This window comes from Salvia splendens, chromosome 4, assembly GCF_004379255.2.
Source record: "Salvia splendens isolate huo1 chromosome 4, SspV2, whole genome shotgun sequence".
NCBI lineage: Eukaryota > Viridiplantae > Streptophyta > Magnoliopsida > Lamiales > Lamiaceae > Salvia > Salvia splendens.
This window is the reverse complement of record NC_056035.1, coordinates 7,585,589-7,657,677: the sequence shown is the minus strand read 5'-3', so window position 1 is coordinate 7,657,677 and position 72,089 is coordinate 7,585,589. Positions and strand designations below refer to the sequence as shown.

Genomic DNA, 72,089 nt, shown 5'->3' with positions numbered 1-72,089 from the left:
TGCTCATCCACCTCCTTCGTGCTCATCTTCCCACGGAACATGGCTGAAGCTGTCAAATAACGACCATGGCGAGGGTCAGCAGCACACATCATGTTCTTTGAATCCCACATCTGCTGGGTAAGTTCGGGAACAGTGAGGGCTCTGTACTGCTGTGACCCACGAGAAGTGAGTGGAGCAAATCCAACCATGAAAAAGTGCAGCCTGGGGAAAGGAATTAAGTTGACAGCAAGTTTCCGGAGATCTGAGTTGAGTTGACCAGGGAACCGCAGGCAGCAAGTCACACCACTCATGGTCGCAGAAATCAGATGGTTAAGATCTCCAACTGGTAAACAAGAATTTAATAAGATAGGTCATTATGCTGAAATAAAATTTCCACAAGCGCACATGAACTCAAGATGCAAAGAATCTGAATGCATGTGCCAACTTAGGAGACAGAATTAAGAATGTTATGCACCATAAAATCCTTGGCCAGCACATATAAGCTACTCTGAGACCATGTGATGGAATATGACAGTGAAGTTATATAAATTGTAGAGAATAAAAAAGGAGAGTCAAAGTTTAACATAAGTATATCTGTCTGTTGGATAACTAGCAACAATGCAAACTTTAGTTTCCTTAAAAATACACACAACTTGCCTAGCCAAAGATGCACAAAAAGTGAGATGGCATAATCATGCAGAAAACTATATTCCTGCATAACAAGATAGAAATCATCGAACCATTAAATAAGCGCAACTTACAGCTGGGAGTGGTAAGTTTGAGGGTTCTGAAGCAAATGTCATACAGAGCTTCATTGTCCAACACCATGCACTCATCAGCATTCTCGACAAGCTGGTGGACGGACAGAGTGGCATTATAAGGCTCAACAACGGTGTCTGACACCTTAGGTGATGGGAAGACAGAGAAGGTGAGCATCATGCGGTCTGGGTACTCTTCCCTGATTTTAGAAATGAGAAGAGTCCCCATTCCAGAACCTGTTCCACCTCCCAATGAATGACACACCTGAAATCCTGAGAAGATGACAAATAAAATGGTTTAGTCAAATGAAATTGTATAGAACTCACACATACTGCATTCTCTTCGTCAAAATTAAAAACAATTTGAAATTGCTTGACTTGTATTCAAGATGTTGCCAAACTGATGAGAATGCAGATCACTCCGTAGAAAATAACAATGAGATCTCAAAGCAAAAGGATATGCAAATGATAAGGTCTTTAGACCGGTCAAAATGGTATTGTCTACCATCCTAACATTTAAATGCATAGCTTATAGATTTAGTAGGACTCTTTCTTAGATGTACACCTAAACTACTAGAACAGTACAAGTAACAAAATAATTACAATCAATAGATTCAACTCATAAAGAAAAGAGCCAACACTTACTCTTAGAGGTTAGCTAAAACTCAATCAAAATCATTAAAGGACTGAAACGAACGGAGTAACTCAAGCTTCTCAGATAAGTTCATATCCGCATATTCACTTTATGACTTCACAATAAATCCGAACAGTACCACATAAAGAACGAAAAAAGGAATATCTTAACAAATCGAATTTAAATCCACAGATCTACCTAAAAAACCACATCAAACGAAAGCAGTTTCCATAAAAAGAGAGAGAAATGAAACAAAACTAAATCATAACTCACCCTGCAAGCAATCACAGTTCTCGGCTTCCTTCCGCACAACATCAAGCACGGAATCGATTAATTCCGCACCCTCCGTATAGTGACCCTTTGCCCAGTTATTTCCGGCGCCGGATTGGCCGAAAACAAAGTTATCAGGCCTGAAAATCTGCCCGTACGTACCAGATCTAACACTGTCCATAGTGCCGGGCTCCAAATCCATGAGCACGGCACGGGGAACAAACCTCCCGCAGCTGGCTTCATTGTAGTAGACATTCACGCGCTCCAATTGAAGATCGTTGTCGCCATTGTAGCGTCCGGTGGTGTCGATCCCGTGCTCAGCGCACACTACCTCCCAAAATTTGGCACCGATTTGGTTACCACACTGGCCACCCTGGATGTGCAAGATCTCACGCATTTTGCAGTTGCTTGTTTGCAGAGAGAGAGAGAGAGTTTCAGTGTGTACAGAGAGACAAAAGTAGGGTTGGTGACGAGGGAATGGGGTTCAAATAACTGGCAACTTTCAGTGGGAATTTGAATTTTGAATTTCTTTCCACAATCGAGATAAGATTGGGTATGCACGCGATGAAGCTAGAGTGGAATTTACGCGCTGGGTCACATGGTCAAATACTCAAATGTGTATTGGCCGTGAACTAGGCATGCACAAGGGTCGAAAACCGCCGGTTCAGGGTCATGAACCGGCGGTTCAAGGGTCGGGGAATGTATGAACCTGAACCGGCCCGCCTAGCTCCCGGCGGTTCCGGTTCCGGTTCAAAAAACCGGCGGGTTACGGGGCGGTTCAAAACTGCCGGTTTTCGGCTTAAACCGCCGGTTCCGGGCCGGTTCGACGAATTTTTTTTTTTTTTTTTTTGCATTTTTCAACTTTTCAATTTTAATCAACTTACATTACACTTTTCAAGTTTGTTTTTTTATGAAATGTGAGTAAATAAAATTGAAAAAATTACGGATAAAGTTGCAATTTTATTGAAATTGCATGTTTACAAATTACACGTTACAAGTTACAACAATTACAAATTGAAAACATATGGCGGTCTTGAAGTCTTAAACAAAATTTAAATACAAATGAGACTACTAGTGAAGAACTAATTACAAATGACAAGAAACGATGTTGAAGTTCTTAAACGTATAAGTGTATTATATATATACTCTTAACCGGCGAAGAAGATCTTTCTACATAACTAAATTAAGGACACCTTTAGCAATTCAACTTTAAATGTTGAGTTTCGTCTAACAATCAACAAATATAGTAGAATTGTCAAAAGTTTCTCTCATTTAGCCGTATAGAGAAATATACTTCATCGACTAGAGTATATACAAATACAATTATGTAATTGTTTTTGCATATACAAAAACATATGGCGGTTCAACCCTAAACCGACGGGTTGTCCACGGTTTCCGTCAGAAAACCGCCGGTTTCTGACCGAAAACCGGCGGTTTCTGACCGGTTTTGCAGGCCTACACACTGACCCTACGGCCTAGCCTCTGAAAAGTTGCCGGAACCGTCAGAAACCGGCTCCCGAACCGGCAGTTTACCCCGACAAACCGGCGGTTTACCCCTCAAACCGGCGGTTTACCCCGCGAACCGCCGGTTCCAACGGCTATACTAAACCCCTACGCGAACCCTACGAACCCCTAACCTACGAAACACTATTTAACCCTTTGAACCGGCGGTTCGAACCGCCGAACCGCCGGTTCAGGTTCAATATATTGCCGAACCTGAACCGGCCCTTCCGACCCTTCAACCCTTCTGCCGGTTCAACCCGCCGGTTCCGGGCCCGGTTCCGGTTCATGAACCGGCGGGCCCGAACCGGCGGTTAACCGGCGGGCCCGAACCGGCGGTTAACCGGCGGGCCGGGTCGGTTTGTGCATGCCTAGCCGTGAACTATCCGTCTGCCATATAGTACCACATACTATACCGACGGTGGTTGGCCGTGAACTCTAAGTTCGGTGCTCGCCCAGCACACAAGTCGTTGAACAATGGAGACTCGTTCAACACATTGAGGTCGTTGTTGGACCCCGCGACACCAAAGTAGGCATGCTAGATCCACAATCTCCAATCAGCAACGGCCTCCAACACAATCGTGGGATGTGTGCCCTTGTGCCCGCTAGTGTATTGTCCTCTCCAATCCGTTGGACAATTCTTCCACTGCCAGTGCATACAGTCGATGCTTCCAAGCATCCTCGGGAAGCCGTGGGCCCGCTCGTGCATGTCGACCAACTTCCTAACGTCGTCGGTCGTTGGCTTTCGCAAGTACGTATCCTTGAATGCTTCGACGACTGCCCGACAGAATCTAGCGAGGGACTCCCGGCCAGTAGGCTCGCTTACATGGAGATACTCATTGAACATATCTGATGTAGTTCCGTAAGCGAGTTAACGAATGGCAGACGTGCATTTCTGCAACGTCGATATACTTTCCCGGCCCACAGCATCGGTAGTTTGGCAGGAATACGGGTCACGAGCTACAACTGCGTTCACAATGCATAGGAACAACGGCCTCCGCATCCGGAACCGGCGACGGAACATCTGATCACTCCATCGCGGATCTCTAGAGAAATAATCCGTGAAAAGCCGCAAGACAACTTGTTCACGGTCTCGGTGAATATACATCCGGGTACGTGGTACCCGGGTTTGTTGTTTGTTCCAAGCTTGAATAACAACTTGGTAGCGTTCAACTTCGTTGTTGATTTCTTCTTGGATTGCCGGTAGCGCCTCTGCTAACGACCGGGACATTTGATCTTCGAAGATTCTTTGACGTGGAGGCATTTTTTCGAATTCTAGGAAGAGATTTGAAGTTGAATGTGTATGAAAATGGAGTAGTATTTATAGAAAAAAATTTTGAATTAAAAAAAAAACTGGTTGCGGCCCGGCCCGAGGAGCGTGTAACGCTGGGCCGAGACTCTACAGTTGCGGCACGTCACCGTGCAACGCCGTCCAAGGTCGGGACGCGGGACGCGCGACAGGCTGGGAACGCGGCCCCGGGACCGGCCTGGGCCGTGACTCTCCTCCGTGCAACGCTCGGGAGGGGCCGAGACTCGCGAGATGCGGCCCGGCCCCTTGCGTTACAGATGCTCTAAAGTGTACTACGGGGCATGTGAGATTATCTATTTTGAACTATAAAAATATTATGAGTTTATCTAGTTCATAGTACTTGAATTTTAAAAATATTACCCTACAATCCTGAATTAAGGGTTTATCTCAAAAATGGTCTTTTTGGCTTTTTTGAACCGAAAATGTCCGTTTGTGATGTTGGACAATTTAGTTTTTTTACACTTTTAATTTTTTAAATCTGATATTATTTCAGTGATGTACTAAATCTGATACTCCTATTATTTCAAAATTATCATTCTTCTTCCCTTTTTCCATCCTCCACTTTATTTCTTTATTTCAATATTAGATTTAATTTTATAAAATTAAATTTTAAATTTAGATTTTTAAATATCAATAATTTTTTGATAATTATTTAAAAATGACAAAAAAAACTACGTTTTTGGAATGAATGGAGTATAATAGAATAATAGTAGTCTCAAATTTTTAGTCAACTTCAGAATATTTAATCACAAGCAATTATAACAACCGAACGAAAGCTATATAGAACAGTTCTTATTTTTCTATCATGATTCATTATATTTTTTTTTACTTCTTCAATTCAGCTGAGTATTAAATAACAAAAATTAATAGTGTTAGGGTGTCAAAAAAAATTAATAGTGTTAATCAATATTTATAGTGTCCTTGAATTAATAGTTTTAATTAACAAATTTATTGATATTTAAAAATTTAAATTTAAAATTTAATTTTATAAATTAAATCTAATTCTCCCTCCGTCCCAAGTTACTTGAGTGGTATTCCATTTTGAATTGTCTCAAGATACTTATCTTTTTGGCAAAAAACAAAACATATAATCATATTTACTTTATTCTTTATTTTACTTTATCCTCTCTTATCTCTCTTACTTTAGTCTCTTTTCTACTTTATTTTATTTTATTTAACATGGGACGGAGGGAGTATTTAAATCTCGTACTGAAATGAAACGTATTAAGTAACATGGGACGGAGGGAGTATTTAAATTAAAAAACAAAGTGAAGGATGACAAAAAGGAAGGAGAATGATAATTTTAAAATAATATCAGATTTAGTACATCAATGAAATAATATCAGACTGAAAAAGTTAAAAGTGTAAAAAGACAAAATTGCCCAGCACCCCAAAAGGGCATTTTTCGATTCAAAAAAGTCAAAATGACCATTTTTTAGATAACTTAGAGCATCCACAACCGTGCTCTTGCCAGCGGCACGGTTGTTGGCCCGACCCCACTTTTTCTGCCTGCTCTCTGGCAAGAGCACAACACCCACAGCTGTGCTCTTCCGCAAGGACGAGCACAATTAATTTAAAATTCAATTACACAAAAACATTTCCATAATACTAAAATTCATTAAAAAAATCTCAATAAATATTACAAATTACAAATAAAATAAAAAAGACATAATTAAAATCCTAAAATTAAAAATTACATAATTAAAATCCTAAAAATTAAAAATTACATAATTAAACTCCTAAAAATAAAAAATTACATGATTATTGGCTAATATTACCCGAGGAAGACTACGCATCCGGCGGCACCAACCCCAATTGTTTTTTGAGACCCAATGTCATGTCCTCGTGCGTTTGAAGTTGTGTGGGGGTCATAGTTGACCTATCAGCCATATTGAGTTGGGCCAAAAGGGCCCACAACGAGTTGTTCGGGGGTGGAGGTGGAACATAGGGTGCGGGTTTGGGGGCGGGGGCCGATGGAGTCGCGGAGCGCCGGCGGTTGGCCGCCGCCTTCTTCCTTCCTTGCGGTCGGCGTTGGGAACCGCTTGGTCCGGCGTCGGGGCTACCCAAGTTAGCTCCGGCGAGTTGGCTAGCCACTTCTTCGGAGCCGGAGTCGGATAGGGATACCGACCTTGACCGTTTGGAGGAGCCGCTAGAGGAGGATGTTACGCCTCCCATATACCTCGGGTGGAACCGCGTTTCCTGCCAAACGTTGAGGTACTTGAACGACTTTCCGTTCAAGGATTGGTAGGTGCTCAGCGCGGCAGTGATGATGTCGACCTCGCTCCGACCGCTCCCGGCATTCCGCGACTCCTGGAGGAAATAGCCATTGAACTTGTCAATTTCTTCGTTGGCTCGACCGATGCAGTTGCGCACCATACTCTCGTTGCGCTCGATCGTTCCGGCGGCCGGTTTGCATTGTACCGGCGAGAGACGCGCCACCAAAAGTGATCGCCGGATTGGTTCGTGCCAACCGCCGCATCTTCGGAGATTTCGAAGTACGCCTTGAACAATTTATCCATCTCCGCCGGAGTGTACGGTGTGTGGACACCGGCGCGAGTAGGAGGAGTCGGAGTTTGGGAAGGGGGAACGGCCGAATCTTGGGTGAGAGGAGGGGCCGAATATTCTGTTTCCGGACTAGGAAACGGTTGTCCCCCGAACCATTGGGGGTTCCAACCGTGAGAGGGCGGGTTGTCATCGCCTTGGCCAGACATTGTTAGGGTATGAGATAATGAAGATGAAAATGGATATGGGAGAATGAAGATGAGAATGGATATTGGAGAATGAAGATGAGAATTGTGTAGTTTGATGTGAATTTTTGGGTGTGAAAGTGGGGGTATATATAGATGAAAGTGTGTATTTTTTGGGGGAAAAAAATAAATATAAATAAAAAAAGTGTAAAAAACGGTAATAAACGGTTATAATTTTTTTGGGAAGTGAATTTTTTTTTATTTTTTATCAGTTTTTTTAATTAAAAATCGATTTTAAATAAAAAAAATTTTTTTGAAGGCAACGGCTATGCCGTTGCCCAATCCCGTGCCGCCACATCAGCTGCTCGTTGGCGCAGCGCTGCTCGATGCATCGAGCAGTGCCGTGCCAGCGGCGCGAGCGCAGCGGCGGCGGTGCTTCGCCTTGCCAGCGGCGCGGACGGAGGTGGCGACTGTCGCCACCGTTGCGGATGCTCTTAGTCCAGGGATGTTTGGCGATATTTTTAAACTCCAGGGACTATGGACGAGATAAACTCATATTACATGAACCATTTATGTAGTTCACTCTTTTTTTAAAGAGTGAACTACATAAAAAGTCCCTGACGTTTCCAAAAGTTTCGCTCTAGACCCCTAACAAAAAAAAATATCCCCAGAAGTGCCTAACCTTCAACCTAATCACGAATGAGATATTTGTAGCCATTTTTCGGACCAAAAGGCCCTTTTGCCTTGAAGGGCATTTAAGACAATTCCATTCCCTGTCGCAGCAGTCTTGCTCTGCGTTGATAATTTACTTTTGCAGACAACAGTGGTCAACTCAATGTTGATGTGCACAGACTACCGTGTTCCTTTGTCTATAGTTAAGAGTGTAGTGTGAAATAATTTCTCATCTTTCTTCTCTCTGTTCACTTCCTTCTCGCAAAAAGGGTTCAACAAGGGATTCATTCGTCGTTTGAACTCTACCATATAACCATCAGTTGTAAGAGCCCAATTTATGTAATTTATTCTGCCGCACTGAAATTCCTTCGTGGGTTGGTGATTTTTATTGGGCTATTATTGCAACGGAATTTGGGTGTATTCAAATTAGGGTTTATGGTTGTTTGGTTGGGTGGAGGTTTGTTTTTGGGATTTTATTTGTCTGTGAGATGGCGATGTTTGTTGTAGTCCGATCAATTTTGGCTTATTTTGTTGCTGAATGTGGCTGGATTTCGTAGCTGACGCTGTGCGTTTTTAATTTAGGGGTTATGTGTGGGGTTATGTTTGGTCGGCTGGCTGTGGGGTCCATTTTTATTTGTGATATTACTTTCATAAATAATGACATATAAATTAACTTGAATATGTTTGGGTTTGAATTTCCAATTCTGGTCGCTCTTGCAATGTCTTCTTCAAGTACGGAATCGTTCGGTTCAAGTTTCAATTGGGATTGGCCTCGTCCACCGGTTGTTCTCTGTAGTCACGATGTCGCGGCCGAGCTGATGACGTCTAGGACGTCGGCTAATCCAGGTCGACGTTACTATCGGTGTCCATTCTGGAAGGAAGACGATTGCAGATTCTTCCGTTGGTTTGATGTTGGTCTATCGCCAAGCCAAGACACTTACTTTCAACGAATGAAGCTCGAACGAGACAGGTTTGAAGAACAACTCCGATTGAAGAGTATTGTGCATGGTGATCTTGAAGCCAAATTTCGCATCAAAAGTGATGAATGTGCAGATCTGAAGGCAAAATTGACCATGAAGACTGACGAGTGTGCAGGTCTTACTTCAGAAATTCTTAGAACCAAAAAAACATCCCGAATGCTGAAAATTGTAATCTTATTTTTGTGCTTTGTAATTTTTTTCTTAATTTAATGGTACCACTTTTTTTTCAAGCGATGAGGGGGAATTTTGGTAATAAGAATTTGAAGTTCCGCTGGCGAAATCTGATTCGAGAATATGGTTTTTGGAACACTGTCGTATGAACTAACACCTTGCAGTTTTTAGTTTATAATCACTTCCGAAGTACGCATCTTCTGTTGAAATAACACCCGACTTACAGAACTTTGTGTGATGTAGGTTATGGGCACTTGTGATACAGAATACACCAAAGTCATACCAAAAGTTTTCCAAAAAAACAGGCATTAAGTTTGACAAAAGCATAGTTAAAATACGCTATTGTTTACGACACACAAAATGCATAGTTAATACAAGTGTCTTCTAATGATGATCTCTACCGATCACCGAAGGTTATATCCGAATAATGTTTGACAAAAAGGGTTCGCATTCACCATTGTCTACGAGACACAAAAAATAAACCAACACAATTGCCTCCTGGCTGAGTCCCATACTACGCAAGCGCGGGTATTCAATCACGATCCCCTCGACGGCCACAACGTTGAGGATGCGTCCTGGTCCGACGAGTGCTAGTGCTTGGAGGAAGATTGTTATTGTCTTACAAATATCACAAAAAATTGTGATTGTTAACTGGATTTTATAGAAAGTAAAAGTGCAACAAGGGTGTTGAAAACTACCTGGCTCGACCGTGTAGACTGACGAGTGTTGGGACATGAATCAGTGGGATTAGTCTACAAACAACCCCGGTCAAATTGAGTTTCAATGTTTATCAAAACGATAGGTGATGGTGGTCATTACCTCCTGGCTTGACCGCGTAGCCCGACGAGTGTTGGGCCTTGGAACAGTGGGTGGCTCACTAGGATCACTGGGCTGTGAACTTGAACTCTGTCCAACTTCGGTCCGGGCATCTATACGAGGATCATTAGTGCATGTTCTTCTGTTATGCCCATCTTGTCCACACCGACGACACCTGAGTATAAAGGTTCGGCGTAAAGACTCAGAACCATTTGCATGCTGACGAACCTGTGGATCTTCACGCCTCAGTTTTTTTGGCCGTCCACGTTGCCGCTTTGTCCTAGGAGGTGCCAGTTCAAATCCAACTTCTGAGTTCTTCGGCCAATTATCCATCCCGTTGATTGGGTAGAGGACATTCTCGTACAATAGCGTCATGGTGGACCGCAAATCATAGCGGGAGACATAGTCAGATACATCCTTACCATTCTTGTTGATTGTAGCGATAGCGTGAGTGCATGGGATTCCATTCAGCTGCCAAAGTCTGCAAGAACAAGTAAATTCCCGCATGTTTACTACGTACTGACCTGACGGTCCAGAGACTTGGTAAGAATCTTGTCCGTTCCATGTGGGTCTCCATGAAGAAGCCCTCGCCAAATACTTATCAACAATCTCTTTGATAACAGACGGCAGGGCATGATCATACGTCTTGATCCACTGGCCCCTGATCTGTATCCTCTCCATTTGACTTGTCCTGATCTCCTCCAATATGGTGACAATGGCCAACTCACGAGCAATTGCTATCTTCGAATTAAAGGTCTCGCAGATATTATTGAGGATAACATCACAGCAAACATGCGGAGAGAAATAAGCCTTCACCCATTTTTCCTTGGGAGCTACGGCGAGTAGGTATTGATGTGCTTGTGGATATATAATCCGCAGTGCATTCATCCGCTCAACATATTCTTCCTGGGTTGTACTCGCCGCCAGCTCCCACAAAATCTCCTTAAAATTCTCTCCGATGAAACGCTTCTTAAAGTTGTTGTATATGTGCTGCACACAGAAGCGATGCTCGCTCTGTGGAAACTCCTCAAGGATTACCTTTGCAAGACCCTATTAAATTCACCACAAATTGCTACATGTACACAACCACTGACACAGAATACAATAATATTATAATCACACTCCGAATACAACAATATTTTAAAAATCGCAATTGAAGTATGTCAAAAGAAATCACAAACAACGTATACACCTTTTAATGAAATCACATTACACATACTTTTTGCTGGTCAGACATGAAGATAAATCTGGGGGTATTTTCATGTATGAGGAGGTCCTCTACCAGATAGCCTAAAAACCATTTCCACTGTTCGTAGCTTTCGGCCTCAGTCACCGCCCATGCAATAGGCCACCAACCATTATATGGATCAATTCCTATGGCCGTCATAAGTTGGCCTCTGTACATACCACGCAAGAAACATGAATCCAAGAAGATAATCGAATGACAAAAACGCATCCAACCCTTTTTCAACGGCCCGAGACAAGTATAAAACCTCAAGAATCGCGGGCCAACAACTTCAGGATCCCTGAAGTTCTCGTAGTGAATGTGCACACTAGAGTCAGCGTGTGTCCGTTCTAGTTCAGCTTTGTAATCGAAAAGTCTTCGATACTGGAGTCCCGCCTTGCCAAAAATACCTTCCAATGCACTGTCTCTTGCTCAGTACGCCTTCATCCTGCCAACTCGGAGTCCGAACTCCTCATCCACACACTGCCTTATGGCTGCCAATGGGATATGGGGATTCGCTTTTATCTTCTCCATTTATCGCTCAGCTAGCCATTTTGACGTCAGCCATCTCTGATCCAACACTTGAGAGCATGTGTGTGCATGGTCTCTCTGCATATTCAGTACAACAAAATCGGTATCGTTGTGGGCTTCGACCCGTCTTGCATATACATACCATTCACAAGACTTTTCTCTACAAATAGCACGAAGTCTTTTGCCATAATTTTGTTTCACATGTACCGGGCGTCTCGTCATTATTGCGTACTGTCGAATAACCTTGAAAAAAAATTCTCTATCCTTAAAAAAATCACCAGGCTTCCAATTTGGTAAATCATTTGTCAGCTTGAATGGGGTGTACTTGATACCCTTTCTACTTAAACCTTCCAAATCCTCTAGGTCCTCCAGATCTTGCAGCTCATCGACCGTCTCTTGCTTGAACAGAGGGTTTGAGTCTGCCGAGTTCCTTTTCTCAACAACAGGGGAGTACTTTCGCCTTTTCTTGGACCCGTCGCTGCCTTGGCCAGACCCTTCTGCTTCGCCTGATGGCTCCTCAATCCCGTCTTGTCCCGCCACCTCCTCCGGCTGTTGTTCCCGACGTAACGACTTGTAATACGAGGTAAACATTTGTTCATCACGACACATGTTGGCCAACGAGATAAAGTGGCCGACATCATTATCATCATCTTCGTCGTTACTGCCCTCGTTATGAAGATGACATCCGTCAGGAACATAATCGGCTGACGGACAAAAAACACTTTCATCAGCTTGTTGGGGTACATCTCTTACCACCGGTACGGGTTCTGCACACGCTGCTTCAGCTGGAGCTGGCTCTTGCACTTGGGTGTGAGCTTCGTGCATGAACAATTCATGAGTAATGTCCTCAATGATCGGAAAGAAATCATTGTCTACCCGTATGTCCGGCTGTGGCTGACTACCATCATCCAATACCGGTTGGTACACATCTTCTTGTACAAATGCTCCTGGCCCGACCGAAGATGGTTGGTGAACTACAGATTCAGACTCAGTCGCATGTTCAGCGACATCGACAATCGGATTGGAATGGTCAACAGATGAAGCTGTAGCTACATCCTGCAAAATGCAGTACCACAAATGCAAGACTAAATTACAAACAAGAACTAAATCACAAATTAGGTACTAAATCAATATGAAAACCACACCAATTCATTACCTCTGCTACTTGTGCATGGGAATCGACAATCGGATTGGAATGGTCAACAGATGAAGCTGTAGCTACATCCTACAAAATGTAGTACCACAAATGCAGGACTAAATTACAAACAAGAACTAAATCACAAATAATGTACTAAATCAATATGTAAATCACACAAGTCGTTACCTCTTGTACGTGTGCATGGGAGTCTCCACCTCCAGCTTCTGCTTCTCCAACATAGTCAACTACACATATTTTTTCTGCTACAAATTCCACGTCATGTATTGATACTTCTCCAAAGTCAGAGACCGGAGCTTCAGGTGACACGGCTTCAAATGCTTTCGCCAAATTTTGCCTGGCTACCTCCTCAGCCCTCTTCCTCTGAGCATGATCATCTTCTAAACTTTTCGTAAGATATTCCTCGAACTCAACATCCCTATCATACCAGCTAATCATTAAAGGCTCCTGCCTTTGCCCTTCAAACTGAGACCGTTGCTTCCTCTTCGGTTTAGGCTTTTGCCTTGGCACATTCGGTGTGGCTTCTTCAATCTTTTCAATAATGACTCCTGGGGGTTTAGACGCCTTGAAACTAAGAAGCTCTTGCACTTCTTCCTTCATTTTTTTCAGTATGGCTTGAGCCCGGGTTATCTCCACAACGTAGATGTGAACTAACTTTGTCGTTGTAGACGCTACTTTGAGGAAATCCTTCAGATGTGTATCCTCAACAATGGGCAACAACGGGCCTCTGATTAAAACCCCTGCGCAGTCATGACTGTACTTTGGATCACAGTAGTAGAACTCACATATCATCTTCCTATCATACTTCAACCTTAATATCATGCTCGATAGGTCTATAAGCTGGAATTTGTCTATGTTACAGAAATCGAAGTATGTCAAATGCCCACCAACATACTTTTTCGCATCATTCGTAGAGAAGAATGAACCTCCATGATGGAAAGCAACTGAAAACTTTTCAGGTGCATCCCCTAGGAAGGAAGACAATAAACGCACATTTAAAACTCAAACCAAACAGTAAAACAAAATTCACAACAAAATCAATTTATGGAGCCTCAATCACAAAATCAATATCCGGCTGATCAAATATATATTCACAAAAAATCAATTTCGTACACCCTAAATCACAAACCGAGGATTAAAGGTTAACTTACTATATTCATCATCTGGGACGAAAAAATCGAGCTCAGGATCTCGGATATCCCAGGTTTCTTCTTCCACATCAATGACCACAGGTGGATGTCTCGGTGGTGGTCGGTGTGGTGGGCGATCGCGGGGTATTGGTTCCCTTTTATACGGCGAGAGTTTCGTGATGTGGAAGCACCTGAGGACCCAACTCGCTTCCTCTTAGGAGCCATTCATTGCAATGGAGAGCAGGGAGAATGAAGAAATGAAAACAATGGTTTGCAGTTTTAAGGCGGTAAACTCCCCTTTTTGTTATAACTTTAGGCGGGAGTGAAAATAAGCCGGAAATAATGCTGATTAGAGCCGGAAACTGTATGCAATTTTTGAAACTTGTTTTGTTAAATCACGTAGGAAGTCTTCAACACGTGTTGCAATTGTATGGGTAGTCCACTGATCAGCCGCTGACGCCCCTGACGGCTGACGTGCGCCGTCACATCAAGCCATGTCGTCGCAGACATCATTGCAGAGCGGCCACTGCAGATTAATTGCGCTTTGACTGAAATGCCCTTTTAGGGCTGAAGGGTATTTTCGTCTGAAAAAACCCCATTCGTGATTAGGTTGAAGGTTAGACACTTCTGGGGATATTTTTTTTGTTAGGGGTTTCGAGCGAAACTTTTGGAAACGTCAGAGACTTTTTATGTAGTTCACTCTTTTTTAAATTAATTATTTTTTGTGGGAAAAAGAAACATCTCATATGTTATGATAGATTATGTACTCCAAAGTAGAATGAAACTTTAGTAGATAATAAAATCGCTTGTTGGAATCAATTTTTTAAACAATTATACATGGAATTAAGTACATATAATAGTAATAATTAAGCAACTTTATTGGAAGCAGGTGTTAAATCGCCATATTATTGCTTAAGACAAGAAATACACTATACTAACTGGATAAAATCTTGTCATTTAAGTTATGCTTTTGTTGTCATCTTGTAGAATACTAATTTGCTGTGTTCTGCTCTTGGAAGTATCACCTTATTCATTACTACTAGGCTTGCTTCTCACTCTTAAGTTATGCTTTTAGAAAAAGCAATGAAATTATGTCATCTACTCATGTGAGTAACACCAGATGCCCTCACCGTCATCATCATGATCATCACAACTTCTTCATAGTAAAGCAAGGAATATAGAAACACCAAAGCATTGAGTTTCCACAATCTTGAAATGATTTGTGAACTTGATTTGGAAGACAAAGACGTATTGTTCGGATTTCAGGCAAAAATATCGAAGTTCATGAACGACTACAAAATACTCTTACTCCGTAATACTTTATTGAATCATCAAATCTATTATTTGAGGCTTCTGAATTAGAAATAAAACAACTTAAAAGTCCCAAAATAATGAATCTATTAATTTTTATCCAAGCCTCAATTATAAGTTTGGCAATCATTATCCCGATTAGTCAATAAAATTATAAGGGTCACCCTATAACTTCTATACACTAGTTTCGTAATTTTTGGTTGCGATTCTTAAAAAAATAACTCCTCCTTAAGGGTATCCACAGTGGTGATAGCCCAGCAATAGCCCAGTCATAGCTCAGCCACAAACTCCTCCTGCCACATCATCAATATTAAAAATCCTCTTGCCACATCAGAAATAGCCCAGCCATAGCCTAGCCATATCATAAATAGCCCAGCCACATCAATAGCCACATCACTAATAACACAATATACGGAATTTAATTTACGAGACATATACGGGAAACATTAATAATACTATTTTAATTTTAAAAAAGTACAATAAATTTAAAAAGTACAATAAATTTAAAAAGGTACTAAAATTTTTAAAAAGTACATTAATAATAAAAAATTACATTAAAAAAACAGTACATTACTTAAAAAAAATCACTCGGTGGCTCCCTCGATTCCGTCGTCGCCGTCGCCGTCACCGCCGTCTCCGTCGTCCACCGGCCTCCGCCGTCTCCGTCGCCACCCGCCTCCGCCGCCTCCGTCGCCACTGTCAACGCACCAAGCCCCGCCGCCTCCGCTGCCACCGCCGCTGCCCGCCTCCACGCAGATCGTCATTCATGCTCTCGAGCAATGTAAGAGAAATCTCTTCTCCTGGGGGACCGTCGCCGCTCGCCATTCGGCTAACGTCTTCACCATCATCAGGCGCGTTTGTTGACGCGCGAAGTACTTGAGATCCTCTGTAGACTGGCGGTCAAAGGGGGATGCCGACTGGACCTCCTGGGAACCCACCCCCCTCGCCGCCCGTTGCGCCCGCTTTTGCCCAACGGGGCGAGGTCGGCGGCCGAACGAACGAGGGTTGGGGAGCACCTGGTCCGTCTCAGGGAGGTCGTGGGAACCACCGCTGCTGCCGCTGAAATCCCCGGTATAGTTCAATCGTTGCCGTTTCGGCCAGCCAGCATCGACACCTACTCGGAATTTCTCAGAGTCGTTCAGCACAAGATAGCAGTTCCAGTAGGTGAAGTCCTTATACAACCCGGGCTGGGGGAAGGCTTTCTCCGCTATCCTCCTGCAGTCGTCCTCCGTTTGGCCACTACTCTGCATGCGGAGGGCGTTGGCGTACAAACCTGAAAATCAGGAGACGGCAGCCCTGATTCGGTTCCACGCCTTCCGGCAATCCTCCCCGTTGTGTGGCCTCCCCTCCGGGCAAAATCGCTGGTAGGCTGCTGCTACCTTGCCCCACATGTTGACGATCATCTGGTTATTAGAAACAAGAGGATCGTCGCAAACACTCACCCACGCCCTTGACAGGGCAACGTTCTCCTCGTCCGTCCACCTTCTCCGTGCCGTGGGGTCATCCCCACCCGGCTGCGACGACTCCCCGACCTTCTTTCCCTTGCCCTTCTTCTTGGGGCGCCACTACCCTGCACTGCTCCCCCCGTTTGAACGGGAGTTTCCGGAACTCCGAGACTATCAAACCCCAAATCCGCCAACGAAAATTCATCAAAACCGCTCGGCGTGAACTGCGCATCCGTTGGAGTCGATGTGTGCGACGAAGCAGTGCTGAAATCAAAACTGGGGCGATAGACGTTCCCCCGCGTCACCTGCGTCGCCGGTACTCCCCCCGGCGTCCCCTGCGTCGCCGAACCTCCCCCGGGCATCATCTGCATATTGGGTGCCCACCCCGGCATCATCTGCATATTGGGTCCCCAACCCGGCATCGCCGGGAACCCCCCCGGCGGACTCCCTCCGGTCGGCATCCCGGGTAGCATCTGCTGCCACGGGTACATGTTGTAGTACCCGGGCATCTGATTCCATCCGCCTCCAACGGGGATTGGGGGAGTTTGAGAACCACTCGTCCCTGAACTAGGCTCGTTGTTTAGTTCCATTTCTCGGTGTTGATCTTGTATAGAAATTAAGATAGAGAGAGTACTCGTTAATACAAGTGGTGCGAATGAAAATGAAGTGCAAATCGCGTATATATAGTGTCTCGAAAATTTAAAAAAAAAACAAAAAAACCGCTGGGCGATGCGCTGGGCGATCCCGACGCTGCAATGGCGCCGAGCGGATCGCCCAGCGCCCGTCGACCGCCTAGCGCTAGGCGATTTTTAATTCCGAAAAACCGCTCGGCGGTTTTCGGAAGCTGCAATGGTTCGCCTAGCGACCGCCTAGCGCCGGCGCTCGGCTAGGCGGTGCGCTAGGCGCCATTGTGGATAGCTTAATAAAGATGTACTCGTAATATTTCTTTAAGAAGTAACCCACAAAATCCATAAGTGGGCCCAATATAAGAATTTACGTACATATCGTGAGGTATAACACTCAACATCAACATAATTACGTATTGCTACATAATAGGAGTAGTTATTAGTGATTCTAATAAATTTAGGGTTTTTTTCCCTATAAATATATCAACTTTCAACATTTTCTAATTTTTTCCTTATATTTTTATTTTTTAATGTCAATGCATGAATTTTGGATATTATTTATTTTTTTCATCCAGCAAAGAATTCCAATCAAATTAAAGTTGATATGGAGAAATGTATCAAATCAATACGACATATTATTAGCTTGCAAATATACGAACTTTTGACATTTTTTAATTTTTTCCCAGATCTTTACATCTTTCTAATTTAAATGCATAAACTATTAGATTTTTATTTTTTTTTAATAAACAATTTCAATCATAGTAAAATTATTTTGTGAATTTATCTGGTTTTATCCTTTTTCTTGTAATTTTTAGTTATTTTAGACGATAAATATTTTAAAATTAAATATGTCTAATATCTTGAAAAATAAACAAAATTAAAAGGTGTTGTGAATTGAGATATTCGTGATTTTTGTCTTTCAAATTGCATTTGGTTAGAATGGTGATTGTTTTCATTTTTATATATCAATGCTTTGTTTTTTGCGATTTAACATGACTATGTACAAATTCACATAAATTTTATTTTGATTATATAATTGTCTTTATTCAAATGATACATTTTTTTATAATTTTAATAAATTATTATTTAAAATTCACTCTTCATATGTTTTAATAAATAGTACTCGTATAAATTATTATTCATATCTAAACTACCATTTTAAGATAAATTACCATTTTTTATCCAAACGATGTCGTTTTAATACTCGTTGTTTTTTTGCCACGTTAGCACTTCCGGCAAACACGTTAGCTTCAATTTAAAGAATATTTAATTATGACGACAAATCAGAAAATTTGAAAATTCACGTATTCACATGCAAATAACCAATAAATTTTTAACTAACTTTCACAAATACAAATGAACGCTAAAAACTACTCCCTATAAAAGACATAATTAATTTCTCTAATTTTCAAATTTTATTTAAAAAATTTAACGACTAACAAACATAAAACATTGAGATCTTATATATTTTGACATCCTAAATTGGACAATCAGTAAATATTTAATTAATAAACTTAAGTCTTAAAGATACGAGGTACTCCTACATTACAACACATTTATACTCATATTTCGGTGCTGACAAACAGGGGCGGATCTAGGAATTCAACTTAGAAGGAGCAAATATATTTTTATAAAGAAATTTTAATAGTTTGAGGTGGAGCATTTATAAAGAAAATTGAAAAAATTAGAAAAATGAAAGAACAAAATGATATAAAAAAAATATATTCTCCCAAGTAGCTTCGCCCCTGCTGACAAAGATAGTGCTAAGAGAGACAAAATAAAACTAACAGCAATCAGAAATTTCCATAAGTCGGTCTGTTTCTGATAGATAAAAGGATCCACCAACATGCTAATCTAGTCATGGGGTAACTCCGATGGGTCTGGCATAGATCTTCAACCGGAGTCCACCTAAGGATCCTCCTCGGAACTGCTATATAGCTGTTGCTTGGCTCCCTCCCGGTACTACCTGGGGCATGGTCAAATCGCCTAGGTGGCATACCGGCCTCGTACGTCCTCGAAAGTCTGCGCTAGGCAGCTAGGCATAGAGGGTGTGACTAGCAGTGTCTCCACTCCAGATAAGAGGGAACGGGGTGGGGTGCCTCGAGATCTGGTAGCGGCTGCAGATGCGTGGCACCCGCCAAAGTAGCCTGTGGGATGGACTCCTCTACAGGCGGGCGAGATGGCACTGCCTCACACACATCCCCAGTCCGTCGTCCCAGAGTGACCCGCGATGGGGATGGTACCCTCTCTCGCGGGCGAGCGGGCTGGGCCACTAGTTCAAGCAAACCGAACCGGTCTAGATTGCCTGTTACTACACCCGGTCGTAGATCGCCTGGTCGCAAATACGGTCCCCGTGGAGCCTGACCGTGTAAGTTGTAGTAGTAGTGGATCTCTCCCAGAAATTGCGGCAAGTCACCCACCAATTCGTATGATGGGTACCGCCGAGTAATAAAGTCTCGGGTCATATCTATTGCCCATCCAATCCACTCATCCGGCAGCAAGGTGATCAAGCGTATGATCCCGCGTACCCGGTGGATCCATGTTCATGGGCATTGATCCACAGTTGATGGTAGTTGGAAAGGAACTCTCCCCAAGTCATCTTCCACGCAGGGAGCATACGTATGGTATTCCTCGATTATGCCTTCCGTGCTCGACAATGCCGTGTGTCCAAAAGCCAAAGGTGTCATCTACAAGGGAAACATTATATGCTATACCATAAATATATGACTTGGTTCAAAACTGTAACACCCCCATCCCTAGCAAAACAGATGCTATAAAAATACTACTCCCCATAATACTACTAAATACTATACTAGTAATTTCTTTCCTGTATAATTAAAAAAATTAGTAAGAAAAGATGATTAAATAACAACCGGAAACGAATCAACCAAGTAATAATGGCAAATCAAAATAAACATTCACTCTCTTTCAAAACACTGGCAAAAATATAATTCCCCATCAACAAGCATACGCATATGTAGCAAAAGATGATTACAATGACAGAATTCATCTAGTAAGTCCGCCAAAAATTACACTAACTCCTAGTTAGAGCCGTCAAAATCCCTGCACCCAACCGACCCCTCACGCGGGTACACCAGATATCGGACATGGGTACCTGCACCAGACACCAGCGAGTACCCGAACCCAACCCTTCTTATTTTTAATTTTTTAAATCTATTTTGTCATTAATTTAATCATTTAGCAAAGTGTTCACCATGAGGACTTTAGATAGATATAGGATTGATGTAATTATTTAACATATCAATGTGATAGATTCGAAAAAGTAATGGCCAGATAAATTTAATTTATGCTGTGCAGTCCCCTCAACAGTTGTGTGCTGCAGTTTGGTGCCTAGGCATTTGAAACTAAGTCTGCAACACCACAATTCATCACACTAAACCAATTACTAAAACAAAATTAACATATACTTATAGTACTCCCTTATTTCACTTTTAAATCTAGCAACTATAAACAGTCTTGCTCAAAGTCAGCAGACTCAACACCTCTCACAAAGTGTTCCAGAACAGAAGAAATCTTCAGTTTCCATCCATTTTCAAAATATGTATGTTACTACTAAGATTTAATCACATCACACATTTCCTAGGTTACTTGCCAGGTTAGAAGGGAGGAATGGGTTTGGGTTGGGTAAAATAATGAATGTAAAAATGAAAGTCTTTATTGCAGTTGAATGTGAAAATCATAAATTTCTAAATTTTGTCGGGTATAGGGTCGGATCGAGAATTATCCGACACCCACTACATGTTTGGATACCCTACTCCTAGCTGCTCGAGCCTCAAATGCATTTCTCCTAGCACTTAAACAATTTAACTTAGTCTTTAAACTTTAAAACTTAAACTTAAACCATTAAACCAATTAGGCATAGCAAGAACTCCAACTAAAACAAATAGGAATAACAATTCTCTTTTAAGCATTATCATATGCATAATCCAACCAATTTCAATATCTAGCAACACACTCTATTTAATTTTCTGTAAAACTTAAACAAGATAAAACTTTAAGGCACAAAAGATGTCACTATTCACTTGTTGGACTAGTTAGTGAAATAAATTCACAAACATTGCTAAACTTGCTTGAAAAAACCTATAAATTCATATGCTGCATTTTAAATATAAACATAGTTCTGGAATCAAATCATCCAAGAAAATCCAAAACATAGTTAATTCAAACTAAGACGCTATTTATATTAAAGACTTCTAGTCTGACGTCAATTGCAACAAATAAAATCAAATTCAAGCAAATACTGCTCTAGGGTTTCAACAATCATACTAACTAAATCAAAGTTTCAAACCAAGCTATAACTTTATAGTATAATTTAACTCCTATCAACTAATTACGTAGCTAAACGAGCATGGTAACATAAAACCCCAAATTTATAACAAGATAAAATCTTGGCATTCATACATATTCCACATTGTAGACAAATTTCCATCCAAATAAATCACAAATTGCTAGCTTATGAGGTAATATAACTTCAGAGTTCAGATGATTCCATTATAATTTAAAATCAAAATATTAAAAACAAATTGAAATTTGGGAAAGAGTTTCGACCTTGAATCCAACTTTAATGGAGGTTAGGGAAGATGGTGATGAAGAAATCGTCCGAAGGGAGGCTAGTCGGCAGCGGCGGTGGCGATCGGCGGTTTCCGGTGAGCTGCATGAAGGACGTGTGTTGTGCAGAGTGTGAGAGTTTTGTGGGTGCAAAAGTGTGTAGTAGCGTAAATAGGAAGGAGAGTAAAAGATAAAATTAGTGCTAAACATACGTCCATTTTATTATTTTAATCATAAACTTTATTCTTTCATTTTTTCATCATGAACATTTCAAATCGGATTATAATTGATTCTGTACTAATTATTCCGTTACATTGTTAACAATGGATCTAATCCTGATTTTGACCTAGTTAATTGTGATTTTTTCACTCCCTAATTATTTCCTTAATTATTTAATAAATATTCATCAAAAGGCAATAACTCATTCCTTGCAGTAATGGCTCGGAACATCCTCTTCCTCCGCCGCAGCCGCAGAGTATATCTAATTGCGACAATAGTTGTTGTTTGTTGCTCTCCCTCCATTATTGTCGTTTGATTTCCTAAAGGAAACACCCCTTTTGTGCGAGATTCAAATCGCAATTTACTCCTCTTCTCCCTCGATTGCCTTTCTGTCTTCTTATAGGGTTTTCATATCAAATAAAACCAAATCCAATCTCCTCTCATCATACTAACAAACTCTCTCTTCAATCTTAATTAATATTCGATCATCAATATCAATTTCAATTCTCAATTCTTGAATCGATTCGATGGAGGAGGGAGACAGCGACAGAATTCCGGTGATCAAGATAAAAATCCCAAAGAAAACTGCTGCGGCTGCGGCGGAGGAAGAGGATGTTTCGAGCCATTACGGCAAGGAATGAGTTATTGTCTTTTGATGAATATTTATTAAAATAATTAAGGAAATAACTAGGGAGTAAAAAATTATAATTAATAGTGTAATTTGGTTAAAATCAGGATTAGATCCGTTGACTGTTAAAAACTAAGGGAACAGTTAGTCCAGGACTGATTGTGATCCGATTTGAACTGCATGATGCAAAAATTCAAAAGATAAAGTTTATGATCAAAATCGTAAAATGAGCATATGTTCAGGACCAATTTTGGCATTTACTGTAGGAAGGACCACCGTTCTTTTCTTCTTTTTTTATTTCATTTTTAAAAATATTATCAATTCTTTTTTCTTTTTTCATTTATTCTTTCCCTTCAAAATAAGACATTTTCTTTTTTGTCCGTCCAATAAAAATATTTCATTTCTATTTATGAAAGTTCTCCCAAACTCATTACTCATATATATCAATTTAATTATATATATTTTAAAAGTGATACTATTTTATAGTTTATTAATAGCAATTTTGATGGTTCGACCACCTCTTTACCAACATTGTAGTATGCTTTTTCGATATCGAAATTGCTTTTAACGACATCATCACATATATAACTATTTTCTACTACTTTAATTCTAATTAGTTTGCTCTAATAATCATCTTTATCTCGCGCGATTCTTCCACTGAAAGTTGCAATATTGATGACGACGCTGAAAAATATCTAATACGAGTAATAAATAGTGTTTTGCCCCCCCTCCTCCCAAATTTTCTGGCTTCATCACGTCACTGAGTGAAATCAACTAGTAGAACAACTAGTAGAATATAAGACTTACTTACCATTTATGGTAAAAAGTGAAAGTGAACTCTTAATATGAAATGAACTAAAATAGCAAAATGAACACTTAATAGGAGACAAAGACAATACGTGCTAGTATATAAATTTAAAAACTTTCACAAATACAAATGAACTATTTCAAATCTTAGTGATTCTATTAAATTTAAAACTTTCACAAATACAAATGAACACTTAAAAAATAATAAAAGACATTAATCAATTTCTCCAATTTTCTATAATTTCATTTAAATTTTTTACTACTATTAATTTCACCTATAAATCAAACATAAAACAATAAGACCTTACATATCTTTCTAAGGAGCATGCCCATTCTAAATCGGACGATCCTTATAACACTTGAAATTCAAGTCCATTACAAATAATTTAATTTTAATAATTTTAAATTAAATGATTTCAACATAGTTTTAAAATAAATACTAGTACTAAATATTTCCTAATACTGATATTGATTAATAAGCTTAAAGATACGAGGTACTCCTATTACATTAAATTACATCATCACAGAACATTTATACTCGTGTTTCCGTGGTAACAAAAGATAGGAGTAAAAATTTGTAATTTAGAGAGACAAAATAAAACTAACAGCAATCAGAACAATCTCATAAGTCGGTCTGTTTCTGATTGATACAACATGCTAAGATAACTTGATGGAGCTGGCATAGCTCTGTAACCGGAGTCCTCCTAAGGATCCTCCTCGGAACTGCTATCGATATAGATAGCTGTTGCTTGGCTCCCTCCAGGTACTACCCCGGCTATGGTCAACTCGCCTGGATCGTGGTCCTCGAGAACTGGTAGTGGCTGCAGGTGCGTGGTACTTGCGAAAGTAGTCTGTGGCTCCTCTACAGGCGGGCGAGACGGCCCTGCCTCGAACTCATCCCCTGCCCGTCGTCCCAGAATGATCTGCGGCGGGGATGGTGTCCTCTCTCGCGGGTGAGGAGCGGGCAATCCTATGTCCTGCCTCTGTCGAGCTCGAGCAAGAAGGAACCCTAATGGGAAAAAACCGATCTGGGCTAGATCGCCTGGTCGCATATCCGGTAGCCGACCTAGATCACCTGGTCGCATATATGGTCCCCGTGGAGCCTGACCGTATACGGTGTAGTAGTACTGGATCTGTCCCAGAAATTGAGGCAAGTCGCCTGCCAAGTCGTGCCATGGGTACCGCCGGGTAATAAAGTCTCGTGCCATATCTACTGCCCATCCCCGCCACTCATCCGGCAGCAAGGTGATCAAGTGTGCGATCCCGCCTTACCCAGTGACTCCATGTTTGTGGGCTTCGCTCCAAAGTTGATGGTAGATGGAGAGGAACTCTCCCAAGTCATCTCCCCGGCAGGGAGCATACGCCAGGTATTCCTCGATTATGCTTTCCCGGCTCGACAATGTCGTTTGTCCAAAAGGTGTCATCTACAAGGGAAACATATTTTTACCAGGTTCATGCTATACCATAAATATATACATATAGTATAGGAAAACCATAAATATATACATATAGTATAGGAAACGAATGAATACTACTACTAAGCAATATTTTTATCCTAACATTCTATTCAAAATAAGTTTTATCATACACATCATCCAACCAATTTCAATACTGTATCCCGCAACACACTATATTTTAATTTTCTACAACACTCACCAAGATAAAACTCCAAGGCACAAAAGTTGTCACTATTCACTTGTAGTAGGGAGTACTAAACTTGCTTGAGAAAACCTATAAATAATTTGCTTGAAAAAACCTATAAATTCATAGTAGGGTTTTAAATATACTACCAGTACCTAACATAGTTATAAAATCAAACAAGAAAATCCAAAATACTATAGAAATTCCCAAAATATAACAAAATTAAAATGTTCTAACTCTCCACGATTCTCAGAAAATCCCCAATGAAGTTCAAACTGAATCGTATTTATACCAAAGACTTCATATCTGACATCATTTGCAACAAATAAAATAAAATTCAAACAAATATTTAGCTCTAGGGTTTCAACAATCATACTATTAACTAAATCAAAAGTTTCAAACCAACCTACAGCTTTACTAATTTAACTCCTAGCAAACAATTCCGTTGCTAAACGAGCATAATAATAAAATAAAACCCAGATTTATAACAAGATAAAATTCTTGGCATTCCTACATATTCCACATTTAAGACAAATTTCCATACAAATAAACTCACAAATGTTAGAGGTAATATAATCATAGAGGAATTCCATTTCTAATTTAATACTATAAAAAAATTGAAAATATTGGGGAAAGAATTTCAACCTTGAATCCAAGTTTAATGGAGGTTAGGGAAGATGGGATGAAGAAATCGTGTGAAGGGAAGCTAGTCGGTAGCTACTGCGGCGCCGGTGGGTGGCGATCAGCGGTTTCCGGTGAGCTGCATGGATGACGTGTGTTCTGCAGAGTGAAAGAGAGAGCCTTGTGGGTGCAAAAGTGTGTGTATTAATTAGTGTAGTAGCGTATACAGGAAGGATCCACCGATTTTTTTGTTTTCTTTTCACTTTTTTATTCTATGTTTTACTCCTATAGTCCTATGCATATATGGAGTATTTATTTTCGAATCTCATTGATTTTATTTAATTTAAATTTGGCTCTTAGAAAAGAGCAATTCAAACAATATTAAAGTTTAGTTGATTTATCTAAAAATTCAATTTCGTTTAAAAATCCACAACTACTAAATTTATCTATAGGCATGGCTTAACTCCAAAGATACGATGTACTCTCCCTGTCCGCGAATAGGAGTCCCATTTTTCTATTTTAGTTTGTTCGCAAATAGGAATTCTAGTTCACTTTTACTATAAATGGTAATAGGGTCCCACGTTTCATTTAAAACTAATATATACAAGTAGGGGACCCATATTCCATTAACTCTTTTTCGCCCACTTTTTATTAACATTTTTTAAAACTCGTGCCGCCAAGGAATGAGACTCATAATGGCAGGCGGATAAATTATAACAGAAACGGAAGAAAACTTTGATTAGTAACTGTGGGGGATCAAACCACCATGACACTAGTTACTAGGACCTCTTTTGCTATTACACCACTTACTGAGTTGGCTAGACTCAGAGGAAACAAACCAAATACCAAAGAGAAACAAGATTACAGAATATACTAAGTACAAGAAACCCTAATTTGAGTCCAAGCTCTGTTCAAGTCAGTCACCAGACTTGAACCTCCAAGCCACCTCGATTAGTACATGCACACTGAGTAAACAAATCAGTAACACAACACAATGATCAAAGGTCAGAAGTAACACGAGTTGGCTCAGGTCACAACAACGACTACACTAGGCCAAGAACCTCCCCACACGCTTCAACTAGGAAGTCACAAGATGAGAAACCGTCGAACACAGGTGCTAGAAACCTCAGTCTCACCGGCTACCACCAGTTCCCAACCGCGGCCCTCAATTACCACCAAACTCACAGATCTTCCACGATCTACACAAGATCTCTCACACAAAACACCCAAACCCGCCGGATCTGAAACCCTAGGTCAGGTCCGACACAATCTCACACTGAAACCGAGAGAGTAACCTAACTTCAAAACGTCACTGATAGAATCAACTAAAACAAGGATTCATCGGTAGAAACCAAAGGATCGGATGATAAAACCGGCGATGACTGTCGTGGATGTAGTGAGAGAAAGTAGAGAGAAGGAAGAGAGAATCGCATTGCAGAGTGGAGAGAGTGATGATAGAATAATATAGAGAGACGAAGCGGCGCCTCACTTAACACACATCACAAACACACCCTCGATCCAACGGCTGTGTTTGATGATCCGAGAGACTGGACACATGGCGGCCATCAGTGAGACATGTAAGTAACTGATAAACTCGTGGTTTAGCAAGTATTTTGGATGTTTAACGTGAACATTTCAGTGTTTTTGTAGCATACTACTTGAGTTTACATCCATTATCCACTACATAAGTGTTTTGACGAGTTTGTCGAGTGTTTGGAGCTAAAACAGGTGAAAATGACTTGAAAACGAGCTTGAAGGAAGAACGCCTGACCGGGCGCGCTTCAATGCGCGACTTTCGTATAATAGCCATAACTCTCTCATCCGGACTCCGATGGGGGCGTGCAAGATACTCACGCGAAGCCCTTTCGAAGACGAAGACAATGTTTTTGGAGGATTCCAGAGAAAACGCCCGACCGGGTGATTTTTAAGGGGAAAACGCCCGACCGGGCGTTTTGGTCGCGAACTCCAGAAAGTTCGCCCGACCGGGCGTTTTGGCGACTTAAAATCGCCCGGTCGGGCGATGTGTTCTGCGAGATTGAATATTTCTACCCCGGGTATAAAAGGAGACCTAGGTTTTCGACCTCAGGAGACCATACACGCCCCATAACAGCTTTTGAAGGTTTGGAGAGTGGAATTGAGAGGAAAGGCGTCCCAATCCTCAACAAGATTGAAGACGAAGACTAATTTCCGTTCAATCCACCCTTGGGAGTATTTTCATTGGTTTTCATGTTTTATTCAATGACTATGGTTTATTCTTATGTTTTTGAGTTGAATATGAGTAGCTAAATCATTTGTAGAGTTTTGGTGAAGACTACAATGAATACTTGTGATTGATTCAATAGCTTTTGATTACCTATGCTCTTGTGATTATTTTGTTTCATTCTTGTGCCTTTCAATTCAATTGCCTAGCTACCAATTGGATATATTGACCTAGTTTTGAGTAATCGAGAGATACCTAATTAGGATTGATAAAAGAATGAACAACACCTAGATAATTTGCATTCGAGAGAAGGAATTCTAGAGTGAGGACTTGAATCTTTTGAGTATAGGAGTTAATTGTGAAGTATAGAAGGAGACTTCAATATTAATAGTTAATCAACGGGTTGAGTGCACTCGAGAGAGGGCTTAGCCTAGAATAGCGATTGTCCTTCTAATCCTAGAGACTTCAACGAGTAATCAAAGTTGTTGAGTTGTTTACATTGTGGGTATTGTAGTCAGATCCAAAGCTCTACCTCGTTCTCTTATTTGAAACCTATCCTTTGTTGCGTGCTTTTAACTTGTTTATGTTTAATTGTTTTTCCAAGAATCAACCAAACCTTTGAATCGTCTAGATAGTAGTTAAAATCGGTCCATGGTACTTGAGTTTATACATTTTGTCTCCGTGGGATACGATACTCTTGCTTGCCTTGTGCTACACTAGCCCCGTACACTTGCGGGATTTTCTTGTGTTAAAATAAGTTGAGTCAGTAACAGGCTGGGCAAGCCTTTGGGCTGCCCACACAAATTGTTGGGCTTCAACATTTAATACCATAGGGCCAGCCCACTAATTAAATATATCAGTCCAAAACCAATTAGTCCACATAAATTCAACATTCTCCACCTTGGACTAACTTGGGAGCACCCAGGGAGAACCTTAGTCTGTTGTTGCTTCATCACAGCCTACAAGGTATCCTCAGTCACCAAAGAACACTAGGTTCATTAGACAAAGAACACCAGGTTGCCTAATAATACAAGAAGCTTGCACCTCAAGATTATGTAGGACTTTATATGCCTTTAGACACCAGATGGTTGCTGCCAATTAGTCTATAAGGACTTAATACCCTGGGACATGCACATGCTCAACCAACATCAAAATGCAATTTTTTGATACATGAGAGCAATTTATCCACAGAAAGACACCATGTACCCATGTCTGCAGGATTAGAATCAGTATGCACTTTGTGTAACAAAACTTCATTTTTCTCCACAACATCTCTAATGAAATGGAACCTAACATCTATATGCTTAGTTCTATCATGGAAGACAGGGTTTTTACACAACTAAATGGTAGACTGACTATCAGAATATAACACAGGAACAATTTTAAGGAATTTGAGTTCAAAGAGAACCCCCTTTAACCAGATTGCCTCCTTCATAGCCTTTGTAATGGCTATGTATTCTGACTTTGTAGTGGATACGGCTACAATGTGTTGGAGTTGGGATTTCCAACTAATGCAGGAGCTGCAAACTGTAAACACATAGGAAGTGGTAGACTTCCTCTTATCTTTATCATTGGCATAGTTAGAATCCACAAAACCACATAGCTCAACACCAGGTTCACACTCGGAGAAACAAAGGTCATACTTAGCAGTATTCTTCAAATATCTATGTAACCACTTAAGAACTTCCCAATGCACAGGGCCTGGGTTTGACATGTATCTACTCAAACAAGAAACAACATAGGCAATATCAGGCCTAGTACTAACCATGAGATACATCACAGAGCCTATAGCATTAGCATAAGGAATCTTCTTCATAGAGTTGATTTCAGATTCAGTTTTAGGACAAAGGTCCTTACTCAGCGTAAAATGTGCAGCCAAAGGAACAGAAGCAGGTTTAGCACCAAACATATTAAACTTTTCAAGAATTTTTTGCACATAAGGTTCCTGGTGAAGCACCAGAGTTGAAAACTTCCTATCCCTAAGAATATTAATCCCCAAAATCTTGTTTGCATCACCAAGATCTTTCATGTCAAAATTTTCACATAAAGCAGATTGCACATGTTTAATAGACTTAATGCAGGGACCCATGATGAGCATATCATCAACATACAACAGCAAGAACACATAAGTTTTATCCAAGTTTTTAACATACAAATAAGCATCAAAGGTACTTCTTACAAAACCTAACTTTTGCATGCCAATATTAAACTTGATATTCCACTACCTAGGAAACTATTTCATACCGTACAAGGCTTTCTTAAGTAAACACACATGATTAGGAAACTTAGGATCAACAAATCCTTCAGGCTGTTTCATGTAGATAGGTTTATCTAAATCACCATGAAGGAAAGCAATTTTAACATCCATCTGTTTTAACTCACAATTAAAGTGAGCACACAAAGCAAGCATCATTCTCACAGTAGTAAACTTAATCACAGAAGCAAAAAATTCAGTATAATCAATCACCTCTTGCTGAGTAAAATCTTTGGCAACCAACCTTGCCTTGTACTTAAGCCCCTCTATTTCATCTTTGAATTTAAACAGCCACCTGCAATCAACTACAGAGGCACCAGGAGGCAAAGGCACCAGAATCCAAGTCTCATTGACAAACAAGGAATGAATTTCTTCTCTCATAGCTTTAAACCACAAATCCCAGAACTTAGATTTCTGAGTCTGCTTATAAAATTAAGGCTCATTACCATCAGATTCAAACACATTGAAGGCTCATTAATAACAGTATGTTCAGGGATTATTATTGGATTGTGGCTCATTATTAACAGTATGTTCAGGGATTTGAGCATCTTGAGGGTCGGGGGGATAGGATCAGGGTTTATAGGGGATGAGTTCCACACCTGCTCCACCTCAGTAGAAGCATCACTGCCCTGAGACTTCACCTCACTTGAGGGACCCTTCTCAGAAGGCTCCACCTCACTAAGAGGTTCACCATCTGAGGCTGGAGAAGCAGGGGCACTAGAGGACACCTTACAGGGGAAGTCTTCTTCATTGAAGATGACATCCCTACTGATAACCACCCTAAAACCAGGTACATCCCTAATCCAGACTCTGTACGGCTGTACCCCTTAACACCCTCTGGATACCCAAGGAAAATCCCCAATTTACCACCTCATTGATCAGGAGAACCCGACGTACCTCAGAGCCTATACCGGAGGCTGAGCTTTACTCTGACGAGCCCACCTCCTTTATTTTTAGCGACCTAGCTTGCCACGGTGATCCCCCCGTGGCTCTGATACCACTTTAGGGATCAGACCACCATGATACTAGTTACTAGGACCTCTTTTGCTATTACACCGCTTACTGAGTTGGCTATACTCAGAGGAAACAAGTCAAATACAAAAGAGAAACAAGATTACAGAATATACTAAGTACAAGAAACCCTAATTAGAGTCCAAGCTCTGTTCAAGTCAGTCACCAGACTTGAACCTCCAAGCCACCTCGATTAGTACCTGCACACTGAAAAAACGAATCAGTAACACAACACAATGATCCCGGAGGATCTAAATCAGAACAGATAACTCAAAGGTCAGAAGTAATAGGAGTTGGCTCAGGTCACAACAACGACTACACCAGGCCAAGAACCTCCCCACACGCTTCACCCAGGAAGTCACAAGGTGAGAAACCGTCGAACACAGGTGCCAGAAACCTCAGTCTCACCGGCTACCACCAGTTCCCAACCGCGGCCCTAAATTACCATCAAACTCACAGATCTTCCACGATCTACACAAGATCTCTCACACAGAACACCCAAACACGCCGGATTTGAAACCCTAGGTCAGGCCCGACACAATCTCACAAGGAAACCGATAGAGTAACCTAACTCCAAAACTTCACCGATAGAATCAACTAAAACAAGGATTCATCGGTTGAAACCAAAGGATCGAAGGAGAAAACTGGCGATAACTGCCGTGGATGTAGTGAGAGAAAGTAGAGAGAATCGCACTGCAGAGTGTGAGAGAGAGTGATGATAGAATAATAGAGAGAGGCAAAGCGGCGCCTCACTTCACACACATCACAAACACACCCTGGATCCAACGGCTGTGTTTGATGATCCGGGAGCCTGGACACGTGGCGGCCATCGGTGAGACAGGTAAGTAACGGGCTGGGCTAGCCTTTGGGCTGACCACACAAATTGTTGGGCTTCAACATTTAATACCATATGGCCAGCCCACTAATTAAATATATCAGTCCAAAACCAATTAGTCCACATAAATTCAACAGTAACTAAAGCCATTGACCCAAAGTAACTAATACCATCTCCAATCATTTACACCAAACTCAAACCTATTTTTTAGTATGGGTCAACACCAAAAGTAATTTTACTCCAATCATTTACACCAAACTCAAACCTAAAAGAATATTCTATATTCTCCTACTTTTTATACTTTTTTCAATTATACTCACATACTTATTTAAATTAAAAATCAAACCCACAATATTGTTTCAATAATTTTTTATATAAAAAAATTAAATTATTTTTCTTATTAATATATTTATGTATTAAATATACTTTATATTAAAAAACTTATACTAATTTGAAATATTCTTAATTTTAAATAATTAATGAATCTCACTTGACTATAAATAATTTTAAATAATGAATGCCAAGCAAAAAGAAATATTCAGCTATCCAAATGTTGAGATAACGTATGCATTCCATTGCAGCATTACTACCAAACCAAAGAAATAAGTACTCCAATAGCAACCTTCCATTGCTGCAGAGAAAGACAACGTATCTTTTTCATATTATATACATATAATGGAGTGATTTGCAAATTTTAATATTTTTTGCAGTAGATACCAAAATTTGGTGTTCTACTCTAAATTTGGTGTTATCACATGGAAAAACCCAAAAATGAGTTTGAGTTTAGAGTATGATTGGAGATGTTTTTTATATAAAAAAATGGGATTTGGTGTATGGTTGGAGATGGTGTAAATCCAAATGTTTTGGGTCAAGGTTGACGTATAACATTCCTAGGAGTATTATATATGGCGTTGTCCGATTTACAGTCGTGAAATCTTATCATCGTAACTTACACTAAAAAAATTGGTTATATTGTGGGAAAAATAGCGAGCGAGGTAGGAGTGTAATTGTAAGTGTAAGACTATTCTTAACCTTGTGTTTATATAATGTTCCCCGTGATTGAAGAGCAAGATGTGGTGTTGAACAAGCTTGGGAGCCCTGAGGGCAGCTATGACGAGGTTCACATCATCTGTCTACGATTTCGACTTCACCACTGTTGAAAATGGCCAGAAGAGCACGATCATCTTCGTTGCATGGTATTGCTAACTACTACTACTACTACTAGATTAATTACCTCTTTTTTCCAAAAACATGCCTTCTCATTTCTTGTTTGACATCCTAGATTTATTCAATGCTCGTGTTATTTTGATGTTCTCTTTTTTTTTTCTTTTTCTAATGCCTATTTATTCTCTACCAAGAGAAATTGTTTTATTCTCTAGCAACCCGTAAGACAAGGGGGACTAACAAAAATACAGGTCAAGGGCGATCGTGAGCTCACGATGCTGCAACGACTGTGATCAAGGTGATGCACCCTCCATGAGTTTGGATTGCACCTAGAATAAGTTAGTATACTACTATTAAGCAAGAAATTATCATATGATTCAATCTAATATTTATAATACACATAATTCATATAAAATCCGTAGCAATAAGTGCCTTAATCTTTTGAACTACCACTGTAGCGTAAAACATCATTTTTATGGATGAGGCTTAAAATGTACTACTTCTATATAAATGGTATAGAAAGCTCGCAGACAGCCGCTAATTAAGAATTAGTTAGAATTTAGTAATTGAAACTTAATTATTAATCATCAATTAAATATATAATATAATTAAAGTAAATAAATATAAAAAGGCTTGGGTTATTATTTAGTTTAGCCAAATTAAAGAGAATATAATGATGATACGGATTTGTTGGGCCTGCGGGATGATGTATGGGAGGCCCAGTGGAAATGGTGGTAAAAAACTAAAATAGGGGAAGACGAGACTATGATTCTGTGATTAGACTCTTGTCTTTTCTTTTATCATATTTTTCGTGACTTTGCAACTATACAAACGAATGTAAAAATAAATTGACGTAAAATCGAGTTAGCAACATCAATCTCATGGATACAATGTTGAAACCAAAATGAGTTTTTCATTTTTAATTTCATTTGTTATAATTCAGCCTATTTTTCCAGTGTGCCGCATAGGATATTCGTCGTCGTAAACTGAACATTGTTAAACGATTCGATGATAGCTAATTATTTATTATCTAAATCGGGACGTAATTGTGAAAAGGACAATAGATTGACTACGAAAATGTAATTTTCCAAACATAATCAAATTCGAAATATTCCATAATAAAACTCCAGTACTCCACTATCTTTGACGGAGTAGTTTGTTAGAAAGCAAGATAAAAATATAAAGACATGAAAATGAAAGTACAATGGAGTTACCTAAAGTAGATTCTGGGCTTTTATGCATTTGCTGTCAAAAGCATATACATGTTCGTCTTTCTATAACTTCTCCACCTTTTTGTCTCGCATTCTTCTGCAGAGGGGGTCCAATTTTTCGATATACATTATTTAATTCTACTTTATATTTTGGAAAACATAGCAAATTTTGATGATCCAATATCTATTTTTGTGTAAAAAAATATGTGGAGCCAAAAACATCTATACTATACTATTTGATTTGTGAGTTCATTGATTCACTGAGCAATTAAAGCCTTCAAGAAATAATGAATCCGATTTTACATTTATTTAAAATAGAAAAAAGACATTCAAACTGAATATGGAGCCTTTAATTTGTTGACAACGGCAACATATAGAATGGGAAATGCTAATTTGAGTGGTTTCCGGTTGACCCACAAAATGTGAACCACCCACCCCACTACTTTTTTCTTTATCATGTCTGACTTGTGTATGGAAGCATTTAATAGCAAAACCAAATTACTAGTACTTGGAATATTTATCACAATATAATAAGTACTCCATATAACTCCACTTTTGTAAGTATTGTTAAACATATTATAACTCCACATCACAGTACTACAAAAGCTTTGCATTGTGAAAGCTCTTTTATCTTAATTTACAGTGGCATCTGAAACTCTGCAACCTAAACTTCATCACTCAATTTAATGCTTTATTTGTAGCTCCTATACTACCTTAATAGTAATCAACATCTATCCAATGTATTTATCTCCCAAAAAAGAATCAGGTTGGAAAGTTGCAAAAATTTCAATGTGGTGACACCTAATTATGAAGGTGGAGTAGGGATGGCAAAAGTAAATCACGCTCTCCCACCCCCACGCCTGACCCCTTCTCTGCTTTCTTGTCTGCATTCAATATCATAACCTGCCTCCCTTCTTCACTACCTTCATCATCACCCCATTTCCAAACTCCATTTTCTTCTATAAATAAATCACCCCTTTTCCTCATTTTACCACATTATCATCATCAAACTCCCTCCACTTTTCAGTTTCATACCCATCTCAATATGTCTGTAAGTTCTTTTTTCCTCTCCCTTCTTCTTGCTTTTTTTTTTAATTAAAATTATATAATATATATTCATTTTTGTAGATGTTGGAGGTGAGGGTTCCGAACTTGGATTGCGAGGGATGCGCTTCCAAGGTCAGGAGAGCTCTACTCAAGCTCAAAGGTGGACTCCTTTTCCAACTTGATTAATAAGATGAAATTATTAGTAGCTCATTTGAACATATTTTGAGAAATAGGAGTGGATGAGGTGGAAGTAGACATGGAGTTGCAGAAAATAACGGTGAGTGGCTACGCATTAGAGGAGAAGAAGGTGCTAAAGGTCATCAAACGAGCCGGAAAGGCGGCCGAGCTGTGGCCGTATCCCGGCGGCCACTCCTATTTTTCCTCATTCTACAAATATCCTTCTCATGTTGTTAGCCATTACTACGAGACGTCGAGAAACGTGGCGGCGCCGAGCGTCCATACCTTCTTCCACACGCCGGCAGTGTACTCGGTCGCCGTGGCCTCCGACGAGGCGGTGGCCTCCATCTTCAGCGACGACAACCCTCATGCTTGCTCTCTCATGTGATGTGATTCCATTCTCATGCTCCTTTTCTCCCTATATTTTGTAGTCATGATTCGATTTTTGGATTTCGAATTATGTTTTTTTTTTATGTAGGGAGAGATTTTGTGCTTATCATGTTTATTTGTTGCCCATATTCTTTTATTTCTATTTTAGGCTATGTTTTGTGCTAGGGTTTATGATGTCAGATTCTTGGTTGGAGGATGGAGATTTGAATGATACTTGAATTCTCTAGTACTGATGAATGCTGATTCTTGGTTATATGTGTATATTTAATGTTGTACGTATTGATTTTATTGTCAAATTTGAGGGGAAAAAATGTTTGAATGTTTGATTTCGTAAGGAGGGAAAAGGGATGTTATTTTTTTGCAAAAAGATAATGGGTGTTTTCGAGCTTTTATAATTTACTCAAATAAAGGCACTCTCCTTTCTGTGAAAAGCACTCGAGGGGGTCCTTGTCTTTATTCCTTTTGTGTGTTTAATTTCATGCATCTATATTCATATTTATACACTTCCAGATATTTTAATAGTAGTACATTAAATTTTTGGATCATAAAATGCCAAAGTGCGGTACTGAAATTAAACTAATTAATTGCGATGAAGCAATAATTATTGTGTAACGTAACGCAGATTATATAATGTGCATGGTCGATTAATTTTATTGATATAGAAATATTTGAAGCATGCATTGGGCTTGTTATTGGGCCAACATTAACTACTTTTTAAATAATTATAAATAAAGATCGAAAGACACGAGTGACACATCTCCAAATATGCCGTAAATAACAAAATGTGTGGAGTAAATTATATGTCTGACCTTTTACTTTTCGCTATAACACGAAACAATAATTTCTGAATCAATTTTATTTTATTTGAGGATCGGAGAGTTCTGGTAAGCTTATTCCTGCTTTCCAATAAAAAAAAGAACAATCCAACATAAAGTCCAATCTATTTATCCTATATTGATTGTTGTTTACAAATCTTCATCCTCTAAATCTCTAGCTCCCTCTTCCAGAATTTCTCTCCCGCTCATGGCTCAGGTTTTGTACCCATCTCTACTAGTAGTAACTAAGATGCAATCATGCGAAAATCTTAATATCATAAGGAGTACTAGTATTCATTTTGATCTTGCTTTTTTGTGGATTTTTGAATTGTGTAAATATCAGAAGGTGGTGGTGAGGTTGCTAACCACGACCGACGAAAAGACGAAGCAGAAGGCCATCGAAGCAGCCGCTGATATTCTGGGTAAAAACATAATTCAAACCACACATGAGTTGCGTAGCTATATATAGCTAGTAGTATATGATTTGAAGAAAGGAAAGAAGAGAAATGTGCAGGTGTGGATTCCATCTCAGCTGATGTGAAGGAGCAGAAGGTGACGGTGGTGGGAGATATGGATGCAGTGGCCGTTGTCAAGAGACTCAAGAAAGTTGGTAAGCTAGATATTGTGTCGGTTGGGCCAGCAACAGAAGAGGAGGTGGAAGAAAAGGTTCAAGCCAACAAGTAAGAAATCACTCCCAACTAATCTAACAAGTCCTCCTCCATACTGTGAATCTACTAGTTTATCATTTCATTTTGGCCATTTCTTTCCCCTCATATATGTATATTTCTTGCCCCTTGCATGTGAAAATTGAAAGCAATAGTAATTGGTGATGACGTGCACGCAGCACAAAAGTATATATGTAGCTCAACTATCTGCTATTTTGGTTCAAATTTGTGCTAGTTAATAAGATGCCAAAAAAATAATACTACTACTAGCTATCTGTTGCCATCACGCCAGCTCTTCATGATTCTATCCAATTCACAAAAGTCTTGTATTTTCCAGCTCATATGTCCATTATCACATACACATTCACACCATATCAAAATTTAGTACTACAAGTTAATTAGAATTTTGAGTCTAAATTGATTGAAAGTAAAACTCCAACATTTTTCATAGTGTGGAACGAATTGATGATGATGGCCGGCCATTTTCACCGCTCCTTGGAGATGGCCCTGGCTCCACTGGCGGCGTCGCTCACTATAGTAAAAACAAGGCACACAATTAAGCAGCAATATTGAATCATTGTAAAGGAGAAACTAAACCGGAAATTAGAACTGACCAAAAGCTTGGCCAACAGAATCCTGAGCAGTCTCAATCCCATTGCTCTTCCCGAGCCACGAACTGACCGCGTTTTCCAGCCTCTCCGCCACACCCTGGCCGGAACTCTCCTCCCCTGAAGCCAAGGCGTCCTCTCCTTCCCTCTTATTCTCCTGCGTCGTGCCCAGCCGCTCTGCCACCTCTTTGGACACCGTCACCTTTCCCCTCTTGGGCTCCTCTTTCTTCTGCAGGGCATTGGTTATTGCAGAAGATAGAGCTTTATCCTCATCTCCTGGTTTCAAGTATTCCTTGATCGACTGCCCCTTGCTACCAACCATATTCTTGGCCGAAATGGCCACCGCACTCGTCGCTGATGATATTTTACCAGCCAGCGTGTCTGTTGGAGAATCTTCTTCGAATTGGGGATTTCCTCGTTCAGAATCATCACTCGTCTCTTCTGATACATCAATCAGCAAGTTACTCCACATAAGATTTGATTCAATACAATAGTACTAAAGCATTATGATACCGGTGGGTGTGGGAAGAGGAGTTTTTGGAGGAGAATTTTTTGGATTGCTATTGCTTTCCCTGGGGAGGTTTATGCTCTTCACCACAGTGGATTCGTGTACTACAACACAGCAACACATTGCTTGTATTAGTAATAGCAATAAGGGGAATGAATATTAGAGGGAAGAGAAAGCGAACTGGGGGCGCCTGCGCCATGTACTTGGTGATTTTCTTCGTCGTTGTTGTGCTGATGCCCATGCTTCTTCATTGTCTCTTTGATTTTCTTTGCCTCATCCTTAACCTTCTTCAACACTGACTTTTTCTCCTGACCGCCGTCTTCATGGCCATGTAGTTGTGCTTCCATCTTCTTCTCTCTATCCTTTGTTAATTAATTTGCTGATTTGTGGAGAGAATTTATACGACAGCAGAAACGGATTATGCTTGGAAATTAAGGATAAAAGGCAAGAGAAGAGAGGGTTTATTTTGTAGAAAGAAACGTGGGAAATTTGAATGAAGCCAGCTTAGCACGGAGATAGATGCATGGCGCTTCCTCAACTACACACGTAGTATTTCCAAATGCACGTCAATCCCCCAACATCCATAAATATCATTAATTCTTTTCTTCCACTTTTTTCTTCTTTTCCTAATATAGCACTACCACTTTTCATTTTTCACTTACTCATATTCTGATAAAATATATACTCCTTCCTCCCCCCAATAAATTTCACATTTTATTATTTTCTTCCATTCACTAATAACTTTTTCATTTATTTTTAAAATGAATCTACATACCATTAATTTTATCTTTTATTATAAAACTAATATAATATTAAATCTCAATTGGGAAACAAAAACAAATCGTGATTTTGATCTTAAATAATAAACACACTTATTTTTTTACATTGAATTTTAATTTGCGCATGAAGTTTATTTATTAGTATAAGGGACAAATAAGCCAAACGTCTAAAAAAACGAGTGATAAATGTATGTTATCTCATCTATATTTATATGGAGTGTATAATAACACAAACGAATTTTAGCGCCAACGGCCATCGCTTAATTCCCCAAATTCGATATAAAAAGTTAAAGAAAGAAAAAAGTTGGACCTCAATTCTTCAAAACTCCCAAAATCTTTTCAAAGTTTGATTGTTCTCCGCACGGATTCAAACCAAGAAATAATATCCGTTAATCAGGTAATTCTGATATCTCTACTTTCCTTTTGCCTATTCAAATCACATAATCTTATCACTGTATCATTACTTTTTCCCTTGAAAGTTTGTTGCGTTCCGATATTGGATATGGAAGATGTGGACTTGCAAGATACAAATATGAAGATTTTATGAGACAATTGATTGGTTTATTTGTATAGCTACATTTGGGAATTCAAAGAAAAGAAAACAAAACATGTCAATTTTAGCAATGCTGGAATCATGTCTGATGGTTAATTGCTCTTCTCCCATGTCTGGCTGGTTCCTGCTCTTATGAATTTTAGCAAAAACACATTTTATTTCGGTTTAATTAGTCTTCTCCGACCCCCCAAGATGCTCTATTCATTGCTTCCTTTTCCTTTCTTTTGGGGAGGTGAGGAAATTTCCCGGTTTGTGGCATTTTATCTCATTCCCTATGCGAATTAAATGAAGTCTTCTCAATTCCATGTAGAACAATGTGATCGGCTTTTGATGTTGGTCAAACCTAGAGTTGTCATATTGTTCATGTTTTTGGAGGGATTGCTTATGCTCTTAGGGCTGTTTACCATTTAGAATTGATAATATATATGATTGAGTATTTTTATCGTTTATCAATGCTCTGTAATTCAATTAGGATATCCTGAGGTTTATAATCCATCCAAGTAAGATGTGAATGTGATTGTTGGTGTAGGATGGCCTTGGTAACTACAGCTGAACTTTGTGATGCAAACCCACAGTATATTATGAATGGGGAGCTGCGGGCGCTGCTCCCAAAGTTCAAGATATACGGGCAGCGTCAAGTGTTCTATGGGCAGGTTGTACTCTCAGAGTGTTTGAAGACAACGTGTTGGTACGCGAGTTTCTTGAGGAGAAGGGGGACGACAGGGTTCTGGTTGTTGATGGGGGGTGGCAGCTTGAGGTGCGCGATATTGGGGGGGAACCCGGTGGTTCAAGCACAGAACAACGGGTGGGCAGGTATCATTGTGAATGGATGCATAAGGGATGTGGATGAGATCAATGGGGTGTGACATTGGTGTGAGAGCTCTGAGCTCGCACCCCATGAAGGCTAGCAAGAAGGGACTCGGAGAGAAGCACCTTCCAGTGCATTTTGGTGGGACTAGGATATGTGATGGGGAGTGGCTTTATGCAGATACTGATGGCATTCTTGTTTCCAAGTCTGAGTTGTCTGTCTAATCATATTCTTATCATCTTCCTTATTTTCTAGGTTCACTTCTGTTTCTGGTTAGTTGTCTTTGATAATCACTCATAGGTTTGAATTGTTGTCTGCCTAATCATATTCTTACCATCCTTCTTGCTTAATTAGCTTTCTAAGTTCACTTCTGTTTCTTGTTAATTGACTGAGATAATCACTCATAGGTTTGTATTTGTAGCATTCTCTGCATCTGGTTTTTTATGTGATGGCTCTTCTGCTGCTGCAGCTTGTGCAGTTCTTTATGTACATGATATTGATACCCAAATAGTATTGTTTTTCAAATTTTACTTTCAGTATTTCCCATAACATTTTCCCTCCCATAATGTTTTAAATGATTGACTTACCTATAGCAGATTCTACTTGTTGTTTTTTTTTCTCTTTCTTTATTTTGCTTTGTACGGCCACTTGGAAGAGTGTTCTATGTCTATCTTATTTTTCACCTGTTGCTCTTTTAATTAGTTAATTATGAGAATTATAGGCGGCCGCATTATTTGTCAACCAAAGAGATGTTTAGCTAAGTTTATAAACATTTTTTATTCGAGTATCATTTATAACTCTTAAAATTTGTAACAAAATAACTTTATAAACTACTAGTACTAATAAGTTGTAAATAGGAGTATAAGTTTCAACAGCTGTCCAACAAATAAGTTTTCCACACTCAACTTATTTTTTCATGGGGTAGTGATTTAGAGACATAATGTCTCCATGCCATAATACCCCTATGTTTTTTTGAAATAATTATTTTTTAGATTGAGACTATTTTACCCTAACATTAATATTACCACGAAATTAGCACTATTTTGTTCCCATCATCAATATATCAAGATATATACTACTACTCACGTTTTAAATTATACTGTTATTTATCATATATCAACTCATTGAGATTTAAATTTAAGAATATAAATAATCATAAACTCATTTTATTAATATTGTCTATATTTAAAGAGTTAGGAAGAAAATATTAAAATAGCTTTATTTTAGCAACGGATGATTATAAGATCTGAGTTGTAAAATTAAAAAAAAATAAAGAATTTTAAAGAACATAAAAAATTAAAATTATGAAAATTTTAAAAACGTACGATTATATGATCAACAAGTATTAATACTCCATATCATATATAAATTTAATTTATTGCATGATATAGAGAACTCTGCTAAGAATTAATAATATTTATACTAAAATGAGAAAGTATTAACTATATAACTTAAAATATTAAATGCGGAGTATACTTTTTAAGAACATATAATTATTTTTTATCGATGTCTGATTGTAGCATTCTAAATATTAAGAATTTAAATAAATTAAAATTTTAGTACATGAAGAATTAGAATGAAATCCACAAACTCAATCAGTATGATTGTCAAATTTTAATTTGTTGCATAATATAGTGAATGAGCCAATAACTCTAATATTTTGCAAAGAAAAAGAGAAAATTTGAAGTATATATCTTTAGAATATTAAATAGATGAGTTAAGAATATGTGATTATTATTTATTGAGGTTCCATGTAATGTTTCAAAAATTAAGATTTTAAAGAAATTAAAACTTTTGGAAATAAAGAATTAAAATTATATCATTCTTAAAATAAAAGCACTAAACTTAATAAGTTATATTCTATATCAAAATTTTAATTTATTGCATATTGAGGAGCTAAGAAGTCTAATAGTACTATTTTATGAATAAATAGACAAGTTAAGAACATATGATTCTTTTTATTATCGAGGTTCAATTGTAATGTTTCAGAAATTAAGAATATATAGAGATTAAATTTTAGAAGAAAAAATATTAATTATGTAGACTTAAAATTGCTATTATTTCTTTATCAAGTTCAACGTAACATTTTAAAAAATTGAGAATTTAAATAAATTTAAAATTTGGAAACTAAAGAATTATAATTAAATTATGAAATTTTAAAATCAAAACCAAACACTTAATTAATATTCTTACATTGAAATACTCAAATTTTAATTTGTTGCAAGTTACAATGTATCTGAGCTAAGTACTCGTATTTTACAATATATATATATATATATATATATATATATATATATATATATATATATATATATATATATATATATATATATATATATTTATAATAAATAATGTCAAAAACATGTGATTATTTTTGTGATCGGGGTTCAACATAACGTTCCAAAAATTATAAATTTTAAAAATTATAATTTTAGAAAGTAAAGGAATAAAATTGAAATTATGAAATTATTTCAAAACCGTATACTCAATTAGTATTAATACACCACATATTAAATTTTAATTTGTTGCATGTTGTAGTGAATTTATTAAGAAAAGCAGAAAATATAATCCACATATCTAAAATATTAAAGAGACGGTTATTTTTTGATTGAGGTTCAATTTTTTTAACGTTCCAAATATTAAGAATTAAAAAAATTTAAAAATTTAAATTATTATATTTTTTTAAAATAAAATCTTAAACATTCAGTTAATACTATTACTTCATATATCAAATTTTAATGTATAGCATGTTATAGTGAATTGAGCTAATAACTTTAATAGTATGTTATAAAGAATCTTGTGAATAAAATGTGACAAAAAAAAATTATCAATATTGAAAATCACTACAATTTAATAAATGTAATTGTTTTTGGCCATATGTTATAAATATGATTATTTATATTTTATCAAAGTCAGATAACAAATTTTAAATACTTTATATAGCTGTTTTTTTATTATATAAATTAAAATTATAAAAAACTAATTCGAGAAGAAATCCATTATAATTTATTTGCTAATAAATTTATCATTACTTTATTAGATAGATAACTGATATTCATATTTTAATTCTAGTGTCGTGTGATAATGGATTAAGGTTCTTTTACATGTAGAAATTTTAGTACAATCCCATCACCAAATCTCACACCAAATACCCATTTCCACTTTCCTTTATAATAGTAGAAACTTCATATTTTTATACCAAATCCCAGGCCAAATTCTCATTTTATTTTTGCTATAGATAATAATGTAGGGGGACTATCCACTCGAGTCAAGGGCATACATGCATGCGATTGGATGGGATCCCTAAGGGCGAGTGCACCAGACACTTGCGCTTATTAATTTAACGCAAATGGCTACTAGTTACAATGAATTAACTGGTCCACTAGAACCATCCCCTCTAGAGGTCATATATGGTTTGCGAACGAAGGACAAAGACAAGGGAAAGATTCCTATGGGAGGGATGAAAAAAGTATTCAATGGAGGTATTGACAATGTGTTTCGTCGACGTTTTTCTGGCCCTGGTGATAGGGATAATAGAGAACAGGCAAAGAGTGATGATCTTTTGGGCATTGGAGCATTAAGGTCATGTTTAGACATATGTCGCTAATTACACTATCTTCAAAGAGAGAACATAAACAATTTAAATACGAGAACACATGAGCAACTGTTAGAAGCCACCCGAATTTTTGAATTGTGCTGCCCCAAGAGGACATATTGGTCACTGCTTCATGCAAAATTCATAAGTAGCAATGTGTTGGCCTTCCACTTGAAATCTCCTGTGGAGGAAATGTTTTGGCTCACATCCGCTGTCTAACACTAATCCCATGAGCCAAAAGCTGCAAACAGGAAGGCTAATGCATCCCAAACAACTACTGCTGAAGTCGCTCTCAACTTGACTCTCTTCATCAATGTGGTGACGTACAAATCCGTGTTTTTCAAGGACACGTTCATGATGCCTGAAATCAAACTCCAATGCCATGATGCCTTGATCTGACTATTCGACAAAATTTTGGCAACTTTTTAAAGTAATTGTACGTTTTTTATCTTAGTTTTTAGTATATTTTACTGATTCCTAATTTTTATTTATTTTATTTAAATTGCAATTTTATTAATAAAAATTTTAAAAATCCACTCTTATTGTGGACACGAGTTTTAAGAAATATAGTACTAATAAATAGTGGGTTGGAAAGTTAGTGGAATATAAGACCCATTTTTTTTATATTGGTTTTATAATAAAATATGAGTGAAGTGAATTAGTGGAATAAGAGATCTATTTATCATTTATTGTAAAAATGAAGTATGACTATTATTGTGGGACGGACCAAAATGATAACTCGGACACGAAGGGAGTACATAGCAGTAATATATAGTAATTTCTAAAAAAGAAGAAATAAAAAAATTGAATTATCACCGAAATGAGAATGTATTTATTAATGACGATGCGCTTTGATTCTTAGCTTATTGTACTCATGGCAGGTTTGTACTTTCAGGGCTTTAGAGTGTCCGCTATGAGGCGGACGTCCCCAATAGCCCCACCCCCTTTTGTCCACAAGCCTAAACCCTTTTTTTTGTCCGTACCAAAAAAAGGTTTCCGCCACTATAGGCGGACACTTCCAATAGTCCCGAAATTTTATAACCAATTTTCATTTTAATTTTTTCCTTTAGTTTCAATCAATTATAGTTAAAATCATCGGAATTAAAATAATTAGAAAACGAGGAATTGGGACTGAATATTCGTTGTATTGGAAACGGTAAAATTATACAACAAACATTTAAAACAAAATACAAATAAAAACGCCGCCACTGTCTAATCGGTTGGCAGAGTCGGAATCCTCATCTTTTTTCTCCGTCTCCCTCACTGCCACTGGCCGCCCCTGCCCCAGGAGCCTCATCATCCAAGCCTAGACGGCGCTGGATCCGACTTATGCGTTTCAAGTATATATCCTTGATGAACGGGTCGGATGCGGCCTCGTATTTGCTGCAGACGTCCTTGCAGTTGTTGCATCAACTACACATCAAGGTTCTCCTCAAGACCTCTCGGGAACCGAGGGACCCTGTGCGGTGGTGCTGGGGCGCGGTGCGGGATCCAGACGCGGCCGACGATCGGCGGGAGGAATTCCAGCCTCTCTAGTGCGTCGGATAGAGGCATGTTGTCCCGGAGGGCGTGCGCGCCTAGAGTGTGTAACGGAGGGCTCTTCTGCTTGCTCGTCGTTGAGGTCGAATGATTGCGAGCCGCTGCCGCTGCTGTAGTCCCCGGCTATGTTGTGTCTAGTACGCTTCGGCCCAGGAGCTCCAGCCTGCTCTTGCGCACAGATGGCCTTGAAATTCGGACAGGTGCTCGAGAACTTGATACTCCTCCCACACTGTGAACTTCGGCCAGCCCTCCGTGTTGTATTGGCCCATAGACAGTGCCTTCACGTCGGCTTCGCTCCGGCCACCTCTCAGCATTGAGCAGGTTGTTCTAGTATACGCCCGCGAACCGCTTGGTGGCCGGCAGAATCTTAGACCACTTTTTGCGGAGCTGTTCTCCGTCACGCGATCTGGCGTCTTAAGGTTTGAACTCGTTGTATGCCAACAGGAGCGATTCCAAAAGCTCCCCCTCGGTCTGATCGGTGCCCACTATGGGGTCCGATGTGACGGCATCCAACGCCCTCGCCACCTCAATGGACTCCGCTTTGGTGTAGTGCGTGCCCCGTTTGTGTCCGGCTTCCGGCGCCGCTGCATCGCTGCCACCACCGCTGCCTGAGCCGCCACCCGCCGCCTTCCGACGCCGCTGCCGCCGCGTCTTCTGCCGCCGCCACCGCCACTGCTTCACCCGCCCCTTCGGTCCCGCCGAGTCTCGGTCAGAACGGGCGTATCCGGTACGCCGGAACTGAGCAGACCCATCATCGTATCCAGGGCGTCTTGATCTGCATCGGTTTGGAAAGGATGAGATGACTGGATTGGAAAGGGGTCTCCGGACGGGGATGGTTAAGCGCGTTCGAGGTGGGTCTGTAATCTCCAAACGCCCGAGCGACTCAGATTCCGCTGAAAAGGTTGGGACGTGGGGAGAAGAACCTCCACGGCTGAGATGGAGGGAGGAGTTGGACTCACATCCTCACGGAGGGGGAGGATTGACTCCAACTCCACGGTTAGGACGGAGAGCCGCCATATCCCGACGGCTGAGAAGGATATCCGCCATATCCCGACGGCTAGGAAGGATTGCCGCCATATCTCGATTCGTCCGAGCTGGGTGAGTCGTCGTGTCCACGTGCATTTTTAGAGGGTGAAAGTGTAGATCAGTGAATGAATGGAGGAGTTGGTGAAAATGGTTTTAAAATGGGGGTGGAGGAGTGATATTTATAGGTATAATTTTGAAAAAAAAATTAAATTGGAAGTGGGCGGCCGGCGCGCCGATATCGCATGTGCACTATTTGCCGGCACGCCTATAGGCGCGGCGTAAAGGGCACCGGCGCGTACCTCGCAAAAAAACGCCGGAGGACCTTCCGCCCCGGAAATTTCGTCCGCCTCGGGGCGGACGCCCTCCACACTATAGGGGCGGCGCGGCGGCGGCAGCGAGAAGGGGCGGCCGGCGCGCCGCCCCTATAGTGGACGTGTTTTCTTTTTTGCAGCAATAAAGTCTATATGCATATTCCAAAAGTATAAACTTGAGCAAGTGATTCCAGATATACTGAAACAAGAATTCTTATTTTGTGTTATTTGATTTGAAGGAATTGAATAATACTACCTATATCTGTCTACTTATATCTTGGGGGTTATTTAATTATTGATATCTTGCTCAAATATAATCTCAACGTAATTATAATTAAGGAAACTTGAATACTTCAATATTAAAGTGATGAGTAATATGAGGCTGGCATTTGGCGCTATCACAAAAACAACTCACATTCGTTGGCAGTTTGCGGCTCACTTTGAAATACTCCTATCTGAGTGGATTTCTGTCTTTCTCTTTCTGGGATACTATTTCACCAGATTCCATCCATAAATTATTGCTAAAAATGTATCTATATATCCGATGATGCAATCACACTATGATTGTGTATTTTATGGAGTATTTAAAACTCGAATTAAATCTTAGATTACAAATTATAATAAACCATAATTACTGTGTGTGCTAATACATTACACATATCACAAACAAATTCAACTGCATATCTCTATATTCTTTTCGGTCCTTAATTGAATTGAATATGGGAAGGTCCACTTTATTAATGAAAATAACTAATTTTCCCTCTTACCCTTTCTCGTCCTTCATTATTCTCCAAAAATATCAAGTTATCATAAAGTTGTCATATATTATAGTAGGGGGACCAAAGGCAAAAAGAGATGAAAGAAGATAATTTTTGTGAAAATAAAGGAAAAAATGCATACTTGAATGTGATTTCTCTAATTTCTTCTATTTGCATCTGGACATTATAACCATCATTAAAGATTCCATTATTCATGTAACAAAATTGAAAAGTAAAAACAAAATCAATGAAGAAAGGATATAATACCCAAAATACACAGTAGTAGCGGGAGAAATGAGCTTTAAGAGAATAAAAATAGCAGAAGTGCCAGCAGATTTAGGACCACTTTGGGTAACTTATAGTAGCATTCATTCATACAAAATTATTGCACACTCCACAAAGGCTATTGCCTACATTATTTTAGGCTTGATTCTCTACATCAAGAATTATATCAACCACTGTAGAATATCTACACAGTTAATATATCTTTATTCATATGTATAAAGGCTGTGTAATTTTGTAACCAAAAAATAAAATAAAGGTGTGTAATTATGGTATAGTTGAAAATAGAAAGGAAAATAAGGGTGTAATTGTGGTATAGTTGAAAGTGGAATGGAAAATAGCGTCATAGCTGAATTTAATTACTTTGGGTGTGGAAAAAATATTAAAAAGAAGAAAGAGTATATATCTGAATATACAGCAATTCCATATCTGAATCGACACTTACCTTCCTCCAACCAACTAATCCAATCCTATTCCTTTCTCTCTCACACACTACACACACATGACATATCACTCGTCTATATAATTTCCTCCCACTGTAGCCCCCTAATTCCCCCTTCATCAACTCATCTCCTTTCCTTCAATTGCTGCACAACTTTACTCAGCCAACATAGCTAAGTTTTCGGAAGTTATGGCGGAGGAGGAAGCCAACAAGGTTGAGCAGCCGGCGCCGGAGACCTGCTCCGAGGCTCCGCCACCAAAACCAGAGCCAGAGCCAGAGCCAGAGCCGGAGGCGGTTGAAGCTCCTCCCAAGGACGTGGCTGAGGAGAAATCCCTCATTCCACCTCCCGCAGTGGAAGAGAAGCCTGCGGTTGATGATTGCAAAGCCCTTGCCATAGTTGAGAGTAATTCCCTTGAATTCGACCTCTTAATTGTAATTCAGGCTAAATTTTTGCAGGAATTGAACTGATTTTCAGTTGGTTCAAAACTATCGATTTTCTTTTCTGTTGGTTTGAGTTTCCAGTATGAAATTTCGACGTTATTTTGGGGGATAAGTTGTATGAGAGGAACAATTAATTTGTGAATCATTTCTGTTTGTATTTCCAGAGCCTGAAAAAATCGAGGAGAGTAATCGTGAAGGATCTATGGGCAGAGGTACTCACTCTCACTGGTTTCATTTGCAGGAAATTCTTGTGTATGAATTAGTTGAATTTTACAGTTATATTAACACTTTAAAAATAATTGTCTCAGATGCTGAGCTTGCGCGTCTAGCAACAGAAAAGAGGCTGTCTTTAATTAAAGCGTGGGAAGAAAGTGAGAAGTCAAAAGCTGAAAACAAGTGAGTGCTTTCTTCTTCAATCATGAAATCTTTGTTTTGTCTTGGATGTTGTGTTTATTTTTTACTCCGTTAGAGACTTATTAGTGTTAGTGTTGCCACCGTGAATGAATTATTATGTCCTTCCGTATTAAACTCTCTGTTAACTGCAAGTCTTTATTAATGAGTGAGAACTTTTTATGTGAAGTTGGACTTGCCTCTTGCTCATTGTAATGATGTTAGCATGCATGATATTTGCTTCATGACTTTTTTTTCGAGGAATTAGGCTTTGTGCCTCCTTTCTTTTCTGTCCTTGCTCACTTTTTTCTCTGAATGCTCTCTGTTGATGCATCTTTTCCTTTCTTTATCTCTGAGATCTCTTTATGGAGTACTTTTTTGTCTAAGGAGTACATCAATATTGTATCTTTTTTTAGGTTGTTTTACTTTAATTTCATGATTGATCTTAGTAATCTATGCATAACCAATGGTATAGGAGGATAGATGGAAAAACAAGTTTTAAGACTTTTGAACTGCAAACTCGTCGTCAAGAATTGATACCCGTGTTAGATGCTTCAAATATAGTACCAAATATGGATCTAAAAATCGTACTTGACTCTCTGGTTGTCACTCCACATTTTCTGCAGGGCCCAAATGAAAATGTCTTCTATTGCAGCTTGGGAGAACAGCAAGAAGGCAACTTTAGAGGCCGAGCTTAGGAAGATCGAGGTAGTGATTAGTGAATATCATGTGTACATACTTGTATCAACATTTGGGAGCAAGTAATCATCCATATTCTTGCTTCTTCTACAGGAAAAATTGGAGAAAAAGAAAGCAGAGTACATAGAGAAGACGAAGAACAAGATGGCACTACTTCACAAGGCTGCGGAAGAAAAACGAGCAGTGATTGAAGCCAGGCGTGGGGAAGATATTCTCAAGGCAGAGGAGATAGGGGCGAAATATCGTGCCATGGGAACTTCTCCAAAGAAACTGCTGAGCTTCTTTTGAAGCTATGATATATCGGGTTGTGAAACAGAAGTTGAAGTTTTGCGTTTGTGTTCCTTTGGATATCTATTAAACTTTGAGATGTATTGTGTGGTAAACTAATGTTTGCTTTTTGATTAGCATGGGTGCATAGAAGGCGTTCATTTGTTTATAGATTCATTTGGGAAAGCCATTTCATTTGTGAAGGAAAGTTGTCAGAATCTTGATTCAGTTATTTTTGTGTTTTGATTTTAAGCACGATAATGATAATCTCCATTGATTCACAATCCTAAATAAGGTTGATGGAAGTACCATTAATGAAACCTGCGTTGCCTCTTCATCACGAAAACAGAAGAGAATAAGGTGCAGAATGGTCCCCTTGGGCGATGGCTAAGTCTTAAATTCGTATGTCATTGGCAACTTGTTGAGTTGAGTTTGCTACATGTATTTTACAAGTGTGTTTGTCTTTCCTGTATAGTTTGGACTGTGGACACACATAAAAACAAGGACAGACTTAAAACTCATGTCAAGCTAAAGAAAATAAAAATTTGTATATCATGTCTAGTTTTGGTATTTGCACAATGCAATTAAACAGCCTAGAATCGCAGTGAGTGAGTTGGAATAGTTTTGGAAACGAGATATAGTATACTCCTACCGTCCCTTAAATTTTGTCATATTTTTCCATTTCCGTTCGTCCCACAAAATTTATCATATTTCATTTTTTACTATTTTTTGTAGTGGAGCTTGTATTCCACTATTCATTTCAACTCATATTTTATTATAAAATTAATAATATAAAAGTAGGACCCACTCTCTAATAACTTTTTCAATTTACCTTCCATTACATATCTTAAAACTCGTGTCCGATCAAACTGTGACAAAATTTAAAGGATGGATGGAGCATTTTTAGTTGGATGGCTGGGAAATGAATAGTGTTTTATCATCATTAAATTGAAGGTAGTAGTACTATTTAAAACTATTTAAATTGTAGGGTAGAGGAGAAGGGCCACCATGTTAGAGCATCCGCAACGCGTCTCGTTGTCATCTCTATCTCGTCTCGGCGAGACGAGACGGCATTGAGATGGTATTGCATCCCCGCGTCTCATCCCGGTCTCGGCGAGCGTCTCATCCCAGCTAGACGGATGGCGTGCTGGCGCTAGGCGTGACGCCCACTCGCCGGCCCGCGAGTGCGCGTCGTCACTGCTGACGCAATAAAATTTTTTTAAATTCGATTTTTAAAAAAAATAAATAAATAACGGTCATTTTTTAAAAAAAAATTATTTTTAAATTTTTTTTTACTCTATAAATACTCATCTTTCATCCTCATTATACACACAAACACACATCTATTCTTCTCAAATCATCTTCATTTCCTCTCCAATTTTCATCTCACCTCTCAATTTTCATCTCAAAAATGTCCGGCGACGGAAACGAGGGCGGATCCGGCGGATATGACTTGAAAGCATTTGGCGATTGGGGGGCATGTACAATGTCTTGGTGGTTCCGGTTCCGGTTCGTCGACGCCGGCGGCGTACCAACCACCCCATTTTGATGTGGATGCATACGCCCGTCCCTCCGCCCCGAGGTATGGGCAATCGCAGGGATTATCCCAAATTATGGAGGATTTTCCGGATGAACCAGTCCGAAAGGAGGACGCGGCGGGGTGGAAGCTCCAGGGGTCGCTCATTCGACGCCGTGGAGGAAGAGGAGGAGGCGGCGGCCGAGGAGGAGGAGGATATATGCCGTCATCCATACAGCCGGGCGGACACGATGACTCTGTTTAACGCTTGGGTCAGCATCTCGTACGATCCCATCGTCGGGAATCAACAAACCCGCAAGTGTTTTGGAAAAAGGTCACTGCCGCCTACAATGAGAACAAGCCGGCTCGGTCCCGCCGCCGGACCCTGAAGATGCTCGGCAGTCATTTTGATCGCGTCGACAGAGATGTCAAAAAATTTTGCGGCATCTACAAGAATGAAACAGCTCAATACCAAAGCAGAGCCAGTGGAGCCGACATTATGAGAGCGGCTTTACGAGTCTTCTTTGACGACAACGGCAAAGAATTCAAACATGTCGATGTTTGGGAGGCTGTCAAAGACGTTGAAAGGTGGGCCGACAGTGTCCAGTCCAGCCAGGGCTCGAGCTCGAAGCGCACGAAGCACACGGCGGGTGGCCAATACTCGTCTAGTGAGGGCGGGTCAGACAGCGCCTCACAAGAGGTTGCCTTACAAGAGGTTGAGGGCATGGCCACCGATGCAGGGGCCTCCTCACGTGGGAGCCGTCGGCCGCAAGGGACCAAGGGGGCGAAGGCGGCTAGAGGGAGGAGGGGCCGAGGCGAATCAAGCCAGGCGGGCTCGGTCTCGGGCTCGAACACCCTATTGTCCATATATTTGACCGCCACGATGACGGATACTTCCCGCATGACGTCTCCACAATATCAAGCCCATCTTGCCGGAATTGAGTATATGGCAAGACAAATTGGTATTCCGCCTCCAGGTAGCTTGAGTGCACCGCCACCGCTTTCTGATGATGATTCGCCGGCGGAGTAGTAGTTTTATAATTTCTATAAAATTGTATTTTAAATTATGTCTTTTTTTATTTATTTTGCCACGAATTTAATTATGTATTTTTTTAGGATTTTAAGTTGTAATTTTATTTAATCTAATGATGTGTTGTTTTAGTTATGAGATGAAGTGAAAAGTACAGTGGGGCCCATGAATAGTTAAGAGATGAGACGGTTAAAAGACGGATAAGAGACAGCGTTGCGGATGGGCTTACATGTGAGTAAGCTCAAAGAGATTGGCCCAACGCGCCGCCGGGGACCTCCAATCCCTCACGGTTAATATTTCAACAGCTATCTTCTACTCCTATAATAACGTTATTTTTATTTATTTATAATTTACAAATTTTTTTTAGTTTGACATATTAGTAATATTTTTTAAAAAAAAAAGAAAAATTACTGAAAAAATAATGAAGCTTAATCAAATTTTAGAACATAACTGAATGTTATGGTATTTATTATCCAATTATTTCCATTACTAAAAAAAATTTATTTGCCTATGGAGTTATATATTTTAATGATAATGTTTAACAAACGGTAGGGGTAAGCATTCGGTCGTTTCGGTGCAGCTTTTTTGCGAAAACTGAGAATCAAATTTCAGTTTAAAAATGCCAAACCGAACCGAACCGAAAAAACTCAAAACCGAAAAACCAAAAATCGAAACTTAAACAAAACCGAATAAAAAAACATTTACTAGTATAATATATATATATATAATAAAATTAATAATAAATCTAATGATGTGTTGTCTTTTAGTTATGAGATGAAGTGAAAAGTACAGTGGGGCCCATGAATAGTTAAGAGATGAGACGGTTAAAAGACGGATAAGAGACAGCGTTGCGGATGGGCTTACATGTGAGTAAGCTCAAAGAGATTGGCCCAACGCGCCGCCGGGGACCTCCAATCCCTCACGGTTAATATTTCAACAGCTATCTTCTACTCCTATAATAACGTTATTTTTATTTATTTATAATTTACAAATTTTTTTTAGTTTGACATATTAGTAATATTTTTTAAAAAAAAAGAAAAATTACTGAAAAAATAATGAAGCTTAATCAAATTTTAGACATCATGATGTTTGGATTTGTTATCAATTATTTCATTACTAAAAAAATTTATTTGCCTATGAGTTATATATTTATGATAATGTTTAACAAACGGTAGGGGTAAGCATTCGGGTTTCGGTTCAGTTTTTTGCCAAAACTGAAGAATCAAATTTAGTTTAAAATCCAAACCGAACCGAACCGAAAAACCAAAACCGAAAAACCAAAAATCGAACTTAAAAAACCGAAAAAAACATATAGTATTAATATATATATATAATATAAAATTAATAATATATAATATATATTATATAGTAGAATATATTAAAAGAATATATATTATATATTATAATATATTAAACTAATAGACTATATATATAATTCGGTTTTTCCGTTTTTTTCTTCGCCTGAACTGAATCGAACCGAAAAACCGATTTTTTTGTATTTTCAAAACCGAATCGAACCGAAAAACCGAAAAAACCGAACCGAATTTCAAAAATTCGGTTTAGTTCGGTTCGGATATTCGGTTTCTGGTTTTTTTGCTCACCCCTAACGAACGGTTCGTTTTCTTTTTTAATAGACAATGTTTAATTCCTTGGTGATGACGTGAATGCAAGATTTCTCATCTTCTATATAACTCATACAATTTCATAAAAAAAATCATTTATGGGATGATTGAGAATAGATCCAGACTTCGCCCTGATTGTTTTTGAAGTTGGAGACTGACCAAAATTTTACCAAATTTCAATACACCCTTTAAAAAATACTCCTAGAATAGTTCGGGGTGGTAATTGGAATAGAGGTAAATATGATGAGTTTAGACAAAAATACTGGGCCGATCCAATTATTCTTGTGCGATAATGATATAAATAATTGAAAAATGTGGATAAATCATAAAAACTATTGTGATAGAAAATAATAAAAATAAATATGCATTAATATGGGAACACCAAAATGATAAATGGTGTCTCTCGGAGAAATAGAGAGATGATGATTATTAACTTTACTAACTTTTGATTTTTGAACGTTTACCTTATTCCAGGAATATTTCTCTGATTTATTTTGAAATTCTTTTCGACCTTTTAAAATTCCCTTCCCTCGCTTCTCAAACTTTCTCTTTTTATTTCTGTCTTCTTTTCAATTCTTTCTTTTCTTTTTTTTTCGATTTTTCAATTGAGTCACACTCTTGTATTTCTGGTTTAATTATAGTTGATAAGTTATAATCACAAATATAATAGACCACAAATATAATTAACGAATTAATCACTTGCAAGTGTCGTTTTCGGTGTCACCACAAATATATTAGTACTGTTGACCTGAAATATGAAAGTAACGAAACACATTTCCTACATTTAACCCACACTTTGAATAAGATTATCATCTCTTACAAAATCACAATGGAAACAAAAAAGTACATTATGATCATCATGTGCACAATTTCAACAGAAAAAATAAACAATATTGTCGTGAAAACACTATCATTTTTTTTCCTTCAACACTATATATTGAATTATTTTGCCATGCATAAATATAAAAAAATACTATAACGCTCGTGACTCTCTCACTCTCTGTCTCTCTCTCATGTATACATGTTAAAGTGTCCATGAATATAATCTAATGGGATCTGGCAATCCAACTTGAATGCCACGTCATCGACATTATAATCATCAAAAAAAGTATCATCTCCAAGATTTGAGGTATGATTAATATGGGAAGAAGAATCACCCAAATCCTGATCCAAGGAAAGCCACTCTGCAAAAATAACCTTTGGCAAACACAAATTTTCACGTGAAGATTGTCGTTTCGTGTGTTTGAATGAAGGGTCGGATGATTCCTCAACGTCAATTTTGGCAACTCTTTTCTTGAGATAAGAATGCCAATAGTTTTTTATCTCGTTGTCACTTCTTCCCGGTAAATGCTGCGCTATCTGAGACCACCTGCACCAACACATCAAATTCAAAACCCCCAAACCATCATATAAACTATTTGTATGAGAAATTCTTACTTGTTGCCTAATAATTTATGAAGGGTCAAAATGGTGTCCTCTTCCACCGTGCTGAAAGTGCCGCGCTTCAGCCCCGGTCTTAAGTAATTAATCCACCTTAATCTACAGCTCTTGCCATTTCTTTGTAAACCTGAACCTTCTCATTTATCAGATAATAATTGTATAAGATCATAAGATATAGTAGTAAGTACTATAAAAATGTGAACTGACCGGCATTTATAGGAACCGAGCTCCAGCAGCCATGCCCGTGTTTCAAAATATAGTTTCTGAGTCTTTGATCTTCGTCTGGGGACCATAACCCTTTTCTGTGCTTCTTCTTAGGCTTTTCACAACCCATTCTTATTTTTCCAAATATATGAACTAATAGTATGTTACTATTTTGGTAGCATGCACAATAAAAGGAGACTTGTATATATTTATATGGGGTGCCTAGATATTCAAAATTAAGGATTAGTTAGTTATGCAAATTAAAAATTATTTGACATGAGCTACCTCTTTGATGATTAAAAAGACCGGTAGATTTGGGGTATAAAAAAAATGTCTAATTGATTAAAAAATTTAATCTTTAACCGACGCATTTAGTTAGTGACTAGGTGTCCTTTGTGAGGCAAGACCATAAAGAGAGTCTACGCAAACACAGTATCTTATTCTTGTGTCACATAGCAGGCTTAAAACCTACTAATAACGACCTCATTTACTATTATTAACCATTTTTTGGGTCCACTTCCTCAACTATCTATTCTATCTTAATAATCAATGAAATCCAATGGTTTGCTCAGGAATTAAAGTGATCCTTCTCTAACGACATCGATGTAATTGGTTGCCGTGGGTAATTAAAATGATACATGTAGCCAAAGGCCATCTTAGAACAAGCAGTGAGAATAGTTTTCAATTTGGTAACTTGGAATAGATAGTTCCAAAAAAAGTCAGGAATAAAATAATGCAGTGTGGTAGTCATAACTTGGTACGCGTGTGTGAGAAAAATATTTGATCTCATAAATTTAACGGAAATCGTACTATGCTTTCTGGTTTTTTATATATTTGGCCAATTAAATCATACAACTTGCAAAGTCATGCGCAGAAGTGAACTCATGAATCCATGGTACTCAATGAATAAATATTGCCTTCAGCGAAACTAAAGTTTCACTTAGATTTTGTAACTAATTAAATCAATGTGTGTTGACTTGAGGTCTTTTCATAATGAAAAATTGGAACTTGAAAGTTCTATTAACAATGCTATCCAAGGCTGTAAAAAAAAACAATTGTTGGACCAAGGACCCAAAGGATTACCAAAAAAATTTCATTTATTATTTTACCAAGGATATCAATACCTTGAGATTTTAAGATTGCTTTGTACCCAAAGGGAAGGATCAAACTCATGGTCATTGGTTAATGATGACCGAGTTATATCCCATTCGATCACACCAACCACGCCTAGGTTTTACAACCAAATTTTAATTGTATACATATATATGGTCAAATCGCTCAAAATGGGTGAACATAGCGTGCGTTTTCTGATCGCAAGTGCCTCTTAAAATATTTCAGACTAAGCTTTTTCAGGTAAAATCTTTGACTGAACAAAATTATTACACCACAGACATCAAAGAAACTACCATGCATTGTTTATTCTTTCAAAATCTACACAACTGGAAAATCCACCAGTCAAGATGAACAGTCCTCGTCAACTATATCCACTCTCTATGAACTGCAAAGCTCAGCGTAGCAACATATGTAAATTATTACTCCGACGTAGTACTATTTATAACAAAATGACACTGTAACAAAGAGCAATATAGCGCACATAGGGGTCTTGATTCGGGTTTCGGTTCGGTTTTTTGCTAAAAAACCGAAAACCGAACTTAAAAAACCGAAAAACCCGAACAAAACCGAAAAACCCAAAAAAAAACTGAAAAACCTGAAAAAAATAAATATAATATAAATATATATTTATATATGTGTATTTTATTTTATTTTATATATACTAATAAAATATTTATATACAATATAAAATTAATAATACATATAATATATATTATATAGTAGAATATATTAAAAGAATATATATATTATATATAATATAATATATTAAATTAATAGTATATATGTATAATTCGGTTTTTCGGTTTTTCGGTTTTTCTTTGCCCGAACCGAACCGAAAAACCGAAATTTTTTTATTTTTAAAACCAAACCGAACCGAACCGAACCGAAAAACCGAAAAAAACCGAACCGAATTTCAAAATTTCGGTTTGGTTCGGTTCAGATATTCGGTTTCCGGTTTTTTTGCTCACCCCTAAGTGCACATAAAAAAAATCCTAAAAAATGATGTTTTAGTTCAATTTTAATACAAATATTGAAACTTGATGCACTTTGAATTCAGCCAAAAAAATGATATGATGATTCCATCATCATCAAATTCTTCAGCTAATATCATTCTATACATGTACATGTTTTGAGGTAGGTTAGGTTACAAAATCTGATGGCTTCATGCCATAAGCCAAACAAGTTACACAGGACAACATAAGAAATACGTAGTAATACATGGAAATCGAAAAAATAGGACAATGAATTCATAGATAGACAATTAAGATAAATTCTCAATAGAAGTAAGGCTCAGTCAGGTGCCCAATTGAGAGAAGGATCATGAGTCTAATAGGGTCAACATGGAAAACAAGTTGAGCGTTCTGAATTTTCTTGGAATGTATTTAGATATGAACTAGGGCCTGAATTCTACTCCTCCAAATCTGGGACTGGATACACTTAACCATGATCATCAATCACTTTCTGTCTTTAGTTGTGAGAGCTTTTGAAGGCCCAGGACTCTATGGATGAATCATGTTGAACTGAAACCTGGATAGCTGCTGCGGGATGGTAGATATAACAGGTCCATATCTCTGTGTATGATCAACAATGACCTCTATAAGGAACATATGACTATTGCATAAAGATAAATGACTATAAGTGCGCAGAAGAATGAAAATAAATAGAAACGTTTGCAAACTCAAAGGAATGTTTCATTCTGAAAACAGAGCTAGCTTAGATGTTAACATGCGCAAATGTATTCCAAGTATTCAACATGCTCTGTCAATATGAGGAATACAAATCAAGACATACTATCACAGAGTTGGAAGAAAGTAATTCTTTTCACTGACTAAACTAAAGGAAACAAGAACGAAGTGTACTTAATGGAACCACTTCACTTGCTGCACACACACATATATATAAAATGTGTATACACACACACACATATGCGAGTACACAGTTGTATACGCACATGCACACGATGAAATTACTAAATTTTTCATACCTGAACATTGTCGTATAGTTCAAACAATGGAACAGCCAGAAGTTTCAAGTTCTTCGGCACAGCAAAATACTCTCGTTCAGACAAGTGAACAACGAAGAGCTTTTTGCATTCCTGCATCAAAAAATATCAGCAATCAGTACAATTCCATTGAAAATGAATAAAGGGTTTTCTACTGAGCCTCATGTTATTTTACCTTAGGCTTTGTTATATGTGGGGGGCAGTAAGGATACATGATAGTTTCAAAGTTTGGTCTCCACCAAATTGCCACACACTCTCCAACCTACATGCAAATTTGAATTTTCTCTTAACTCCAAAGCAAAATTCAACTGCAGAGAGATTGATATGCGAATAATGGCAACGAAGCAAGTAGTTGTGGATTTTCTTTATGTATAGACTATAGCATACGGACTCAGGTTACTAAAGACAAATCTTAGCTTTTCTCAAGACAGTTAGACCAAAATTACTAATAAAAATGGCATCAATCTGTTACCACAATGTTGCATGGATCTCAAACCTTAGGTGCCTATACATAAAAAACACTTTTACCCATGACACTTTTGAAAGGTGCTCCTCAGGATTTTTCTACCTTACAAAATTGAGAAGTTCTTCACTTTTTACCTGCCAATCTGGCTGTAGAGAAGGTGAATTAGCTGCAAGTTTGCTAGAGAGCTTCCGCTTCAGACCGTCAATTTCTGTAAATTGAATCAAGGGTAAAACTTAAAAGGAAAAAAAAGTAAGACCACATTAATTTACACTATTACTTGCCAATCAAAAGATGCTATGACACATCATCTTTCTGTGTTTACTAGTCACTGAGATTGACAGCCAAAAAGCTTATAGCATATAACAAATGAAAAAGAGTACCCAAGTAAATATCATACCATTCTCTCCTGGCTTCAATCTACCACCTGGAAGTTTACAAAATGTATTTCCGATTTGCAAAAGGAGAATATGGGGATGATTATGTTCTTGGACCTGGAGGTTTAGACATTTTTTCACCATCAGACAAGTTAAGGGATTGGCAACTTCTTGAAAATAAGCTTAAAAGTATATAGAATGGCATGACAGCAGTCAATGGGGTTGATTTTGAGGCGGTTATTAAATCCTTAAAGCAGATAGAAATAACAGATTAAGATGCATGAACTCTAATTCTACCACTAGAAACCTACAATAGTGCAGTGCAATCGGAAACTCATTTCATTTGTAGGTCAAATTTTTGTAAAAACTTCTTACATGTACACCATTTGACAACTTTATAGTACCCTAAGCTAAAATCAAGCATATTGATTTTTCTATAGGCATCTACACCCAAGCAACTTCATGGATACGACAGCAACAAAACTGAGGAAAAAAAAATAAAAGATGGCAGACTTTTGATATCTATTTAAGCATATTCACTAAGCAATGATAACATTCCTCAACAGGGACTCAGAGACAATAACAATAACGGTTAATCGATGGGAGTTTGTACATTTGGCTCCATACTGAATATTTGTTGAGACTTGAGACATCACACCATCAAAAACCATTGTTTCAAAATAGCTTGGAATAATCAATGCATGTCCAATCAAAGCAATTGCAGAAGCGTGACAAAGATTCTAGTGCCATTTGAGTAGAACAAACATGTTTGCATAATGACAACAATAGTAAACACAAATTGTACATTTCTTAAGAAACTCAAGTGCGTGCTTGTATGTACACAATTCTGTCAAAAAGTAGTTTAGCTACTTATTCAAAGCATTTGTGTCAGTTTGATTGCATTCCAAAAGTTCGTAAACATGTATTGAATTAAGAATGCAATTATATCCACTTCGAATTCGTTTTTACTTGTTATTACCAATTATCTAACTAAATCTCATGCAAGAATAAAGAAGGATCAATCATGGAGCCGTGAAATCTTGCTACTGAACACATTTCCACAATTAATTACAAACACTACTTCCTCAAAACAATAGCTGAAAAATTGTTTTCTATATCTGAACGAGAAAAGAGGTCTCCAAGAAGTCTGTGAGCCGAAAATACAAACCACGGTAAGAAGACACGAAAATTTGTAAAATGTAGGAGAAAATGCATACCAGTAAAATACCCTCGACGCTAGTCCTCATACCCTCCTTCATGTAGCTGCAAAAGAAGAATCAAATTAAAGATCGATTAAATTATTGGCGCATTTCTTGGTACCGCACTAAAACCCTAAATCGAATTACTCAAGTCTGATCTAGGGTTTTACCCACACCTGCCAGAAAAGTGTAATCATAATATTAAAAGAGAACGCTAAAATGGGAGAGAAAAAGACGAACTTGACTTTCATACGAGCAAGGCGATCGGCGACGGAGGTGTCTTTCTCCATCTTGGGCTCTTTGGTGCCGAAAGTGTAGCTCGAAAGAGGATACGTATTTACCACCTGTGAAGTAACCATTTCGCCGCTGTTTCTCCGATTACTTGTTTAAATTGCTTCTTGTCGTGGACTATTGCAGATTTGCGGCAACGGATTTCTTCTACTTTATGAAGAATTTGCAGAGGGAATGTGGAAAACTTGCTCCCCGCTCTGCAAATACTCCAAATAATGTCGCTACTGTTTCTTTCTACTACAAATGCGACTTTCTACAAATGCGACTTTCTACAAATTCGAGAACTTTCAAAGGAGAAACAAAAACGCTTTTATTTTCTAATTTTCTCCTAGCCAATACTTTTAACTTTTAATTTTATGAGCAATAAAAGTCATACTCATAATTATCCATCAAAGTAATATGCAAATACTAATCACACAACACAAATACAAGTCGTTAAAGACTAAGAAATTCATATTGTGATTAAGCATGTTGTTTAGTAACTTTATTTTCAGAAATAGAATTCTCATGTATGCCAAGTTAGAAAACATAATTTACTATGCTTGGCGTTCATATTGTCTCCACTCTCCACCAAATAGAAAAAAATATGCGTGTTGTTCATATTGTGTTGTTCTTATATATAATTGAATATTTAATAAAATGAAAGAGAAAACTTGACGGGCTGCCCACGCGGATATAGACCTTGGGCTATATGACTTATCCCACATCCTAAACGGGCCAACCCAGCATTTTGTAACCGGGTTTCTCTTCATATCCACCAAATTAATAGTATGAGTTCATAATTTTTATTCCATTTGAACTACGCAAATCATCTCTGAACTATGCATTTTGCACGCAAATGGTATTTAAACTTTAAAAATATCGTGGGTGGTCCATGAACTAAGGTATAATCACATTTTTATTACTTTTCACTGTTCATTATAATTTTGCACCAAAAATGCCCTCAAATGCATGGAAGGCATTTATGGACTTTCATATCTAGATACTAAATATGATATTTTCTTTATCTCTCTCTATTACTAAATATGTTATTTTCTTATAGTTTGAGTACCTAAAATGATTATTCACTTCACTTTTTCAATCATTTTATGTCGGATCTTCTTTCTCTCTCTTTCTCTAACACTTTTAGAAAGTAAAAGGTTAAAAAAATACTACGATGAAATTCTTAAATACGGAGTATGGAATAAAATTTAAAATTATAATTTTCATTATCAAAATAACTTTTAGTTAAATTTAATTTTGATTCTAATTCGATTATTTTTTTAATATTAAATATTAAAAATTTTGTATTAAATAAAAATTAAAAATTTAGTTTTAATTAAAAAATTAAAAATTAATAAACACCTGAATATAAAACTAATAATGAAAAAGACCCAAAGGCCATGTTTGGTTGGCAAGAAAGTAAAGTTGACAAGGAAAATGATTCCTGGGAAAATGAATCCCGGTAATATGATTCCCAATAACTTTACTTTCCTGCGTTTGGAAAATATCAAGATTTTAAATTTATATCTGATTTAAACATCAAACTAAAAATATACTTGTAATTATTTTATTTATAAAGAATAATAATAATGAATTTTTGAATAAATTATTAATTACAAATAATAATAATTATATAATTATATTTATTATTACGGTGGATAGTTTAAATATGGATCATCCATCACAATATATAATAACACAATTATAATTATAGTTACATGAAATATTACAATAATAGATACTATTATTATTATTATAGTATTTATGGATATTATAATTAAATAAATTTTATATTTTTTAAAATATCTCTACTATTATATTGATTAATTAGTAATTTATAAAATAGTAATTAATATTTATTATTATATAATTTATATTATATAATTATCTTGTAATTATTTAATAAATTATTAATTATTATTATGATAATAACAATTATATATAAATATTATAATAACATAGTTATAATTATGATAATTTTAATTATAGTTATTTATTATACTGAAATAAAGTATGATTTACAATTTAAAATTATTTTTAAAACATTATAAGTAATAATAATAATAATAATAATAATAATAATATATTGCATTAAAGATTTAAGAATCCTAAAACTAGGAAAAAGAATACCTAAGAAAAGTTAGGATTCATAATCATGGAAAGTTGTACTAACTTTCATTGTTCTCGGGATTCTGATTACTTTCCTAGTTTGATTAATAACCAAAACAAACATAGAAATTTAAAATTTAAGCAATTAGATTACTTTCCTAGACAGAATCCTTGCAACCAAACATGGTCAAAATGTAAAATATTTGGAAGATATTTGTTACATGAGTGACAAAAATTAAATGTCAAGGCAATGTCTTTCAAACAAAATAAGACAAGACGATATATTTTGTTGCTAGGAATTTCAAAATAAACAAAACTATTGGAAAAATCTCTATCTATAAAATCAAGAAAATGACACTTTCATATGCAGTGCTAGAAAAGTGTCCGGCCGCAAATTAGGGTGCCTTGTGCGGCCGGGTGGTGGTCTAGCACCGGGCAGGGTTTGGGCCACTAAAGGGGTGGGAAGTCGTGATTGTCTGTCAGCCTGGCACCAAGAGCGATCTGCATTGCGGAGCTCTGGCTGAACAGTAAGTCCATTTTTAATTATTTTTTTAAATCAAAACTTAATTTTTTAAAATAGAAAATTTAATTTTTATTAATTGGTAGCTAATTTATGGTATATAAGGACGACATATTACCATCCCAGTTTAAACAACTTACTACGTACAATATTAAAGTTCGTTTTTATTTTAATTTTTAGGAATTTTCATTAATATAATTTTTAAGGAGTAAATTTGTTATTTATATTAATTTTATCAATTGAATGATAATTAAAAAGGAAAAAAAGTTAAAATTATTGAATAAGTAGAGATACGATGAAAAATATGAGATAATAGAAGTTGTGGTCTGGTGTAAAAATTGAGAGGAATTGATGTGATATATAATTGGGGAATATATATATAGGGAGGCGCTCGCCTCTTTCATGATGAATTCAATTGGGTTGATCTTTAACTATTTCGTGTATTAATTTGTTTTTAATTAGAAGTTGAAGAAGAAGTGGGGCTTGCTATAAATTAGACGACAGTTGTGTACTGTGTAAAGAGTAAAGATCTTGATTGTCAAGATATATTTTCACCACTAAACTCAGAGCGTGTGTGAGGTCTTGAATCGTTACACGTAGAATCGATTCACCACATACATGATAAAGTCGGCTCTCTATGCATATATATCAATGCATATTCTCCATGTTTTAAAAAGTGTACTACCATTTCCATGTATCATGTATGTAACATTTCACCAACCATTGGTGGGTATTACTATTATGTGCCGTACCGCCATCTCTTCGACTTTAGCTAGGTGCTCGTCACTTCCTTTCTCATTTTCCACACATATTTACACTAATCACAATATAAGTTTTAATAGGAATATAATTCTGAAATAATTGTCCAATAGATGAAATACTTGGATTGTGGCATATGATTTTAAGGAGATATTGTTTTATGTGTTGAGTGAAAAAAAAAATATTTATATTAATTATGAGAGAGGAAACTATTTTCAAAAAAGAAAATAGCATGACATTTTTTACTAGACAAATTAAAAGAGAAAATATGACATTTATTATGGGACACGTGAGTACTACTACTTATGTAATACATTCGTTTTGGAGAGTATTCAGTACCTTCTTATCCAAATGACTGACCCAAGATACTTTTCTGAGAAAGAATTCGAATCTAGAGAATGAGAGAGAGAGAGTGGGAGAAAGGAGATAGTAATATATATGGATAAGATAATGAGAGGAGTAAGGATAAGGTAATATAATAAGATTGTTGTACGCATTCATGTACAACACATACATACATCCAGTGTATGAGACACAGAAAGCTAGATTTCTTCACGCCTGCATGCCTTAACTGCTGCTGCAGGATCTCATCATCATCCTTTCTTAACCAAAAGGAATTAAGTTGTAATGGATATATATGTAACTACTGAAAACTTCTTACTAGTACTATACATTAAGTCCATCGAATGATTTATTAAGTTCTTCGGATCGCAAAAGACATTCAACCATTGATTATCTTTGAATTTGAAATATGAAAAGTCTTTACATTGTTAAGAGAAGAAACTGCATGTATCTGAATGAAATATGGAAGAAGCATGAGATGGTTCAAAACATATGAAACGAATTTATTGTGCATACATGTTTTTTGTCTTATGAGGGGATGTGAATGTTCATGTGGTTAGCTGCTCCAGCCAGCAAACAAACAGATCTATTACTTACTACAATTTGGTAGAATATGTCATCCTAATCATAAAATGATACTCCTACTAATCTGCATAATACACTTTTATTTGTGAATGATCGGAAAACAAAATCAAGAATCAAGAATGAACAAAAACAAGGAATTTGCATTGATATATTGTTACTCATATGGATTGAAATCAACTCGATTTTAATCTAGGCTTTAATTTGCTAAGAAAAGGTAAGATTAAGCCATAACTCAATCCCCTCAAAAAAATAAAAATTTGAAGTTAATCAATCAATCAACCCCTTGGCCTTGGTCGACCTTCAAACACCTTCAACACCCCATCGGAGCCACCCGCCACAAGCGTGCAGCATTCCCCAGCCGTCTGCCGCCAGCACACGCTGCTGACGAAACCCTGATTCTGCTGCGGCGCCGCCTCAAACCCGCATGCCCAAATCGGGTCTCCCCACCTCCTATCGTACACAAAAACACGGTTATTCTCCGAGCCACAGCTCAACAGCCCACCGCCGCCTCCTCTCCACACCGATAGCCCCACAAATCTCCGGCTGTTGACGTGTCCTCTATACCTCCGAATAAGCTGACGATCCTCCACATGCCACGTCATCAAGCTCCCGTCGATCGAAGAAGAAACTATCGTCTCCGAATCCATAAACCTCGCGTAGCTCACGGCCTTCTCGTGCCCCTCTAATACGAAAATCGGCTCCACCGCCCTCCGCGCATCGTAGCCGTAGATTCTCCGGTCCGCGCATCCCAGGACCACGGTCGGACCGCCGATCGGGTCGAACTCCACGCAGCAGACCGGGCTGGCAGCAGACCGGTCGGGGCGGACCGTGGCCACGGATGTCCCCGCATCGCAGCGCGTGTCCCACATTTGCATGGTCCCGTCGTCTGAGGTGGACGCGCCGAGGGCGGGGTCCGCGGCGGAGTAGTCGATGCTCCAGACGCGCCTCCCGCCGTGCTCGTCGCGCTCGAAGACGGGGAGGCGCCTCTCGAGATCGTACTCCATGACGACGCCGTCGTAGTCTCCGGATCCGAGGAGGCGGGATCCGGAGGACGGCCTCCACTTGAGGCTGCTGAGTTTGGCCGGTGTGTAAATGCAGTAGTCGCATCCCTCTTTTAGTATTGGAAGGTTTGCTGCGGTGTAGATTCTGATTTTGCGGGCGATTCCGCCGGTGGCGAGGAGGGAGTTGGTGGGGTCGAACTCGAGGACGCCGATGGCGTCGGAGGAGGGGGAGGAGTAGGAGATCACGGCGGTGAGGTTGAAATCCCAGTCGCAGCAGGGTGTATCAGCGGAGGAGTTTATCATTTCCCATTCATGTTATTATGCGGCGGTGGAGGGTTTTCAGCCAATCAGAAGCGTTATCCAGGCTTTGAATAATATAACTACGCTTATAGTAGTTACATTACTTCACCTATTTATAATCTTTTATAAGAAGGTTGATGAGGTCGTCTATATGTGGCAAAATTTAAAGTAACATTAGAATTGAATGTTGAAATAATTTAAAGTAGTTTGCGAGTATTATCTAAAAGATCTCTATGTATGTGTATTTAGTAGTATAATTGAAGATAAATACAGCTTATCTTCATATGTACTAGTAATATACTTATATAGTTGTCTGGTCCCAGGAATACAATAAAAATTAGAGAAAGTGACGATTAAATGGCCACGACGAAAGACATAAACACATAGCGTGAACCTCTATATTCCATTTCATTTCATGCCTTTGGAATAATACAAGTGTAATTACTTCTAATTTGCTTGTAAATTCCTTAATTCTCACTAAGTTTTAATTTTGCATATTAACTTTAAATTCCATTTATAAACAACAAACTATTAATTGTTCTAATTTTGCAATCAAACTTTTTGATTTTGCTACCAATCATCTTGTTGAATCACGATTTCATTTGTGGGTAGCAGCAAAATCAAAATAAATCAATAATTTAATACTAATTCATAAGTGAATTTTAAAATTAATGTGCAAAATCATCGAATTTAATAAAAAAATAAGAACTTACAATAAATATCCCTGAATATAATTGCTTTTCAAGTTAGCATATTAGTCCTTTACTCTTCCCGTTATACAAAGATTTATTCTTAGTTTAAACTAACTTTTATTCTAAAATCACAGATGCAAATTAAACAAAATAACAATAATCCCGAAGCAGTTGGTCAATAATGAAAACGCATACCACTACTATTATACCCATAGGCAGTAATATTTCCCATTATTTTTAATGTGATATATATGATAAATAAAAATGGCATCCGCAACGTTGTATGTTATCCGTCTCTTAACCGGCTCATCTCTTCACTATTCATGGGCTGCACTGTACTTTTCATCTCATCTCTTAAATAAGAGACAGCACCTGCAACCCTCCATCTCTTAACCATCTCATCCCTTAACTATTTCATTCAATTTCATTTTTCATTTTTACTTCCAACAAATTCAATTAATAAAAACATGCTTCATTAAATAAAATAAAATTACAACTTAAAATTTTAAAAAAATAAAAAATCACATTAATAAAATCCTAAAAAATACATAATTTAAAATCTTGCGCTCACTCTCTCTAAATTCAAAATCTCAAAATTCAAAGAAGCAGAAGAAAGAGTTGTCTAATGGCGATCATGTACGTCTACTGGTTGCCAAATTTAGCCCAAATGTGCTCCATTAGATCCTCCTGGAGTTGGGCGTGAACGGTAGAATCACGTGTCCTTGCTCGTGAGTGTTTGAGAGTGTTTGAGTGAGAATAGAGTGTTTTTTTTGGTGGATTAATTTGTGGGAATTATTTGATATTTATAGAAGTTATTGGGGGCTTAAGAAAAAAAAAATTAAAAAAATTATAAAAAACGGCTATAAAAGGCTAGTATAATTTTGGGATTTTTTTATTTTTCAATTTTTTTTTTGATTTTTTTTAAAATATAATAAAAAATATATTTTCAACGGAAATAAACGACGCCCACTCGCGGGCCAACGAGTGGGCGTCACGGACGAACCGCAGTTCGCCACGTCGCCAACGCGCGTGGCGAGACAGCTCGCCAAGTGTCTCTCCGCGACGAGTTACGGGACGGGATGGGGACGAGACGGAGTCCGCAACGCTGTCTCGCTGCCATCTCGTCTCTCCGAGACGAGATAGGGACCGCAACGAGACGCGTTGCGGATTGAGAGATAGTTTTTTTTTTACGCGATGCGTGACGCCTAGGCAGACGTGCCCTTGGCCAAATGGCTTCGGGCGCAATTTGCGTTCAAAGACTCGATGGTTCACGACATTCTGCAATTCACACAACCCATAACTATAACTTATTTACGGGAGGAAAGTTTTTTTTTTTTTTACGGGAGGAAAGTTGTAGTATATACATTTGAGTTTTGACAGTAGAGTTCATTCAAATTCAAATGGGGTTCACCAACCCATAACTATAACTTATTTATCTCCGTTTAGAATTTGCTAGTACATTTCTTGTCATGTTTTGCTAGTCATAATTAAAATTTACAATTGCGATGGATGTACTAAAGGGTCTCATAAATGAAATTAGTTTAAAGTCAATTTACTATATTTCTTATCATATTTTATTAGTCATAATTAAAAATTAATTGTGATGGATCTACTAAAAGGTGTCTCAATTTTTTTTATGAACAAATGAATTTAATTTAAAGGCCGCGCCATAGAAGACTGGAACCTAAATCTTTGGTCTCAGACATTGATCTCTCTACCGTTTGGCCAACTTACACATACATATGCCTCAACTTCTCTAGTTAATTTAATGCGAGGGGCGGCTAATTTTGAAATAGTGGAATGCATATTTTATAAGAGCACCCACTATAACGCCGGCGTGGCTATAGCCCTGGCGGGGGCGACGACGGGGCGGCTTATAGTGGGAGGGACGTCCGCCCCGAAGTGGACAAAAAATCGGGGGCGGAAGGGCGTTCGGCGAGAAGGGGGCGAGGACGCGGCTGAGGAAGAATGGGTGGGGCAAGGGCCGCGGCGCCCTATTGCGTGGAAACGGGGCGGGCGCGGCGATGAAACGGCTGTGTGAGAAGGGGGGCGGCGGTGGGAGTAGGCTGTCCTCCTATACTAACAAAATCTCGTAATATGTTACTCAAAAAATCACACTAAATTTCATTTTGTTTTTCAAAGAAATTGTTCCATACTTGACGAGGCAAGGAGTCACTACAACTAGACGAAACGCTCACACTGAGACAGTTGGAATTCAACAAAATCTCTTACATTTAATTAATACTAAGTTGAGGCGAATACATCGTCCCCAGAGCTCCCACACGACAAATCTGAGTCAATTTCTCAAGGAAGCAGTCTCATACTTAATGCGGGGAAGGATCTCCTGCTGTTTTGCAAATCACAGCACAGCCTGTTGTGCATAAAACGCAGAAAACATTGAATTAAACGCAGGGATTGTAACTTATAAATTTCTTTCATTTTTATTCGTTTTTCTGTTTAATTATCTTTATGCAATTACTGATTCAAACATCATTCTTCCACATGGGCCCACCACACAGAACCTTTATCTCTTCCATTTATTACTAACAGCTACAAACTCATTTGTTTTATTAATATTTACCCAATATGTTATTTAAAATATATTATATATTTTCTTAAGTATCTTTTTTATGTTGTATAATAGTAATTCTTTAAATATAATAATATTTCTTATTAATAATACTTCTTTTAAGATAATATATTTTATATGTATACTCCACTAATAGGCGTAATAATTAACAAAAACTAAGTATTGTAATGTATAAAAATATACTATTATAAAAGAAGCAACTTTAAATATTCTTCTAAATAAATTATCTTACATGTGGACAATGACTTTATATAGTATCAGTAAAAAACTAGTAGAATAAGTCAAATTATTTTTTACAAATTACGTACACTGATTTCTATATGATAAAATGTCAATGATGAATATTTGTATTAGTAAAAATTTACTAAGTCGTGACTTTTACAAAGTAAAATATAATGACTAGTACATGATAAATGCTAAATTGTTCTAAAATGTAAATGACGAAATTCTTGTAAAAAATAATTAGTAATCATGATATATATGATTCCGTGGATAAAACAATATGTAAAATTTCATCACTATTTACACATTTGAATAAAACAAATCAATTTTAATAGTTAATGATAAAAGATGAAACTTGTCTTTTATATAAAAAAAAGTTTATTTGCATATATATTCAATGGAAGAGATGAAGGTTCTGTGTGGTGGGCCCATGTGGTACAATCTCTGCATTCCATTCAATATTTCCTTCATTTTATGCACAGCAGGCTGTGAACCAGAAACAAAAATTAGCTGGTGCTAGGCGTCACCACGGTTCGGGAACCGCCGGTTCCGGTTCAAAAAATAGGTGAACCTGAACCGGCCCGGCCAATGATCGGCGGTTCCGGTTCCTGAACCGTGAACCGCCGGTTCACTTGAACCGGTGGAACCGTCGTTGCATGTCCGGTTCGGCCGGTTCGGCGGTTCAATCTTTTTTTAATACATTGTGAATTTGTAATTCAAGTAAAAAATATAAATATATCTGTATAAATAAAATTAGAATAAAGCGATGTACAAATGCAATGCAATTTTATTGATACAAATTACAACTTTAAAATTACAAATTACAACTAAAAATTTACAAATTCCAACTTTAAAACTACAAATTACAACTAAAAATTTACAAATTACAACTTAAAAATTATAAATTACAAAAGACTTAAAGTCTTGATTATAATTTACAAATTACATATTCGAAATAAAGGGGAAAAAAATAAAAGAAAATGACTTGAGCTCAACTTAAATTTAAAATTTAAGTTGAGATGCCTACGTATCCTCAATGCTCAATTGCATTTTGGAATCAAAGTCCACGTAGTTCTCTTACCTTATTTACCTATTTGGCTTGATCGTAGGAATTGGCGGCGCGCCTACTCTTCTTCGTCGGGGAAGTAGTCTTGGTCGGGTTGTACTACTTGATTGTTCCAATCCGGTTCTTGGTCTCTAATTTCGGCGGAGCACCAATCATCAAGTAACATGGTGTCTTCCATGTTTTGCCCGGTGAGTCTACTTCTTC

At 38.0% G+C, this 72,089-nt stretch overlaps 6 protein-coding genes and 1 pseudogene across 6 annotated transcripts in view; 3 read left to right on the top strand and 4 right to left on the bottom strand.

Annotated features, from left to right (window-relative positions):
* Positions 1 to 2,109, bottom strand: part of LOC121798287 (tubulin beta-1 chain-like) — a 2,639-nt gene extending 530 nt beyond the window's left edge. Inside the window, exons 1-3 of the mRNA XM_042197205.1 lie at positions 1,645 to 2,109; positions 741 to 1,010; positions 1 to 322 (exon numbers count right to left, since the gene is read on the bottom strand). The exon at positions 1 to 322 is cut by the window's left edge and continues 530 nt beyond it. Of these exons, the coding sequence (XP_042053139.1) occupies positions 1 to 322; positions 741 to 1,010; positions 1,645 to 2,038 (986 nt within the window). The 5' untranslated portion in view covers positions 2,039 to 2,109. The remainder of the gene's footprint in view (positions 323 to 740; positions 1,011 to 1,644) is intronic.
* Positions 2,110 to 35,186: 33,077 nt separating this feature from the next.
* LOC121799812 (heavy metal-associated isoprenylated plant protein 31-like) lies at positions 35,187 to 36,227 on the top strand. Its single transcript, XM_042199299.1, has 3 exons — positions 35,187 to 35,411; positions 35,489 to 35,567; positions 35,641 to 36,227. Exons 1-3 carry the CDS (start codon positions 35,406 to 35,408, stop codon positions 35,970 to 35,972), a joined length of 417 nt encoding a protein of 138 aa, XP_042055233.1. The 5' UTR covers positions 35,187 to 35,405; the 3' UTR covers positions 35,973 to 36,227.
* Positions 36,228 to 36,578: 351 nt separating this feature from the next.
* Positions 36,579 to 41,243, top strand: LOC121799230 (annotated as a pseudogene).
* Positions 41,244 to 48,653: 7,410 nt separating this feature from the next.
* Positions 48,654 to 50,692, top strand: LOC121801425 (remorin-like). Its single transcript, XM_042200906.1, has 5 exons — positions 48,654 to 49,066; positions 49,269 to 49,316; positions 49,413 to 49,500; positions 50,121 to 50,202; positions 50,287 to 50,692. The coding sequence occupies exons 1-5, from the start codon at positions 48,853 to 48,855 to the stop codon at positions 50,479 to 50,481; spliced, it is 627 nt and encodes a 208-aa protein (XP_042056840.1). The 5' UTR covers positions 48,654 to 48,852; the 3' UTR covers positions 50,482 to 50,692.
* Positions 50,693 to 55,632: 4,940 nt separating this feature from the next.
* On the bottom strand, positions 55,633 to 56,402 carry LOC121800370 (transcription factor LAF1-like). Its single transcript, XM_042199943.1, has 3 exons — positions 56,276 to 56,402; positions 56,066 to 56,195; positions 55,633 to 55,997 (listed from the first exon to the last, which is right to left on the bottom strand). The coding sequence occupies exons 1-3, from the start codon at positions 56,400 to 56,402 to the stop codon at positions 55,640 to 55,642; spliced, it is 615 nt and encodes a 204-aa protein (XP_042055877.1). The 3' UTR covers positions 55,633 to 55,639.
* A 2,035-nt stretch (positions 56,403 to 58,437) lies between these two features.
* LOC121801356 (pre-mRNA cleavage factor Im 25 kDa subunit 2) lies at positions 58,438 to 61,930 on the bottom strand. The gene is made up of 7 exons (XM_042200827.1): positions 61,667 to 61,930; positions 61,445 to 61,490; positions 60,251 to 60,344; positions 59,988 to 60,061; positions 59,563 to 59,649; positions 59,370 to 59,480; positions 58,438 to 58,956 (listed from the first exon to the last, which is right to left on the bottom strand). The coding sequence occupies exons 1-7, from the start codon at positions 61,783 to 61,785 to the stop codon at positions 58,885 to 58,887; spliced, it is 603 nt and encodes a 200-aa protein (XP_042056761.1). The 5' UTR covers positions 61,786 to 61,930; the 3' UTR covers positions 58,438 to 58,884.
* Positions 61,931 to 66,134: 4,204 nt separating this feature from the next.
* On the bottom strand, positions 66,135 to 67,453 carry LOC121799360 (WD repeat-containing protein RUP2-like). Its single transcript, XM_042198706.1, has one exon. It carries the CDS (start codon positions 67,316 to 67,318, stop codon positions 66,290 to 66,292), a length of 1,029 nt encoding a protein of 342 aa, XP_042054640.1. The 5' UTR covers positions 67,319 to 67,453; the 3' UTR covers positions 66,135 to 66,289.
* Between the last annotated feature and the right edge of the window lie 4,636 nt (positions 67,454 to 72,089).

Coding starts and splice junctions, on each gene's coding strand:
- LOC121799360 (XM_042198706.1), bottom strand. CDS start 67,318: ATGATAAACTCCTCCGCTGATACACCCTGCTGCGACTGGGATTTCAAC.
- LOC121799812 (XM_042199299.1), top strand. Junction 35,568..35,640: donor AGCTCTACTCAAGCTCAAAG/GTGGACTCCTTT, acceptor TTTGAGAAATAG/GAGTGGATGAGGTGGAAGTA.
- LOC121801356 (XM_042200827.1), bottom strand. CDS start 61,785: ATGGTTACTTCACAGGTGGTAAATACGTATCCTCTTTCGAGCTACACT. Junction 60,062..60,250: donor ATTGAAGCCAGGAGAGAATG/GTATGATATTTA, acceptor TTCAATTTACAG/AAATTGACGGTCTGAAGCGG. Junction 58,957..59,369: donor AACTATACGACAATGTTCAG/GTATGAAAAATT, acceptor GATCATACACAG/AGATATGGACCTGTTATATC.
- LOC121800370 (XM_042199943.1), bottom strand. CDS start 56,402: ATGGGTTGTGAAAAGCCTAAGAAGAAGCACAGAAAAGGGTTATGGTCC. Junction 56,196..56,275: donor CTCGGTTCCTATAAATGCCG/GTCAGTTCACAT, acceptor GAGAAGGTTCAG/GTTTACAAAGAAATGGCAAG. Junction 55,998..56,065: donor CATAAATTATTAGGCAACAA/GTAAGAATTTCT, acceptor GTGTTGGTGCAG/GTGGTCTCAGATAGCGCAGC.
- LOC121801425 (XM_042200906.1), top strand. CDS start 48,853: ATGGCGGAGGAGGAAGCCAACAAGGTTGAGCAGCCGGCGCCGGAGACC. Junction 49,067..49,268: donor AGCCCTTGCCATAGTTGAGA/GTAATTCCCTTG, acceptor TTGTATTTCCAG/AGCCTGAAAAAATCGAGGAG. Junction 50,203..50,286: donor CCGAGCTTAGGAAGATCGAG/GTAGTGATTAGT, acceptor CTTCTTCTACAG/GAAAAATTGGAGAAAAAGAA.